Below are 63,173 nucleotides of genomic sequence, written 5' to 3' on the forward strand. Positions count from 1 at the left end.
CCAACACGTGTCCTGCAGTATGTGTCGGGGCCCAGATCTTCTGGGACAGGCACATGGTTGTCATGGCGGCCATGAAATCCTGAGCTGCACCTGCTGCAGGGGCCTTGGCATGAACATTGAAGTCCCCCAGCACTAACAGGTGGGGGGCCTCCAATGCCACCCCCAAGATCACCCCGGTCAGCTCAGGCAGGGAGACTGTTGGGCAGCAGGGCGGGCGGTACACCAACAGAATCCCAATCCTGTCCGGTCCTCTCAACACAAAAAGCAGGCACACGAACCCAGCAAACTGCTGGACAGGGCACCTGGTAAGGGAGATGGACTCACGATAGACCATTGCAACTCCCCCTCCCTGTCCCTGCAATCTTGGCTGCTGCAACACCTGGAAGCCTGGTGGACAAAGTTCAGAGAAACTAACGCCTCCCTCCATGTCCAACCAGGTCTCTGTAATGCATACCAGGTCGGCTTTCTCATCCAGGATTAAATCCCAGATGATACAGGTCTTGTTATTCACCGACCTGGCATTCAGAAGCAGCAGCTTCAGATCCAGGGACTCACTGCCAAGACCACCAGGCATCCGAGAATTGGGGGAAGGACTAGAAGGGGAGATAATCTGCCTATGATGAACTCTCTTTCTCCTGTAACGGCCTGTCTGACCCCCACCGCCATATCTCCCCTGGCCCGTCACTCTCTTGATAGTGGCACCCTTCCCCTGAGCTCCCTCCTGAGAAAAAACACATGTGGCGAGGCCCCCCCCTTCTGAGACTGGCCTATACAAAGAGAGACACCCAGCAGGACTGCTTATAAGAAAGATAAAAACAAGCAAGCCCAGCACTGGGTGTCTCACAGGCGGATCCTCTGCTGCAAGAAGACTGTTGCTCCTCTCTCCCCTGCCTAAACAGAAGGGGAGGATATCCGACCGCTGTTTTCGGTCCGCTGACCAGGAGGGCACCTGATCTTCGGGGCGCAAGCCCTGGGCCAAGAGCACTTTGGCTCTTGCCCTACGGCTCGCGCCTCTGGCAAGCCCTGCAAAGATGTAGTATACCTGCCAGGGAAGAGGAGGAGGAGAGCAATCAGGTGGTATCCATGTATCCATGGGAGATGATAACCCACATATATACATGCTATTGGGTGAAACAAGAAGGGGAAGTAATGGATCATCCTCAGCGGGCTCTGGTTCCTGGTGACACTTAGCTGTCCTTGCCCATTCTCAATGCAGAGGATTACCATAATTTGAACTTTATGTTGGTACGTGTCTAGGGCTTCCTGTTGGGAAACGCCTGTGCAGCTGCTGATAGCACTTCTTGTTCTCCATTGAAGCAGGCAGGCATGATGGGGAAGAGTGCCTTGAGGAAATGTGTCATGAATGTGGTTTTTCAGTATTCATGGCTAAATTTGTTAAAAATGCAGAGCCTGTAAGAAGAAGATGGCTGGAGCTTGTGGCTCTGTGGGACTATTTGCCTCTCTCTGGATTTGTCTGGGGGAGTTCTTGCTCCTCAGTTCCTCAGTATGGACCTTCAACTTACATGCAAGTGCTCCTGTGGTGTACTCTGGGCCCAATGAAAGCTATTTTGGGTTTGCCTTGGATTTCTACCGGGACAGCAAAGGCAGGTAGGACCCTGGTGGGCAGGGCGCTGGGAGCAGGAGGAAGCTAGATCTGCACCTATGTACAGTCCTACAAGAGGGGAATTGATGCCTGTTCTGGCTTTTCAAGGCAACTTGGGACACACCAACACTTTGGCTACTATCAGGAGGCAGAATTCTGAGCTAGGCAGTCAGATGTCACAGAAACCTTTCACAAGCAGGGCACAGAGCTAAACTGGAAGAAAGCATAATTAAAGATAAAATTATTGAGCATAGGGAAGAATGAGTCTTGCTGAAGGAGAATTAGCATGTTTCTGTGACTAGATCATGGCTCGCTTATGTTCTGATCTAGATATTTGCTGGCAGCCTTTCAGTCTCAGAAGACTGGTATTGCACTCTGAATGGTGGTTGTGGCACAGCGTCTAGTGTGGCTGAAAAGGCCAATTCAGGTGTGAAAATCCCTTCCACACTGGGAGCAAGTGCAGTCTGTCCCTGGTCTGTCTTCCTGGCTATGGGTCTTCCTTCTTTGCCTCTTTGCCTCGGCAAAGTGTCACTTCAAACTGGGAAAGGCCATGCTGCACAGCCTACCTCCAAGCAGAACACTCAGAGGCCAAGGTTTCCCATCTGTTGAGGTTCATTCCTAAGGTTTTCAGAGCCCTCTTGCAGATATCCTTATAACGCAGCTGTGGTCTACCTGTCTATATCTATCTAGATATAATTCTTTAAGATTGCCTGCAGACATCTGGCTAGGGGCAATTCAGCTGACATCGAATACTTGGCCTTTCAAAAAGCTTTTGATGAAGTCCCTCACCAAGGGCTTTTGAGTAAACTTAGCAGTCAGGGAATAAGAGGGCAAGTCCTTTTGGTAACTGGTTAAAGGACAGGAAACAGCAGAAATAAACGGGCAATTTTCACCATGAAATTACCAAAGGATCTGTATTGGGATATGTGCTTTTTAACTAGATCACAAATTATCTAGAATTACAGGTAAACAGGTAAAATTTTACAAATGACACAAAATAATTTGGGGTGGTAAAAACCAAAGCAGATTATGAAGGGCTCCAAAAGGACCACTCAGAGAGCAAAGGAGCAACCTAATGATGAAGTCCAATGCCAGTAAGTGTAAATTGATGCACATTGGGGCTAGAAACATCCCCATTTCGCATGTACACTCAGTGGTGTAGCTAACGCAGTTGATGCCTAGTGCAAAGCCCCCCTCCCCTGCAATGACATCAAATTTAATTAATTAAATTGGGGCTTTTTATTTGTTAAAGTGAGTGAGAAATGTTAGTTAATATTTTGAAATAGCAAGCACTTGTTGAAAGTACTTGTTGCACTTTTAGAGCTCAATCCTATTCATGTCTACTCAGAAGCAAGTCCCATTGTGTTCAGTGAGGCTTACTTCCAGGAAAGTGTGTATAGCAGTGTTTCTCAAACTGTGGATCAGGATGCACTAGATGGGTCGCAAGCCAATTTCAGGTGTGTCCCCATTCATTTCAATATTTTATTTTTAATATAGTAGACTTGATGCTGCTATGGTATGTGACTGTATTTGGGGAAATGTGACAGATCTGTACTTTGAACAGGCTACTATGTTTATGCTTTTTACTCCTGGGTCAGTGTGGGTGGGATTACAGCCTAGGATTGTTAAAAATTTCCCTGCTTGATGATGTCACTTCCGGCCACGACATCACTTTCAGTGGGTCCCGACAAATCCTCATTCTAAAAAGTGGGTCCCAATACTAAAAGTGTGAGAACCACTGGTGTATAGGATTGCAGTCTTACAGAGTTTGTGAGGTGCACACAAAAAAAGAGATCACATTATCTCTGCTGCAAGTAAGGGGATGACCATTGGAAAATAAATTATAGAAGAATCCCTCTGCTTCCCTGCACAGTTCCTCTCCCTGGAGCCAAGCAGCCATTCGCTGCAGGAACAAATGGAAAGTTCAACCACAACATTAATTTTCAAGACCCACTGAACCCTGGATTCGTAGTGAGAACTGAGCCTTGCCTGGGGCTTGTGCAAGAAGCAAACACTCAGTAGTAGTCTAAAAAGGAGACAGTTTTCTCTTTGTGATGGCAGGTTGCTGCTGGCTGGGGGGGACACATTCAGCTGCTGGACAAGATGCCCCCCCGCCGTGTGTGTGTGAGAGAGAAAGAGAGAGAGAGAGAGAGAAACAGGGCAGTGTTTGAGAAAAATGGGAGAGGGCATGTGTGAGAGAAAAATGGGGAGAGGGCATGTGTCTATGTGTAAGAGAAAAGGGCAACGTGTGTATGGCAACCCAATCCTATGCATTCTACTCAGAAGTAAGTCCAATTTGAGTTAATGGGGCTTACTCCCAGGAAAGTGTGGATAGAATTGGGCTGGTGTGTCTGTGAGTGAGGGGAAAGCATTTGTGTGTGGCTGTGTAGGTGGGGGGGGGGGAAAGAGGGCATGTGTCTGTGTGTGAGAGAGGGGCAGCGTGTGTGTCCCTGTGTGAGAGAGAGCATGCTCTGCAGCATCTGGAGAGCCACAGCTTTGCTGCTGCTGCAGGAGCTCTGGCAAAAGGTGTGAGCGGGAGAGAGAGGGACGCTGACAGGACCTGCTGGGCTGCAGAGCGAGGGGCAACAGAGAAGCCTGCCGGGCTTCCCAGAGGCTGATCCCTGGGTGGTGGGGAATGTTGGGCGGGAGTCTAGCCGAGCTAACTGGGGTGGGCGAGTGAGTGGAGGAAGGCTGGCTGCTGGCTGCTGGCTGGCAGGCTGGCAGGGCTCTGAGTGTTGGCTTGATGGCAGCACTACCTGGATGAGGAGGGGGTGGGCCCAGCTCAGTAGCCATGCTCACCATCCTGCATTTTCTGGGATGGGTGCGCTTGGCTGGGCAGGCTGGAGGCTTTGTGTGATGTTATTGCATGTTGTTGCCCCCCCCAAACCTGCTGCCCAGTACATTTGCTACCCCCTGCACCCCCTTAGCTACGCCACTGTCTTGGAACTTGACAAAAGCTTGATAAAATCTTGGTTAGCTTGACAAAAATGTCAAGTCAGTATGCATCAGCAGCAAAGAAGGCAAACTCCATTGCTAGAGGTTGTTGGGAAAGGAATCACAAATAAGATTAATTGGCCCTATATAAGTCTATGGTGTGGCCACATATGGAGTAATGTGTGCTGTTCTGACCACCAGGCCGCACAGAAGAACAATGCAGAGTGGATAAGATGCAACAATCAAAATGATCAGAAGACCAGAGCATCTTTGTTATGAGGAAAGGCTACAATTTGGGGGACTTTTTCACCTGGGGAAAAAAGGCAATAAAGGGGGGCATGACTGAGAAAATTATGCATGGTGGGGAGAGGCTGGATCAAGAGGAGTTCTTCTCCCTCTCTCACAATACTAGAACCAGGGTCATCCAATGAAGCTAATTAGTGGCAGATTTAGAATGGGCAAAAAATATTTTTTTCTCAATGTGCAAATTAGTCTGAGGAATTGCCAGAAGGTGTGTTGATTGCCACTAGCTTGGATGATTTTAAAGGACAATTTCATTGTTGTCATGCCTATCAGTGGCTACTAGTCATGACGGCTGTGCTACCTCCAGGTTCAGTGGAAGGTATACCTCTGAATGTTAGCTCCAGGGGACCAATGGAGGAAGAGGCTTATGTGTTGCCTTCTTCTGTTGTCTTCCCAGAAGCAGCTGGAGGGCTGATGTGGGAGATAAAATGATGGATTAGATGGGCCACTGGCTTGTTCCAACAGGACTTTGCTTACATTCTTATGTACGAGTGATATCTGCATTGCCTGTTGAACCTTGACTTAACTGAGACTCCATGTAGGTGCTGAATAACACAAATGGTTTTATGACATATGTAGTTCCTTGGCAGGGCTCTCAACACATGCCAGTAGCAGTATTTCTCTTCATCTAAGAGGGGAGAGTGGTGAGGGGCCTGGATAGGACCATGAACAATTCACTACACAGGCCTACAAAAAAACGCTTTTTTAAAAAGTTGCCAATGATGTTTGAACGAATTTAGGATATTTTGGAGGTGCTGAAACACACCCCCATTGGTTTTACTTGATTGGCTTTGGGGGTTTTGGGGGTATGGCATAACCACTTTATATGCTGATTCAAGCAACTTCTTCATGAGGAAGCCGACACCAAGGAAGCTGCTCGAATTGGCATATAAGGTAGCTATGCCTTATTGCTAAGCATCTACCCCTGCTAATTGGGTAAGAGGCACTTTTTCAAGTGGGTGCTCCTTTTTTTAGCAGGGGGAGAGTAACTGGCCCACCTCACCCCAGCAATGCCTGTTCTAGTGGCTGCCTACTGGTGTTCTTCTGCATCTTTTTAGATTGTGAGCCCTATTGGGACAGGGAGCCATTTAGTTATTGATTTTTCTCTGTAAACCGCTTTGTGAACTTTTAGTTGAAAAGCGGTAAAAAAATACTGTTAATTAATTAATTGATTGATTGATTAATTAATTAATGCATGCCATACCCCTTAAACTAGAACCTATTGGGCAAAACCGAAGCCATTTTTGAATTCAGCACCCCAGATATGGCCAAGAATAAGTCTAACTTTTAAGACAACAAAGGGCACAATCCTAACCCCCTATGTCAGTGCTTTCCAGCACTGACATAGCGGTGCCAATGGGACATGTGCTGCATCCTGCAGTTGGGTGTCACTCATGGAGGCCTCCTCAAAGTAAGGGAATGTTTGTTCCCTTACCTCAGAGCTGCATTACCCTTACATCAGTGCTGGAAAGCACTGATATAAGGGGTTAGCATTGCACCCAAAATGTGTTATCTGTGATGAACACAATAGCTTGTGTTGCTAAATAATTGTACTGTAAATTGTTAATCCCTAGGGCCTGGAGCAGCCAGAAGCAACTTCTCTGCTTCTGGCTGTCTCAGAAAATGCTCCATTGAAAATAGAAGTGATACCCTTTGCTTAAAGTGGATAGAAGTCACCAGTGGATGTCCTCTGTGTGTCTGATTCTTTTAAAAAGCCTGTGCTATCCCTACGTTGCAGCTGGGACAAACAGGAAGTGGCTTGCCCCTCACTGGAAGTATTCATGCAGAAGTGAGCTTCAGACTGTGGTGGGAGGGGGGGGCAGAATTGCAGCTCTTAGCTGCCACACTAGACTAGTCCTTAAATGGCGGGGGGGGGGGGGTTCTGAGTGAGGAATGTCCTTTCTGTGATGAGTCTTGGCTGTGCATTTAGTAGTAGTAGTAGAAGAAGAAGAATATTTAAATACCACTTTACAACAAGAAGTAGTTCACATAATGGTTTACATAGCCAAATAAATGGTTCCTTGCCCTCAGAAGGTTCCCAATCTTAAAAAGACACAAGAGACACACCAGCAACAGCCACTGGAAAAGGTGCCATGATGGAGTGAAGGAGGACAGTTGCAGCCCCCCTGCTCAATATAAGAGGACACCTTTTTAAAAGGTGCTTCTTTGCCTAGTTAGCAGGGAGTTTTCTGCAGAGAATGTGTTGGGACCTTTCATAAACCTTGGACCTGATGTCTTAACTAATTGATGTATTTTATTGATTCATAGCATTTTTGCCCCATGCTTCTGTCAATGACATAAAACCAATAAAAACGGGAAATCATCAGAACAGTAAAAGATATTTTTTCCTTCACCTTGATGGTAGTGACTGCTATTGCTGCTCACAGAGTGCAGTTGGTGGGTCTCCCGATCACTGTTGGGAAAGGAAGGAATTGGACTTAGGAGGAGATGAACACATCCTTTGTCTCACTGGCTGCTGCTTTTTGTCCCTCAGGTTCACAAGGCCAAAGTTGGTTCTACAGCAAAAGTTCCCACGCCCAGATTTGTGGTGTGCCCGATGAGGGGTCCACAGTTGGTCACTGATCTTTCTTTTCTTTTTCTAGCATGAATGTGGTTGTGGGGGCCCCTCTAGACAACACCTCACAGCCTGGTGTGATTGAAGGGGGTTCTGTCTATCTATGCCCCTGGGCATCCAGTGGCAGCTCCTGCACTCCCATTGAGTTTGATGCTAAAGGTGAGTGATGCAACCGTACAGGCCAATTGTTCCCTTCTGTGAGAAACTGGTCACGCAGTGAGGGAAAGTCTCACTGCCACCATTAACTGTGCATACAAGTCATAGGGGTGTGTGTGTGAGGTGTCCCTCAAACCAACCTTCCCTCTAACCTGTATAGTTTAGAGCAGCCATTTTCAACCGCTGTCTCATGGCACACTGGTGTGCCACGAATGGTCCCCAGGTGTGCTGTGGGAATTTGGGAGAGGGTCATTTATCAATAGGACCATTGGGGGATGTGAGCCCCCATTAACAGCACAGTGTGCCTTGTCAATTGTCAAAAAGCTGATGGTGTGCCTTGACCATTTTAGTGCCTTGCCAGTGTGCCACAAGATAAAAAAAGGTTGAAAATCACTGGTTTTGAGATTAACTAAGATGTAAAATTAAATATGTAAGGAAATGGAAAATTGTAGAAAAGGAGCCATGTGAGGGTTTGGGAGATTGGGGGCTGAGGTTCCACCTGATCAGTTTTACACAAGGGTTTTTAAAAAAAATAGATGCTATAAGATACAACTTTTAAGGCCTCATTAATACACTATTTTTGCAGCTTATATTAATAATTAAAAATGTTAAGTTCTGACAGAAAAGCAACATTGTTCAGCAGTCTTTGACACAGAAAGCTGACATAGCTACGACTATAGCTTAAGGCCAGTCCAGCCCATCCATGAGGCCCACTGAAGCAGTAACTTCAGGCAGCAGAATGGTGGTGGGGGGTGCCCATTGCTCTCCACCTGCTTGCCTCCACTACTCCTCTTTCCATTCCCTGGACAAAGTGGGGACAATGTGGAGGGGAGAAGTGTGCTGAACTGGATCTGTGAAGAATGGGAGGAACAGAGGCTGGAACATCATCAGGAAAGTGGGAGTGTATTTGGTATGCTGCCTCAGGAGTCAGGAAGCCTTGGACCAACCATGGCTTGAGGCATCCCTGTCATGAATATGTACGGTTTAGGCCTAGTAACATGTAAAGCCTGAACCAAGCTAAAACAGTAACACAGAAGTGGCTTGCAGTCCTAGCTGCTAAGAATTTACAACTCAATGGAAGGTGATTATGTAGCACCTAGGCAGCCAGAAAGACGCCCATCAAGGATGGAATGCAACTGTAGATCTCCAGGGGGGAGGGAAGAGCTGAGAGGGTGAGCTTCCAGCCCCACTTCCGGAGGACAGGGTCTTTGGTCTTTGTCTCTGGGTGAGAGCGGTGGTGGGTGCACATCCTGCCCCGCCAGGCCAGGACCATGTGGCCATAGGTAACTGGCCTGAGGATCTACAAAAGAAGCTGACCCAGGTGAGGGTTAGAGAATAATAGAGTTAGCCAGTTAACTTTGTTGTTTTATGCTGATATGTTTCCTAGAAGTTTTTAGGATAAAAACTTTTAGAAGATAAAATGTGGTACACACAAAAGTCCAAGATACCATGTTGGCTAGAAAAAACTGGCAGAGAGACACTTGCAAAACTTTCCCTCCCAGAAGTGTGAGACAAAGTGAACACCAAAGGAGCTTCCATACCAAGCTGAAATTTGGCACATACCTTTCCAAATATACAGAGATTACAAAAAAGCTCTTTAAATGATACATTAAACATATACGGGTCAAAACTGCATTCATCTTACTTCATGATTAGGCATTTGGGCACAAAGCTGAGCACAAAGTTGGGGCAGAGTCATGAGAGGGAAAGTTTCATGTCTCTTCCATTTCAGGAGTGGCTAAATTGCACTGGGAATGATGGGAATGTCTTCCCTGTCTGTGTGAACAGAAAGATTGAACACTCCAAATGTGGTTCATGGCAGGAAGGGATAACGAAGAGGTTTTTTGTCTCTATCTTCTGTCGCTCGTTAATTGCTTATTTATTCATTTATCATACTACTTTTTATTTACATGATTGCACCTTATTACATTACATTATTGCACTACTTTTTATTTCTTTACCGCTTTTCTTCTTTTTATGCATGGCCACTACTACTGACCAGGAGACCAAACCGAGCAATATCATACAATTACTGTGAAAACCTTCAAGTCTAAACAGTGGTTTGGCGCGTCTGTGAATACCTGGAAAGATAACATCATGGTGGGTACCAGAAGCTGGTCATCTCCAATAAGATAAGTAATAGGGAGTGAAGGAAAACTTGGTACCAATTGGGACTCTGGGCTTTGAATGTTTGACCTGATATTCTGGTTAAATTTTGATAGACTTTTTCAAATGGGAAGTCTTTATGCAAAATTATAATATAGCAATAAGAATGTATGCAATAAAGTGTGTACAAATGATTTCCTCCTAACCGCAATAGTGCTTCTCAGCCCCAGTCCGGCTTCAAAAGCTGAGTAATCAGAAATATGTAATAGTGGGAGTCTTGATTCAGAGCAGAGAATCTTGATGAAGCAAAAAATTGTCTATTTAAAGAGTTTTAAATGCTAGGAGGTTGACTCTTGTGCTCAAGAGAGGAAGCACACTGTAGTCAGTGAACAGTTTTAAAAACTTGATGCATATCTGTCCTGCAAACTTATATTCATTTTATACCTTTCACTCTCACGGATTCCCACAAAGTTCCCTGTCATACCCAACCCAGAACTGCTGTTCTGAGGCTTCCTTTGAAAGAGGTAATAAACTATTAAATCTAAATTGTTTACAAGGTAGACATGTCCTAAGAAAATTCTCTCAAATAGTTTAATTACTTCTCTTGTTAAAGCCATTTCTGCGCAGCTCACAGGTGTACACATTTGATCCCTGTTGCGTATATGCAACGTTGGGCAGAAATGGCTTAAAGGGGTCTATATGTGTTTATACCAATATCAAAAGAAAATCAAAAACCTTTTAGAATATTTGCAAGACTGCACTAGGAATGGAATGTAGCAGCAGTGGTGATGCAACCTAGCATGCTGCCCAGTGCTACCTCAGATCCACTGCTGCAGCCAATTAAAAAAAAAATCTTCTCCTTACTTTGCTGTTGGCTCAGTTTCTTCAAATGCCAAAGTGCAGGAGTTCCAGTTAGATTTAAAGGGACCAGAGCTTCTTTGTTCATACAGTCCCTGTAAATCAAAGCAAAATTCCTGCACTTCCTGTTTGGTGAAACTGCACCAGAAGCAAGATAAGGAGGCAGGTTATTCATTCCTGCATGCTAATGGTGTGTAGAAAGTGGATCAATGTGACTTAATTCCTTGGCAGGTCGGTGGGAGGTGGTGGTGGTAGTGACACCCTTGGCGTGACTTGGTCACCCTGCCACTCCTCCCACAATCTGCTGCAGATATAACCAGCATCAGGGCAGGAGGTCTGGTCTAGAGGGTAGAGCCTCCGTCTGCCTGAAGATAACATTCACAAGGTCGCCAGTTCGAGGCCACCGGCACCGTGCGACCTTGAAGCAGCTGACAAGCTGAAGCTGAGCTATTCCATCTGCTCTGAGTGTGGGAGGATGGAGGCCAGAATGTGAAGCCAGATCGGAATGAAACACCTTGAATGTAGTGGTTCTTGAAAGAAAGAACCTTCTTTCAAATTGTAAAAATCCCTATTTAATAAGGGATTTAAATAAAAGCCTGCCTATGTAAACCGCCTTGAATAAAGTCTTGAATAAAGACCAAGAAAGGCAGTATATAAATACCTGTTATTATTTATTATTTTATCACCTCACCTAATGAATGGGCTATTCCTGTGAGGCAAGGAAAGAGAAGCAGTTTACCTGCATCCAGTGATGCCACTATGCAAGTCAGTAGGCCTTTATAACAACCAATTGTTGAAATACACTTCAATGCTATGCACATTTACTTGGAGGTCAGTTCCACTAAACTCAGCAAGATTTGCTACTGAACAGGATTACTGCACAGGATTGTGCTGCTTGTCTTTGCTCCAGGAACTGGATTGTCTTCAGTTCAACATGAAGCACAAAAAAGAAAAAGGAAAAAAAACAGAACTGGTTTGATGAGGGTGGGAGTCAGGAGGAGAATATGTTTGACAGCTCCATCAATGACTCTCATACTCTTAAAACCTTACTTCTATCTACAACCTTGATGAAACACCATCAGCAATTAGGAACACTGCTAAGTGAATAGGATTGTGGGGATGTTTTCCTTATACATTTATTTAAGTCTACTAAGAACAGGGTCACCCGCCCTCCTGGATTGATTTGAAATCTCCATAAATCAGCATGAATCTTCAGGTGACTACAGAAAGCAATCCAGGAGACTTTTACAGGCCTTCCTCAGCTAAATGACATCAGATCATGTTGAGGTAAAATAACACCAGGGACCATTACTGTCAGAGCTGGTGACCCGAACTAAGAATGGTCATTAGGATGGGCTGTAATTCACCTGGGAGGCTGAGCTGTGGTGAAACCTCCAGGCTTGCATTCAAACCATCCCGTTCACCTCAGTGAGGCTTGTGCAGGAGAAGTTCCAAAGGATTCCTTGCACCTTTGGCTGGCTTGTTCGAGCCATGGGTTAGCGCTGTGCATTCCCATCTTTGTAACCTGAGGGGAGAGACCTTTTGCTATTCATTTTGTATAGATGTGAATGCCTGGAAAGGGGATGAGAGTTACGGCCACTGGCCCTGTCCTCCCCCAAACCCATGTGTTCCAAAATGTTTTGCAATTTGTTCCATGCAACAACAGAGCACATGGAGTCTGCTTAAAGAGACTACGTACATTTGGGTGTATGCACATTGATGATGATGATGATGATGATGATACAGGTATTTCTATACCGCCTTTGTTGGTCCTCAGATTTCTCCTCAGACTTTATTCAAGGCGGTTTACATAGGCAGGCAATTTAAATCCCCATAGGGATTTTTACAATTTGAAATAAGGTTCTGTCTTTCAAGAAACCACAACATTCAGATGTTTCTTTCTGATTTGGCCGCACATTCTGGCCTCCATCCTCCCACGCTCAGAGCAGATGGAATAACTCTGCTCAGCTTCTCAGCTGCTTCAAGGTCGCACAATGCCGGCGGCCTCGAACTGGAGACCTGCGGATGTTATCTTCAGGCAAACGGAGGCTCAACCCTCTGGACCAGACCTCCTGCCCTTAGGGTTGTCTCTGCTTTTTGGTTAAAGACATAGGTTTTGGAGGGGACATCTCTGCTGCCTCTCCTCTCCACTCTGTATTTAGTTTGCCAGACCCAATCCATGCTGATCTGGTGGCTGAAGCAGCATCAGATACTGCTGGCCACCACCAGTGTGCACACTCGCACTTTCCTAATCCCCATCACTGCTGTCACATCGCCTCTGCTGTTGCTGCTTCTTCAAACTGGCCAGGTGGGAGCGGAACCCCTCTGCTCCCACCAGGTTTAGAAGAAGCAGTGGGGGGTGGCTGGGGGAGGGAACAAATCAGCACAGGTGGCAATGGACCAGAGGCAGTAGCTACACACATAGTTGCAGCTCCCCATTTCATTCCTTTGCTGTGTGCATCCACTCTGGCACCAGATATTTCGGTCATTCAATAGCACACAACTATGTGACATTATGAGCTCCCACCCCACGAATCTCATGTTTGAATGTGCTGGTAACCCATCCAACCCTAAAGTGCACGTTATGCAAACAAGCCCTTGAACATGTGCTGGTTCTTGCCTTTGACATGGTGATTTCTACATGAACTGAGCACCTGCAGAGGGCTGAAGTTTCTGTGTCATGAAATTTACCCATGAGCTTGACAGTCATTAGCGATGTCTCCAACTTGCGCCAGTTCCACTGGAAATCAGCTCAGCGGTTTGTAACTCCTAAACAACCTGAATGTACCTCCCAGAGGCTGCGAGATTAATTCTGCAACATTCCCCTATCCCTTCGTCCTACAGGCTTGTGCCCCTCTGCAACACTGGAATGCCTTTGAAAATTACAATGAGGCCACGAAGACTCCTGTAGGCAGTTGCCTTGTGGCCACAGGAGGCCTGAAGCATATTGTTGAATATTCACCATGCCGTCAAGTCCAAATGCACTCATTTTACAGCTCACGCCACTATAGTGAGTACAGGTTGCATGTAGTGGAGAAGTAGTGATCTGACACCATGGAAAAATCCAGGCTTTAAATGAATGATGGGAAGAAACCCTGCCCAGAACCTTTGCCTTGGAGATCATGAACCACAACTCACACACCCACAATTGCCTTTGTTTTTCAGGTCACTTACGTCTGTCTTAATGACTCTTGTGAATTGCACTGAGAAGTCTTCTACAACATCTTAGCTGCTTAGCCACCACCAAATTGTGTGAATTGTCCCACAAAACCCATGCTTGTGGAGTTGCTGGAGGCCCTAGCCTAGAACAAAATCCAGCATTGCCTCCTTCCCAGCTTACCGGCAATGAAAACAGGAAGCAGGCATTCCAATCCTTCTCATTGATGAATTGGGGGGGGGGGGATATTTGGCAGCTGACTGGTGAGACTGAAGGGGTTTAACACAGCCAGGTTGGCTCTTATGATTGTGGGTCATAAGCCGGTGTGCAACCTGGCTGATCTCCGACAAGCCTATTTAAAGTGTCTCATTGCTGAAAAGGATAATGAGCACCGCGCATGCTCAGAAGTTAAAGCTGTGTGTTAGGGATGTCTGGCTCCTGTTTGCAGCTGCTTTTGTTTTGAAAAACACATTATGCATCTGCCCAGAGAGTTACCACTGTGTGTTCCTGAACACCATGTTTAGGGCAGTGGTTCTCAGTGTGAGACAGGCCTCATGTTCCAAAGGGGGCATGAAACCCATCAAGGGGGAAGCACAGTATGTGTGGAAAGAATAGTGGCTTATCACTAAGTGTTCTTTTGCTTGCTTGCCTTTTGCCAGTAAATGATAACCGCTACTGTGAAGCCGGATTCAGCCTTGCCATCTCTGATGTAAGTTTTACAAGAGAGGGGAGCGGTAAACAATGGGCATGTGTACTCTACAAACTGGAAGTGGTTCAAGCATGGCTTCCCCTGGGGTATTCTGGAAACTATAATCCAGTGAGGGACTACACAACTGTTCTCAGTAACCTCGCAGACTGCAGTTTCCCCAAGTTCTTTAGTCGATCTTTGCAGTATAGTTGCAGCTAATGCATATGCTAGCCTCTTCGTGTAAGTAATAACTGGAGGAGGAATATGGGAAGTAATCATTGATTTCACTGGAAGACTAGAAATGTGGCCCCAGAAACTGCTGGGAAAAACCTGCACATAAGGAGGCTTCCTAGCCAAGACACAGAATTCAGAAATTGGCAGTTCTAGGTTAGGGGGTAACTGGTGCAATCTTCTGAGCCAGAAATCTGACTTCTTTAACACAGTCCAAACAAGGTTGCAGGTTTCCTCAGACCAGCTATTTACCCAAGTGTTTGAAGTTGACTTTGGGATCACACAGAAATCTTTGTTCAAAGTTCAGAGCAAAGGGGGGTATGTTCATACACAGAGATGTTTATGTTCTTGATTTTGCACAAGTATGTAAGGAACTGGCCAGACAGGCATGCCATCTCCTGGGTCTAGACTAGAGAATGCCACTGTGTGAATGATTTATGTGGTATGCCGCTGCTTTTCATGGCTATATTGTTTGCTCTAACCTAATATCTTCTCCTCACAGTCTGGGAGGCTGTTACTTGGGGCACCTGGTGGATACTACTTTGGAGGTAAGTACCTTGACTTGCTACTCCTGCACAGGAGAGGCTGTAGGCTCTGAGCAGTGCATGTGAGAGCAGAGAAGGAAATACATGTTCAGTTCTCTTTCAATTACTCCTATTAAGTTGGAGGAAATCAGTTGGATTGTGTAATATCATTAAAGGGCAGCAAGTGTTACATTTTAAAATCATTCTGTGTTTTTAAATCACTGGGATGTGGGGAACAATGACATATTTTGGATTTTCCACTTCTGTTTGTGCTCCTTTGCGCTCCTAGTCATGCTATCATAAGATAATTTGTGTGTGTCTTTTCTAGGTCTGATTGCCTCAGTTGACTTATCAGCAATCCAAATGAACTTCCTTCCTACTCATAATCTGTTGCCGGCAGTGAACCAAGTCAAAGTCACGAGAGATCACACAGACTGGACATACAATGATGCATACCGTGGTTAAGTAACAGACAAGCATTTTCTTCTTCAAGTTGGGAAGAGAGGAGTTCAAATGCTTTACACAGAAAGTGGTCTTGTACTCAAATGTGCATCTAGCTTAGTACTGCATCTAGCTTAGTACTGGTGACACTAACCAACAGCAGCTCTCTTGATTTCAGATGGGACTAGGCCAGCCATGCTTGGCGACAGGCAGGATTGAACATGGAACCAGTTACAAAGCATGTGCTGCAATTAAGCTACATCCCATCCCAAGAAATAGGCTAAGACAGTGGTTCTCAAACCTTTAGCACCAAAACCCACTTTTCAAAATGATGCACTCTCAGGACCCACCTAGCTTTATGAGACTTAAAGGTGATCTAGAAGAATCGATACTTACAAGTAATAATTTATTTACTTGCAAAAAATTCAATCCATTTCTTGTAATAAGGCAGCCCTAATTAATAGGCTCAAGGCTTGAGGGGCTTAGTTATGTGACCCAGCCTTCACCTGCCCCCACAGGTGTAGGAAAAAACCACACCAGAAAAAAGACACTCAAACATTTATCTCCCTATATTTAAACAAGCTTGTAAATTGCAGGAGCCAGCTGTTTGCAGGGCAGTTAGCAGATATTTTGGAACAGTCCCAAAGTTTGAAACAATTCATTATCTCATCTTTCCATCACCTGTGTTTTCATTAGAGGCTTTGTGGGTCCTGACCCAAAAATGCTGGTCTAAGGGCTTAGCAGTGGATAAAAGCTGGTGATTCTTCTCCCACCCTCTCTAATGCAGCAGTTGCTGCTCTTGTGCCTAAAATATATGACAAGACAGAACCCAAACATCCTGGCTCCCAGCAAAATACCCCTTTCTTAAGCCACTAGAGCAGGGCTGGGCAAATTTTCAACTTTAGAGATCCTGAACTTTACAATTTATGGAAGAGAGAATTTCAGCAAGTGCAACTTGTCATCTCACAGATGACAAGCTGCATCTGCTGAAATTCTCTCTCCTACACAATTGTTAAAGTACAGGACCCCTAAAGTTGAAAGTTTGCCCACCCCTGTGCTAGAGAAGGGGTTATTTTGTGGGGGGGGGGGGAAGAGCAGCAGAAGAAAGGGCAAATACATTTCAAGAGGAATGGGAACTATATGTCACCTCTGACCCAAAAGAAACACGGTTATGCAGTGATTCTTCACTTTACTTTCCCTTTCCATGCAATAATACCTTCCTCCCTGTGCTGCCTTGATTTGCACTGTGGCATAGAGATACACAATTGAGATAGAACGCTCCTAGATCAGGGCTGCAGGCACAACAAAGTTAAAAATTCAACCCCAAGGGAACCCAAACTCTGAAGCTTTTGTCAATCATGCACATTAAGTAGGCTTACATCTATTCTTGCAACTAATTTATTGGCCAGGTATGTCCTCATGAAACACACAAGACAAGAAGACTTGGTATGAAATTGAGCCATGTTTATTGAATGGAAAACAGATAACCATCAATAACTTTAGTGGGTCCTGTCTAGGGCACTCCACCCTCCACCCCATATCTAATCTGCCAAGACCCCCTTGGACAAAACCACCCTGGCTTGAAACCTGGGATGGTCTCATGGCACCCCCAACTTTCTCATTGCCAATCTCTGGAAAGAGGGCCAAACAACTAGGAAGCTGAATTGTTTTGCCTGCCTCAAGCTGGAGAACATTTAAGGTAGACATTGCAATTCAAGTCTGAAGGGTCACCAGCCTGCATCCCCGTGCCTGACGGCCCAAAACACTGGCTCTGGTTTCCCTTCAAACTCTCACTTGCCTGAGGGCAGATACCAGATCTCAACTCTACTCCCTGAACCACCCTATACCTGCCAACCATGGCCTTCCTGTCTAACAACCCAACTGAGAACAGTCCAGGGTAGGCAAAAAAAACTCCCCTGCCAGGCCAATCAGGAGTGGAGCAAAAAATTCCTACCCAGCCCCAAACAGCAACCAGCTAATCTCGGACTGTGTCAACAGGCTCCAGCTCCTCATTCACCCCAGTCAGTTTTAAAGCCCTTGTGTCTGCAGTTTTCAAACTCTCTGGGAGTTTGAAACCCGCAGTAAGTCTTTGCAGGGGCAGGGAGGCGGCAGGGGGAAGGCAGCAATGTGATCCCCAGGATCCTGTTGCTCAGGAGGCTGCAGGGACTGGGATGCACTCACCAGTCCCTGCAGCAGCCATCCCTGTGTGGGGGGAGCCCTGCGCAAGTGCCTGCAGGGCACCCCAGGTCAGGGAAAGGGAGAGTGGAGCGATCTGCTCTGCCTCCACCGCCCCCAGCAGCACGATCTTGCAGATCACACAGCTGCCTTCCCCCCATCTCCTGGCTGCCCCCACCCCTTAAGGGGGCAAAGACCCACAGGCTGGGGCGTTGCGACACCCCAGTTTGAATACCACTGCCTTTTGTGTACGGGCAATTGCAGCTAGGGTGTTGCATTCCACACACCCTGCAAACATGTGGGAAACTGCAAGAACGCCGTGTGCACTCACCTGTGTTGTTAAACACCCGGCACACACAGCGGGCTCGAACCCGACGTCTCTGCTGGGAAACCCGAGGCTCGGCATCCTTCCCACGGACAATTAGGTGTCCACTATAAGAGTAATCTCCCTTAAAACATCTAGCTGGTAAAATTAAGTAGAACCACAGCTCCTTCTGTACCCTTCCCCAGTCAAGCGCTGGGTTCTGCGAGGCATGCCGGCGAAAAGCTTCATCATAATCCAACCAGGCATTACCCATGTGAATTATGAACGTCCGATGAATAAAGTCTAAATATTGAAACAATTGAACTGCCCTGTGTGGATGCACTTGAAGGAGAACACCTGCATATATACTGAAACCTGCTAACCAGTTAGGCCAGTTGCGGTCAATCCTGCGCCGTTCAACTGTTTCCTCATCCCACACAGCCTCACTCCCTGGCTCACGTTGCAAAAGAGAAAAGAAGTCCACAAAGTCACCCTTCCAAATTTTTTCTTTGACTGCTGGAGTCAAGTGCCATCCGAGGGGCAATGTTAATTCATCAGGCCAGGACACCTGGGGCATCTGTGTTGTTGCCTGACCCCAGGCGGGACAGCCAGCAAGGGGAGCTGGTGGTCCACCCTGCCACATCTGGTTGCATGCCATGTATGACTGCCCCCCAGTGAGGGTGCCCCCCACAGGTCCCCATGGCAAAGCAGGGTGCCCCACATGTTGTGCAGAAGGGTCAGCTGACGTTACTGTTGCCTGTGCTGCTACCTCCCCCAGGTCACCTCCCATTCCTCCCTCACTGGGCCTACTAGCTTCTCGCAACTCACTTGGGCCAGTGTCCATGCTTTGAGCTGCTGCAGGTGTTGACTGCAGCGGGTACTGAGTCGGTTGGGGGCTCCCAGTTGCTCGCACTCGCAGTTTGTCATCACCTGATTCCTTCTGAAGCTTCTTCTCCACAGCAGAAACCCTGGCAACCAAAGCATGCAACAGTTTATCATTTGCCAGTTTGCATGAAGTTTTAGAACTCTGCACAAAGGTGCTTGGTCCTTCTCCTTCCTCGCCCCTGCCAGCCACTCCAACATTCAGTGCCCTCTCAATGGTGTCCATCCTCGCCACCAATTCCCTCACTGATACCTCCTCCTCCTCCTCCTCCTCAGAGGACAAGGGCAATGCAGCATGGCGTTTTGTGGGTGGCTGGCGTGCCTTGCCACCTGACTTTTGTACCCGCTTAGGCATGTTGTTCAAGGTTTCTACCCCCAAAAGGACCAAAAATCCTGCTTGGCTGCTCTGCCAAGCTGCCCAGCCAGCCACTCAGGAAGTCTTCCAATAAGCACCACACAAAAACACACTACCAAGGTGCTTGCTAACCACTCAGCAAGAGACTAGCCCAAAAGTGAGCAGCAAAACAAAACCACCCCAACAATAAGACCCCCCCCCAGAGTAAGGAGGCAGCAGGACCTACCACCACACCCAAGTTGATCTCAACAGCCAAGCTGCTTTTAATCATTCAGCAACAGCCACAGCCTGGTCCAGGCTTCAGCAGGAAGTCACCCCAATAACAATACCCCCCTCCCCAGCAAGGGAGCAGCAAAACCTACACACCACAAACTGCCCTAAGCAACTCAGCTGCTTCGTCTCGCTCAGCAACAGCAGGAGTGAAATACAGATGCAAACAGCAAAACAAAATTCACCCCAACAACACCCCCAATCCCAAAAGTACAGCCTGAACTTTGACCACCAAACCAAACTGCTCTCAGACCCAAGCCACGTGCATTCCTTCTCCCCCCCCCCTTTGTGACTCACTGAGAGTCAACCAACAAAACCTCCAAGAAAGGCAAGGCTAGACGCCTGCCCACACCAGCTTCTCCTCCAAAATGCCTTCCAGCCCCCTCCCCAATTAGAACCAGGGGCTATTTATATGATCAGCAAACTGCAAAAAGCCCCCACGCAGCAAAACCCTTTTCTCCCTCCAAACCTATATGGAGCCCTTGGCCCTGGTGCCTTTCAGGAGGCTCTGCACAGTCGAAGGATGCTCTCAGCAGGGGGCTCCTGCTCCTCTGGTGGGGGGCAGTGGCTTGAAACCCCCACAACCTAGTGCTCCAATCCACCTCCACCACCTTAAACCTCTCCCCGCTTGCATGAACAGTACTCAGCCACAGCCCCCTCCTCTGGAGCTCCCCAACCAAGCCGCTTCTCCTTCACTCAGTAGCAGCAACCCGCCCCTGGTCTGCACTGCTCGCCCTCCAGGAACAAAATGGGAGGTGGGTGCATCGAACGAGGAGCTCTAACCCCGCCCTCCGCCTGACCAGCCAATCGGCTAAGGGCCCCTTTCCCGCCTCGTGCAGGGGAAGGGAGGCAGACTGTTTTCCGCCGCCCCCCCCCGTTATTTGGGGGAGGGGCAGCATTCTGGTTCTGCCAATCATAAAGAGGTTCAAAGACATGTGCCAGGGGTGTCAAGCTTGTTTCCTACAGAGGGCAGAAGTTTGCATTCATGGTGCCTGGTGAGGGCCACTAAGCAGAAAGTGACATCATTAAGCAAGAAGTGACATCATCAGGCAGAAAGTGACATCATTAAGCAAGAAGTGACATCATTAAGCAACCAGTGACATCATTAAGCAGATGATGGCCATAAATAAGCACTTTGTTCTCACATAAAAACTCATTAGCTGCAAATGACAGAAGAGAAAATGCACAAATCTTGTGCTTAATTTCAAGATAGGAGAGGACCCAGTCATCACGCTGGGAGAACCCAATTATAATGGGGCTCGGACAAATTGATTCAGGGGGCTGCATTTGGCTCACAGACCAGTAGAAGACGTCCCCAGCCCTGAGCCCCAGGGCAAAGGTCCATGATGGTGCCCCCCCCCCACGGGATGCTGCACTTAAATCTGCCCACCCCACTTACCTGGAGCGCACAGAACCTTGTGCAACTCCAGTACGTGTTGGGGAAACCTCCTGAAGTTTCCCCAACACTTTAAACTGTGCTTCTGGCAAACCAGAAGCACAGTTTCCGACCACATCAGAAGCCTCAGGGAGGCTTCTGCGCAGTCCTAGCGGCGGGCAAGGCTCTGCTCCCAGGGCGTTTGCCTCTATCATTTAATGGCAGGTACACCACTGTCGCAGACCTTATGTTTGACACCCCAACATAGGTATTAGTAGAACATTGTAACCTCACCCCCGATCCCAGTTGCTCTTCAGCTTCAGGGACCTCAATGGGTGCTTCATACGTGTTATCCATTCTATTCCTTCAATGCTACATCAGTTTGAAAGAGGATTACGTTTCTTGGTAATTCAGGCATGTGCTAAATCTATGAGCCTGTCTGATTCCCAGGGGAAGCCTTCTCATTTAGATACACCTGGTAAATCTTGCTTTGGGAGTGAACATTTTGGTGCAAGGACATCATCACCCATCTCATTTTTTGATCCTTGTTCCCATGCAGGATATTCTGTGGCTTTCGGGGAGTTTAATGAGGACTCTCAGTCACCAGGTATGTGAATTAACTGCTTTGCCCTGGAAATTGCCTTTATGGATCCACAAGAGACACAACAGGCAGACCACGCAAGAATCTTGCTCCTTTTGTTGTTTAGCTAAGATTTAGGGTGCAATCCAGAGTTGCCCTTGGGCCAACGCAAGTCCCTTGTGCCGGCCCAAGAAGGTCGCAAATGTGCCATAAGTACATAAATAAATGCACCTCTCATGCTAGGCCAGTGCGCGGAGGCTGAATTCAGCCTCCGCACTGACAGAGGAACCGAGACTTGCATTGGCCAAGCTCGACCAAAGCAAGGCTCTAGGGTGGGCAGAGAGGAGGTGGGAGAGAGGCATTCCAGGATGAGGGGGGGTGAGCAGTGGGCTGCCCCAGGTGTAGGCAGGCAGGGAGCAGGAGGTGGGGCTGGAATCTGACAGTTATGCCGGATCCCAACCCCATTCCTCAAGCATCGTGGAGCAGCTTCAAGCCACTCCGTTGTCCTCGGACTTGCGCCATTTCAGGAGGTGGCGCAAGTCCAAGGAGACCCATAGAGGCTGCAGTGGCTTACCCAGGGGTAAGGGGAAGAGTTTCCCCTTACCTTCAGCTGAACTACTTTGCAGCCCTATCTTGTGCTTGATACCGTGCAAGCCTCCTGGCTTGCCTGTTCTAGTACGATTGCGCTGTAACTTTGCTAAATTTGAGCTACTGGTTCTTTTTTGCCAAGCATTGCCATTTGTAGTTTAGCTATGGGCTCATTTTGTGGTCTTTTTCCAGTCATTGTCTTCCATCTGCAGTCCCTCTGTCTATAGAATGGGAATTATAACATTATCAATATAATATTTTAAATATTAATAATATTTGCAAATATTAATAATATTTGTTGCTATAAGCCCCAACGACATAAGGAAATGCTGTTGCTTGCCTGCAGTATGGGTTAAGGAGTCTCCAGTCTCTCAATATTATCAATATGATTTATTATGATGCTTGAGTTGCCTTCTCTCCTTCAGCCAAAATGCCCTAAAATTGCCCCTAAGCCCAAAAAGCACACGTGCAGCTTGCAGACTGTGCTTGGGATTAACATAAATTCCAAACCTGAAGTTTTGAGTATCAATCTGCTGGGTGTTTTGAGATGTGTCTTCTCTTTGCAGAGTATGTGGTGGGTCTTCCTAACAAGAGCCTCACACAAGGAGTGGTGAGTACAAGATGCGTGCAGGGAATGCATGGGAAAAGGGACAGAGAGGCTGGTGTTCTGTGTGCCTCCTGCACATCTAGATAAAGGGGTGCATATTGCTGAATTTCAGAAATAAAGAGTGCAGGGGCTCAGTCTGCATGCTTGGGTCATGCCCTCTAATTAATCCTAAACATCAGAGAATTGACTTTTTGGGAGAGGGGCACTCTGCACATGCTCAGAGGAAAGGCCAGACCAAGATTTCCTGATGTGAAGTGGTGTGTGAAACGTTGCTTCTGTTATCTGGTGATGTGCCAGCCTCTGTTCTTCCCACACCCTGGCTTGGAAGTGTAGGAGATGGAAAGAAGTGTGGGGAATTAGATCTGTTGTCATTATTTATCATTTCTTGTGTTTTGTGAATAACACATTGCACTGAAAGCATCTTCCAGTTCATAAGCAGCAGTTGTGGCTCCAACTAGTTAGGTCGGTCTTGCCACCAGGGCAAATCTGCTCATGCCCCAATGATTTGGAGCTCTGGCTGCCTTGGCCTGTGAGTGGTGCTGTGGTATTGGAAGGTGTTCCTTTTTCCCATGTGTAGATAACCAACTTCTTGAGAATTGAGACTTTATTAAGACTACAGTCCTATATGCCCCTACCTGGAAGTACGTCTCATAGAACTCAATATAATTTACTTTTGAGTAGAAATGCCTAGGATTGCACTGAAACACAGCAGAATTTTTTTTTTATCTCTCTGCCTCTCTTCCTGACCAAAGGTGGAAATTCTCTCCCTGAAACAAGAATACAAAGTCCTGTGGACGCTTTCCAGTGAACAGGTAACAATGCTCTGAGCCCTACAGTTCACTCCACTTCCCCCTCTTCCCCCATATTCTTTTCCCACCAGGCACAGTGCTGGTGGGATGGGGAGAGAGAGACCACTGGGCATTTTGATGACATCAAGAATGACCCCTTGCCACTGGTTCCTTCACTATAGCTTTGGTTTTCTACATGTGGATCTGATTTTAGGAAGCGTTTCTCTTCCCCTCCCTTCATTCTTTCTCTCAATCCTCTTACCTCTTGCAGGTCGCATCCTATTTTGGACATACAGTTGCAGTTGCTGATGTCAATGGAGATGGGTAAGAAGGGAGTGTTGTAGGTGGCTGTAGTTTTGGATCTAATTTAGTTCAGTGGGTGTGCAAGGCTTTTCCAGTGCCCCAACCAGCAAACCTGCAGACAACTTTAAATGCCTAAAATGCCTTGTCCATCTGTATTTGAGCTGTGCACGCTGATCATTTTTATGCAGGGATCAATTTAGAAGCTTGGGGAATCATGCCAGGCAAATGGCTATGGGTGGCAACAGAAAGGAGCAGGTTGTGGCAAAGCCCCTTATTACCTCTGACCACTACATCCAAATCTGAATAGAGCACTATACTGGGAGACTCTCTGGGCCTCTTGAGAAGCACCAGCTGACTTCCCCCAGTGCAAAAGCAGAGGCAAGAGAGTGCAGCTGGAATAGACATTTTAAATTCCCTGTTTAAAACCTATTGTTGGCATCCTTCAGTCTCGGAAGACTATGGTGTCACGCTCTGAATGGTGGTTCTGGAACAGAGTGTCCTCTCCAGTGCGCGAAGCCTGGGTAAAGTAGGTATGGAGGATAGGCTGTTACCCATGCAGCAAATCCCCCCTCTCCACGTCGCTGAAATGGTCCAATGGTCCTAAGAACTTCCTTTGAACAGATTATACAACCATCTATTAAGGGTTTTCCAGTTTTTACCATTGTTTAGCAATCCTCTAGCTTCGGCTAGAGATTACGAAAGTCTGTTGCTTGTGCACAATTGCATAATAGACCTTAATGTTAATAGATGTTCTTTGTTATGCTATTGTGCATCTGTTGCAAATGCATGTACATTTTTGTAAAGTGACAAAGGCAAACAGGTGGTCTACTTAGGAGAAGCTGGGTGGAGGTAACTGCAAGGACAAAAGGGCTCCTTCTGTTGAATAGTGGTGCTGAAGCTTTCTCCCACCTCTCCTCAGTGGGAAGAGCCTGTGTTAGTTTTATTGGAAAGGATGTGTTTAATTTAACCTGACATTAGTGGCAATAGGGGCTGTGCTATAGGAACAGTAATGGTGGTGGTGCAAGAGGTCTATGTAATATGGAGCCAGAAAGGTGAAGACATTGTCACCTCTCATGTCTCTATCCCTATAACTGAGCTAAGAGGCACCTTTACAGTGATGGTTCTCCTATATCCAGCAGGGGAGAACAACTGTCTCTATTTAGCACAGTGTCCATTCCAGCAGCTGTTCACTAGTGTCTCTTTGCCCAAAGATGTGGTGATGGCTAATCCAGGCAGTCCATTCAGGAGCCTGCAGAGTAGGTCACGCCCATCAGCAGCCATTTGCCTTCCTGAGCTTTTGTAAACTCACCTGGGAAGGCCAGCCCCCTTTCAATCAGGAAGGAAGGAGGGGGGAGGAGCCAGCCAGGAGTATAAAGCTAGGCAGGCCATCGCGTGAGGCTCTCTGCAGACGCGTGTGGCCTCTGGGAACCCAGTGCCTCGGGAACGAAGTGCCAGGTAAGGCACAAGAGTTTAGCATCTGGGCGAGTTCAGCAGCAGGGCGAGGAGGCCAGGGCCCCATACACTGCCCTTCCTCTTCCCTTGAGAAGAGGGCTGCTATACAGTGTAGGGTTTATAAAAGGACCCCCTAAATAAAACAACAACAACAACAACAAAAAAGCTATGCAGTCAGACAGCCAGCAGCAGGGTGGGGGCTATCCAGTGTTCTGCATCGAGTGCCACATGTATGATTATATGCCTCTGGGGCATAAGTCATGGGTGTGTCCTCGATGCAAGGAGCTCCAGGCTCTCAGGGAACGCGTCCGCTCCCTTGAAGCCTTGGTGGCCGACCTGGAGAAGCGCAGGCAGCCAGAGGAGGACCGTGGGGAGACTTCTGGGGACGATCAGGCTTCGTCCCAACCTCAGGCGTGCAGCTCCTCGGCTGCCCGGGTGGGAAGTCTCGGGACTGGAGGACGTCATCCTGGAGAGGAGGGAAACAATCCCCTAGGGGGGATCCCTTCTCCAGGGGATGGGCGCGTATCCGAGCGCACTCGGGATACTCCTCAGTGGGAGGGGGGTCGGGGGCTTCTTGTAGTGGGGGATTCGATTATTAGAAACATAGAGAGGGGGGTTTGCGACGGATGTGAGGACCGCATGGTGACTTGCCTGCCTGGTGCGAAGGTTGCGGACATCACTTCTCGTCTAGACAGGCTAGTTGACAGTGCTGGGGGAGAGGTAGCGGCTGTGGTGCATGTCGGCACCAACGACGTGGGCAAGTGTAGCTGGGAGGTCCTGGAGGCCAAATTTAGGCTTTTAGGCAGGAAGCTGAAAGCCAGGACCTCAAAGGTAGCGTTCTCTGAAGTGCTACCTGTTCCACGTGCAGGGCCAGCTAGGCAGGCGGAGATCAGGGGTCTCAATGCGTGGATGAGACGGTGGTGTAGGGAGGAGGGGTTTAGATTCGTTAGGCACTGGGGAACGTTTTGGGACAAGCGGGGCCTGTACAAGAGGGACGGGCTCCATTTGAACCAGAATGGAACCAGACTGCTGGCACATAACATTAAAAAGGTGGCAGAGCAGCTTTTAAACTGATCCCTGGGGGAAGGCCGACAGGAGCCGAGGGGCATCCGGTTCGGGACTCCTCATCCCTATGGGATGAGGATGGGGAGGTTAGAGAACAACAAGACAAAGGCAGGGTAGGAGAAGAAATTGGGAAAGGTAGGGTGATGGGATGTGATAGACGGTTTGGCACAATGAGAGGATGCGGGGACAAAGGAGCGAATAAGCAGCCCATCCTGGGGCATTCCGTGTATAAATGCTTTTATGCGAATGCCCGAAGTCTACGAGCAAAGGTGGGAGAACTGGAATGTCTGGTGACAAGGGAAAATATTGACATAGTGGGCATAACGGAAACCTGGTGGAATGCGGAGAATCAGTGGGATACCGCAATCCCGGGCTATAAACTCTACAGGAGGGACAGGCAGGGGCGTGTTGGAGGTGGGGTGGCCCTTTATGTTAAGGAAGGGATAGAATCCAGCAAAGTAGAGATTGAAGGTGGGTCCGACTCCACCGTAGAATCTCTGTGGGTTAAATTACCAGGCTTGTGCAGCGATGTAATACTGTGCTATCGTCCTCCAGACCAGAAATCTGATGGGGACCTTGAAATGAGGAAACAGATCAGGGAGGTGACAAGGAGGGACAGGGTTGTAATCATGGGGGACTTCAATTATCCTCATATTGACTGGGTCAATTTGTGTTCTGGTCACGATAAGGAAACCGGATTTCTTGACGTGCTAAATGACTGTGACTTAGATCAGCTAGTCACGGAGCCCACCAGAGGACAGGTGACTCTGGATTTAATTTTGTGCGGTACGCAGGACCTGGTTAGAGATGTAAACGTTACTGAGCCATTGGGGAACAGTGATCATGCTGCGATCCGTTTTGACGTGCACGTTGGGGGAAGAATACCAGGCAAATCGCTAACAAAAACCCTTGACTTCCGACGGGCGGACTTCCCTCAAATGAGGAGGCTGGTTAGAAGGAGGTTGAAAGGGAGGGTAAAAAGAGTCCAGTCTCTCCAGAGTGCATGGAGGCTGCTTAAAACAACAGTAATAGAGGCCCAGCAGAGGTGTATACCGCAAAGAAAGAAGGGTTCCACTAAATCCAGGAGAGTGCCCGCATGGCTAACCAGCCAAGTTAGAGAGGCTGTGAAGGGCAAGGAAGCTTCCTTCCGTAAATGGAAGTCTTGCCCTAATGAAGAGAATAAAAAGGAACATAAACTGTGGCAAAAGAAATGTAAGAAGGTGATACGGGAGGCCAAGCGAGACTATGAGGAACGCATGGCCAGCAACATTAAGGGGAATAATAAAAGCTTCTTCAAATATGTTAGAAGCAGGAAACCCGCCAGAGAAGCGGTTGGCCCTCTGGATGGTGAGGGAGGGAAAGGGGAGATAAAAGGAGACTTAGAGATGGCAGAGAAATTAAATGAGTTCTTTGCATCTGTCTTCATGGCTGAAGACCTCGGGCAGATACCGCTGCCCGAACGGCCCCTCCTAACCGAGGAGTTAAGTCAGATAGAGGTTAAAAGAGAAGATGTTTCAGACCTCATTGATAAATTAAAGATCAATAAGTCACCGGGCCCTGATGGCATACACCCAAGGGTTATTAAGGAATTGAAGAATGAAGTTGCAGATCTCTTGACTAAGGTATGCAACTTGTCCCTCAAAACGGCCATGGTGCCAGAAGATTGGAGGATAGCAAATGTCACGCCTATTTTTAAAAAGGGAAAGAGGGGGGACCCAGGAAACTATAGGCCGGTCAGCCTAACATCCATACCGGGTAAGATGGTGGAATGCCTCATCAAAGATAGGATCTCAAAACACATAGACGAACAGGCCTTGCTGAGGGAGAGTCAGCATGGCTTCTGTAAGGGTAAGTCTTGCCTCACAAACCTTATAGAATTCTTTGAAAAGGTCAACAGGCATGTGGATGCGGGAGAACCCGTGGACATTATATATCTGGACTTTCAGAAGGCGTTTGACACGGTCTCTCACCAAAGGCTACTGAAAAAACTCCACAGTCAGGGAATTAGAGGACAAGTCCTCTCGTGGATTGAGAACTGGTTGGAGGCCAGGAAGCAGAGAGTGGGTGTCAATGGGCAATTTTCACAATGGAGAGAGGTGAAAAGCGGTGTGCCCCAAGGATCTGTCCTGGGACCGGTGCTTTTCAACCTCTTCATAAATGACCTGGAGACAGGGTTGAGCAGTGAAGTGGCTAAGTTTGCAGACGACACCAAACTTTTCCGAGTGGTAAAGACCAGAAGTGATTGTGAGGAGCTCCAGAAGGATCTCTCCAGACTGGCAGAATGGGCAGCAAAATGGCAGATGCGCTTCAATGTCAGTAAGTGTAAAGTCATGCACATTGGGGCAAAAAATCAAAACTTTAGATATAGGCTGATGGGTTCTGAGCTGTCTGTGACAGATCAGGAGAGAGATCTTGGGGTGGTGGTGGACAGGTCGATGGAAGTGTCGACCCAATGTGCGGCGGCAGTGAAGAAGGCCAATTCTATGCTTGGGATCATTAGGAAGGGTATTGAGAACAAAACGGTTAGTATTATAATGCCGTTGTACAAATTGATGGTAAGGCCACACCTGGAGTATTGTGTCCAGTTCTGGTCGCCGCATCTCAAAAAAGACATAGTGGAAATGGAAAAGGTGCAAAAGAGAGCGACTAAGATGATTACAGGGCTGGGGCACCTTCCTTATGAGGAAAGGCTGCGGTGTTTGGGCCTCTTCAGCCTAGAAAAGAGACGCTTGAGGGGGGACATGATTGAGACATACAAAATTATGCAGGGGATGGACAGAGTGGATAGGGAGATGCTCTTTACATTCTCACATTACCAGAACCAGGGGACATCCACTAAAATTGAGTGTTGGGCGGGTTAGGACAGACAAAAGAAAATATTTCTTTACTCAGCGTGTGGTCGGTCTGTGGAACTCCTTGCCACAGGATGTGGTGATGGCGTCTAGCCTGGACGCCTTTAAAAGGGGATTGGACAAGTTTCTGGAGGAAAAATCCATTATGGGGCACAAGCCATGATGTGTATGCGCAACCTCCTGATTTTAGAAATGGGTTACGTCAGAATGCCAGATGCAAGGGAGGGCACCAGGATGAGGTCTCTTGTTATCTGGTGTGCTCCCTGGGGCATTTGGTGGGCCGCTGTGAGATACAGGAAGCTGGACTAGATGGGCCTATGGCCTGATCCAGTGGCCTGATCCAGTGTATCCCGGTGCCCTCCCTTGCATCTGGCATTCTGAGGTAACCCACTTCTAAAATCAGGAGGTTGCACATACACATCATGGCTTGTAACCCATGATGGACTTTTCCTTCAGAAATCTGTCCAATCCCCAGTTACCGCCCCTCCACCACCAGATGCAGAACACAACCCCACTGGCACTGAGCCAGCACTGGAAAATTTACCGTATTTTTCGCTCTATAAGACGCACCTGACCATAAGACGCACCTAGTTTTTAGAGGAGAAAAACAAGGAAAAAATATTCTGAACCAAATAGTGTAATAAAATATTTAATAAACTATAACAGAATAACATTTGAACCATGTAAAGTGAACAGCAGTCAACAGTGGCATTAAGAACCATTATCACTGTCATTAACAAATGGAGAGACTTAAAGGTTTGAGCACTCTAGTTTTCTGGAAACACCAAGAACTCATCATCGCTAGAGTCAGAATTTATGAAGCTCACAAAAGCAGGTGCACACAAATAGGGGATCACATATCTTTCTGCTACAATGATGTTCTGCCAAATTCCAATCCACTGGGCCTCATGCCTGCTTAAGGCTGATCAGTCCCCCTTGTGCAACTCACCAGTGCAGCAAGCAAAAATGAGTCCAGTTCCAGTCCACAGATGCCAAGTAAATCAGTCCCATCATTCAGAGTTACCAAATCAGAGTCCAGAGCCAATAAGCCAAATTACAGTCCAAGGTCAGGTTCCAGGTAGGTCAGTTAAATCCATCAGGGTATACAAGTCCAGCCACAGTCAGATTCCAAATTCAATAAACCCAGTCAGTCTCCCTCCACACTCCTTCAAAACCCACAAACCCTTTCTGCCTCTGGTACTCCTTATATCCCTGAGGGCCCTATTGCCTTCCAGTGGCTGCAGCTGTGCAGCACACTCTGCTGAATGCCCAGGCCTTACCCTTAAAGGGGCCACTGCTGACACCACATCTACCTCCTCACCAGATCTTCCTGGATTCCAATACAAGGGGGGGGGGAGCAGATCTCTATACAGACCAGTGCAAAAACAGGGGAAAGGTGTGGGGGAAGTAAGATCTTTGTATAGGCATCACAGCAAGACCAATGCAAAACCCCTTGCACACAGAACCAACAGATGGAAGTGGGGGGGGGGTGCAGATCTCCATATATAGCAGTCCAAAAGCAGGGGAAAAGTGTGGGGGAGGTAAGATCTCTGTATAAGCATCACAGCAAGACCATTGCAAAACCCCTTGCACACAGAACCAACAGATGGAAGTGGGGGGGGGGGCGCAGATCTCCATACATAGCAGTGCAAAAGCAGGGGAAAAGTGTGGGGCAGGTAAGATCTCTGTATAGGCGTCACAGCAAGGCCATTGCAAAACCCCTTGCACACCGAACCAACAGATGGAAGTGGGGGGGGGGGCGCAGATCTCCATACATACCAGTGCAAAAGCAGGGGAAAAGTGTGGGGCAGGTAAGATCTCTGTATAGGCATCACAGCAAGACCATTGCAAAACCCCTTGCACACAGAACCAACAGATGGAAGTGGGGGGGGGGGTGCAGATCTCCATACATACCAGTGCAAAAGCAGGGGAAAAGTGTGGGGCAGGTAAGATCTCTGTATAGGCATCACAGCAAGACCATTGCAAAACCCCTTGCACACAGAACCAACAGATGGAAGTGGGGGGGGGGCGCAGTTCTCCATACATACCAGTGCAAAAGCAGGGGAAAAGTGTGGGGCAGGTAAGATCTCTGTATAGGCATCACAGCAAGGCCATTGCAAAACCCCTTGCACACAGAACCAACAGATGGAAGTGGGGGGGGGCGCAGATCTCCATACATACCAGTGCAAAAGCAGGGGAAAGGTAAGTCATCCCCAGTAGAGCCAATGGGGCTCACTCCCAGGGATGAGTGGGCGGGAGAAAAGCCTGCCAGCGCCTCCTCTCCCAGGCAGGAGCCCGTCTCAGTCCCTGGGCTCCCTGGACTCACTCCCTAGGCTCGCTCCCTGGGCTCACAAGCCTGCCAGGGGCTCACTCCTAGGGATGAGTGGACAGGAGAGAAGCCCGCGATTGACTCATTTCGCCTGGAGATGGACTGGTAGCTCGAGGGTCGACGTAATGAGCACCCCTGCTCTAGGGGCTTGCTCAGCAAGACTGCCACCCCACCCCCGCTTTCCTGGGAGTGAGCCCCAGTGACTCTGAGACTTACTTCTGAGTAGACACGTGGGCTTTCTCAGCGAGCCTGCCATCCCCCCCCCTTTCCTGGGAGTGAGTCCCAGTGAGTCTGAGACTTACTTCTGAGTAGACACACGGGCTTGCTCAGCAAGACTGCCACCCCACCCACGCTTTCCTGGGAAGCGGAGCCGAGCAGAGCGGGCAGGGGGCGGGGCCAGGGGCGGAGTTTTTTTTTTTTTTTTTTTGCAGTATTCGCTCCATAAGACGCACACACTTTTCCCCCCACTTTTTTGGGGGGAAAAAGTGCGTCTTATAGAGCGAAAAATACGGTAATCGGATCGGGCCCTAAGCGGTTTCTTTTGCCAAGCAAGAATTTGGAGGCTTTCAACACAGAAGAAAGTACCTCCCAAATGGAGGGAGTTTCTGTGGGGAAGAGACCACCAAAATACACAACAGGATAAGCACCTGAAGGGGAAAAAGGAGGGAAGCTTTTATTACAGGGCCACCTTGCCTTGAACTCAGATGCCTTGATACATTCAGAGCTAGGGTCAGTCAGTTTGAACAAGTTTTGTCTGGTTCTTCAAAGGCAGTTTCCCTCTCCTGACAACTGTGGAGATGTGGTGGAAAGTGTTGATTGGGTGATTAGGTTTTGCATGAATGCGACTGGGTCAGTTTACAAATTCCAGTTATTCCCAGTTATAGACTTCATTGTTGCTGGCTAGGCGTCAGATACATGTATTTGCAATGTGTATCTCACATGATGCATCAAGTCTCTTTCTGACTATTTTGTGTACCTCTGCTGATTGGACCATAGTAAGGGGTGAAAATTCTTCTACCCACCTTAGCAAATAGCAAGCTAATGAAAAATGCTCAGCCTGGACACCTCTGCTGGGGAAAGGTGACCCAACAAGGAGGAGGCTCCTATGAAGAAAGAAGTTTCAAATACACATAGCATGGGCACTTCCTGTGGGTTTAGAAGTGACAAAGTTCTGCTTCCAAGACAGGGGTCCTTGTAGGACTTTGCACCAAGGAAACAAGCATTTGGGGGGATGCAAAGGAATTTGGAGCTTCTTGTTTTGGTATGCAGTATAGACTTACTGGACTTGATTGAGTTTGAGTGCGTCCTTCCAGGGGTACAGAAAGTCTTGATTGCTCCCCAGTCGGAGAAGTTCCTGAGGGACAAAAGGCACGGCAGGGTGAATATTGCCCCCGGACTCAGGTTGTTGATGGGGGAGTCTTCTTGGCATAGAAGTCTGAAAAGATTGTCCAGGTGACTCAGTCACTGGGCAACTTGAAACTTAATAATAATAATAATAATAATAATAATAATAATAATAATAATAATAATAATAATAATAATAATAATACAGGTATTTATATACCACTTTCTTGGTCGTCAGATTTTTCCTCAGACTTTAATTCAAGGCAGTTTACATAGGCAGGCAATACTAAATCCCAATAGGGATTTTTACAATTGAAGACAATTGTAGACAATTGAAGACAATTTTTACAATTGTGGTTCTGTCTTTCAAGAACCACAACGTTTCAGATGGATCTTTTATGATCTGGTATCACATTCTGGCCTCCATTTTCCTCCCACACAGGCTGACAGCGGCCAAAGAGCAGGTGGAATAACTCAGCTAGGCTTGTTAGTTGCTTCAAGGTCTCGCCATTCACGGTGCCGGTGGCCTCGAAACTGGCGACCTTCAGAGGTTATCTTCAGGCAAACGGAGGCTCTACCGACCTCCTGAATCCTATTATTCAGCAGGATTTGTGCTTGCTGCAATTTTGTCAGAATGGGGCACCCAGATTTGCAAGACCTAGAGGAAAGGAGACACACAAATGCCCTACAGGCTCTAATCTAACTTCCTCTTAATAGCCCTTAGATAGCATGACCTCTCCTAAAAGTACAGCCTGACCTCACCCCTTGAAGAACAAAGTCCTGCTTGGCTGTCAGCCAGAAACCAAGATGGGGTGAGAAACAGGATGTTTGTAACAGCTTCCTAGAGGCAGCTTGTGGGTCACTCTGGGAAATTCAGGGTGCTAGACTAAATGGAGCTTTGGTCTGTTGCAGCAGGGCTTTTTAATGCATCTTTTTAGATGTAGTACCATTTATTTTGTAACGTAAACTGCGTTGTAAATATCTTGTTCACAAAGTGACTTATAAATATTTTTGATAGTAATAATAGCCACCCACCACAGAAAGCGGAATAGCATTGCACCTGTCTACACAAGTGCAGCAGGGTCATGTAGGCTGTGCTGTAAACCTGAATGAAGCCCCCCCCCCATCACCTCAAAAAAGCCTGGACGTCCCTAGCCTCTGCTGAGTTCAGAAGACCTTTTGGAAGCGAGGGAAGCAGAGCTCCCCTTGTCTCCAGTGAGTGCACGCAGGAGGGCCCTGCGGACCCAATCCGCAGATAACTGAATCCGTGGATACAGGCTCTGCGAATATGAGGGCCTCCCTTTACTTTCTACTCTCTGGGAGTTTGGGAACTACTGTAAGTGCTTGCGGGAGAGGGGCAAAGGCAGCACTGTGATTGCACCATTGCCAGAGACACCTCTGGTTTTGCACTTCTGGTTTCTTGAATCCCACTTCTGGTTTCACAATCACTATTTTTAGCTGTTTTGAGGATTTGGGAGCCCTGCAGGTGGTTCCATGGGCTCCTTGCACCCTTCAGAGGGCTGGCACTGCCAGGAGTAAGATTTTTAAAGAAATGTTGTCCCTGGCAGCAGCACAATTGTGGTGATCGCTTTGCTACCTTCACCATTGCCCCATTCCATAAGGGTCAGAGCAGGGATGGATCCAGTGTTTGTGTTTGGGGGGACCATGATCACTACCAACTCCAGAGCCAAGGTCAACCAGGCGGGTAGACTTGGGCTCCCGATTTAACTTATGGCCTCCATGGCCAAGGTTTGGTGGGCGAGTAAACGTGGGCTCCCACATGGACTTGGAACCCAAATCTAACAGCTAGGTTCCCACATGGAGCCATTGGCTGGAATGGGAGTCCAGGTCTACCTGCCTACCAAACCTTGGCCACAGAGGCCGCAAGTTAAATCGAGATCCCAGGTCTATCTAGCAGGTAAATCTAGGCTCCAAGTCCAGATTAGAGGCCCAGGTTTACCCAGCTGGTAAGCCTGAGCTCCTACCTGGATTTGGAGGCCAGATCTACCAGCTGGTAGACCTGGGATCTCATTCCAGCCAATCTCGCTGGCACCCTGCCCAGTTGTCATTCCCCTGGCACACGATATTGCTCCCCAGCTGGGCGGGCGCCCTTCCCTACTGGCAGACAGTTTTGAGGGGGCCACACACCCACACACTCTTGGATCCACCCCTGGGTCAGAGATGGAGCTTCCCTGGCAGGGGCATCATGACGCCCCTGTTTGGGAACCTCTGATGTAATGGTTTGAGAGTTGGACTTAGATCTGGAAGATTCAGGTTCAAGTCCCTGCTCAGCCATGAAGCATCCTGGGTGACCTCGGTCCAGTCACTATCACTCAGCTTCACCTACCTCTCAGGATTGTTGTGAGGATAAAAGAAGGGGAGGAACTATGTATAAAATAATGGGAGGAACTGTGTACATCACCCTGAGCTCCTTGGGAGAAGGACAGTATAAAAATGTGAAAAATAAGAAATAAATAATGCACCTGGGCATATCAAATCAGGCTGTTTGCTTATTTTTCAGTGGCATGGTGTCTGGGGAAACAGTGCCCCTGTATATGCATGTGCTGGGGGAGAGGGGAATCATACCCCAGCAGAAAAAGCAAAATGCTTAAGCTGCCAATGTTGGCCTTCAGCATATCCAACTCAAGCAGTCACTGAAATAAATGTGTTTTTAGAATCAGGAGATTAGTCAGGTTTCTATTGCGTAAGGCAGCAGTCTCCAAACTGGAAACCACTGTGTCCCAAAAAATCCCTCCCCATTCTGAGTGGCACTTACCATTCTGCCACGGTGCTGCGTTTCAAGCTGATCTAGGCACAGGGATGCAGAACGGTAAGCACCGCTCACAGCGGGGAGGGCTTTTTCCAAACCCCAGAACCACCCCACAGGCCAGGGTTTGGAGAGTCCTGGCATACGTCACCAAGCACTGTAGGTGCATTTTGGGTGAACTCAATACCATAGCATGTGAAACCTCTCATAGGACCTTTTCTCCCTCCCCACCCTCCAGGAAGGACGACATCCTTGTGGGGGCCCCTCTCTTCATGGAGCGCCGCTCAGACCGTAAACTGTATGAAGTGGGAAGAGTTTACTTGTACCTGCAGCGGAAGGTCCCACACCCTTACAGCACCCCATGGCAGATTCTGACTGGCACAGATGTCTATGGGCGTTTTGGCATGACCATTGCTCCTTTGGGTGATGTGGACCAAGATGGTTATACTGGTAGGGATGATTGGGAGCCTGTTTGATCTCCTGCAAAATTCTAATATGCTGTTCTCCCTATTTGCCCCAGCACCACTCACTAATAAAGGAACAGAAGACTTTTACTTAAGCCAGATTCATCATGGCATATACCCTAGAATCTGTTTGCAGTGCCAGAGCTCTGCTTTGGAAATGATAGGGTCCTGGTAATCAAGACTGCATCTGAGCATGTGCAGAAGTTATTTACCTCTCCAGTTAGACTGTCCTCCCAGATCTCAGTAGTGAAGAAAATGACTTCTGCACATGCTCAGATTCACTTGTGATGATTATGTCCTGTGCTGAGCACCCCAACACATCTTGGTTTAGCAAATAAACACTAATGATGAATTTCACCAAGCTGAAGATTTTCCAGGTACAAAGCAAAGGGGGAGGCGGATTTTCTTTCACTATCATTTTCTGTCAAATAGACTCCACTCTGACTTGCAAGGAGAACCCTGGAATCCTGGGTCAAGTGCTCCCACTTCAGCTCCACTAGAACCCACACCCACAGAGCTGAATGTAGGAGCACCCAAGGAGTCATTAATGTCACCCCACTTCTTTGCTTGTCTTACTATTGAGCCCCAGTTCCTCTGCTACTTTTTGGAGGTTCCCCTTGTCTAGGAGAAGGACATCTCTCTCTGTCCCTGTCTTTTCTGTTTGCACATGAGGGAGTTTCCCTGTGTCTTCTGCCCATCTCAATCTTAATTTTTATTCTTTCTGCTTGACTGGATTATGGACCACTGCGCTTTGCCTCCACAGATATAGCCATAGGAGCTCCCTTTGCTGGTCAAGATGAAGGCGGCCGTGTTTACATCTACCGAGGGCATCAGGATGGCCTGAGTGCGTCCCCCAGTCAGATCCTGGAGAGTCCCTTCTTTGAGTCTTCTGGCTTTGGTTTTGCTATACGTGGAGCCTCTGACATTGATACGAATGGTTACCCTGGTAATGTATGATCGAGCATGTATGTAGCATTTGGGTTTAGCACAGTCCATTTTAAGCAACTTGCAAAGAAGCTGGAGTTTTCAAAGGGGCTTTGCTTCAGTTGTTGCCTTGACCTGAGCTGGTCAGATTTTTCAAGGTTTGCACACAACACAAAGTTGTGCTGAATGGTTTTCTTTTGTGTAAGGAAGCTCAGGTCTTGTAAAGCTCAGGTTAATTGCCCATCACTGAAGGGGGAGAATCAGTATTCTGTGATGATGGCTTATGGAGCTCTGTACCTTTAATTCCTCTATCCTGTTTCCCTCTATGCAGATGTGCTGGTTGGGGCTTTCAGAGCCAGCAAGTTAGCTGTGTACAGGTGAGTGCATGGGGCCCACATCAGTGGAGAGGGACTTCCTGTGAACCTTGACTGTCTGAAGTGGAGATGCCCATGAATGCTTTTTCTCTGGGATTTGAGCATGCCTCAAGGACCTCTTCATTCTTGGACAGAGAGCAGTAATCAGACTGCTCTCTGATGAGCCTTTGCTGTTTTGGAAAACACTCCTATTTCTTTCCTGTTTCTTTCAGCCCAAATGGTGTTGAAGGAACTGGGAAGAATTCACAACAGTCCAAGTATGGTGTTGCAGAGGAAGAGGGTAGTGGAAAGGCGACCTGTATCATGGCCCTAGATTGATGTGTGACCCAGCATCTATAGAGGTGGTGACATCTTCCCTGAGAACAGAGGAGGAATCAGTGATAGCCCCTTTGCTACTGTGAGCAGATTTAATGTTGGAGCTGCATGTGTGAGGGAAGAAAAAGAAAAGCCCCAGGAGAATAGCTACAAAGCAAAGCAATAAGCCTGTTGGGATGATTGAATATTCATCCTGCCCAGTCTTGGCAATATTATTTGGTGTTTCCCACATCCCCATCAAAAAGATGTCGTTCCATGGTCGTGTTGTAGGGGTCTGTTTCCTAATCAAAGAGAGTGTGGAGACTTATGGTACCTTTGCCAAACAGTTTTATTTACAAATTTACAAACTGAGTAATGGGAAGCAAGCAATGTGGACAGAACACGCCCCAAAGCAATGTCAGACCCAAAGCAATGTCAGACCCTGCGCCCCTGCCAGGCAGAACCCTTTTGACCCCCTTTTCTAGCCAGCTCCAAACCATAACATTGTTTCCTCTTTTCAGCCAAATCCAAATTCTCTTTGGGTCCTGATCCATGCAGGGAAGTGTGAAATACATTCTAGTTTCTTGGAGTAGCCACCAGCCACTGAACAGTATTTCCTTTACACAGATGCCATTAGTGTCCATGTTGCTTTTCAGAGTAAAGAAACAGAAGACAGACCTCAAGGCAGAGGTCTAACAGTCTGAATTTAGATAGCAGGGGGAAAACCAGACATACAGAAGAAAGGGCAAGGATAATGAAAAATTCATGCAAACTCAGGGCCCAATCCTATCCAACTTTCCAGCTCCAACTTTCCTATCCAACTTTCCAAGGCAGCTGCAATGCAGCCCTGAGGTAAGGGAACAAATGCTCCCATACCTTGAGGAGGCCAATGTGACTGTCCCCCCCCCCCCCACTGCAGGATGCAGTGCACACCCCATTGATATAGTTTTGGGGTATAGTTTATACCCCATTGATATAGTTGCAGCAGCCCTGGAAAATTGGATAGGATCAGGCTCTAAGTCATACTTGGGCTGTGTTTCATTAGGAGATGAGGATTAAGAATCAAACCAAAGTCCCTGTGAGAAAGGTGTGTTTTGAGGAGGGATTTAAAGGAAAGTGGTGCTGTGTAGATGTTCTCAGAGGCAGTTTCAATTATAAGGGACAGCAAGGGAGAATGGATGGAATCATATAAGAGAGCAGGGTGATGGAGCTGGTATACAGAGAGGGAAAGAATGCATTCCTAGATAAAGGTACGATCCTATATACTCTTCCGGGGAGTAAGCCCTATTGAACTCAATGAGACTTACTTCTGAGTAGACCTGCATAGGACTTTGTTGTAAGAGCATACACATAAGGAAAGGTTTTGATAATGAAGCAGAACTTCATTGCAATTGGGTTGACTCAGTTCCTTGAAAGCACCAGACTGAGGTATAGTGAGGTCTTATGTGACCAAACCTGGACAACCAGTAAACACCTCCTCTACTTTATACAGGTATTGGTTCCTCCACATTGCTTGCCTTGCATTCACCATCATGTCTTGTTTTTTTTGCACACACCCCCCCGCCCCCCGCAGAGCTCGGCCCGTGGTAACAGCCAAAGCTCAACTGGTCATGCCTGATGCATTGAACCCAGAGGTGAAAACATGTACAGTGTCAGGAACAAAAGTCAACTGGTGAGTTGGGTGGGAAGGTCAACCCCTTTACTTCAAAAGCAAATCATTCATCAATTACATCTCAAACAAAATGCTTACCATTTTATTCTCTTCTGGGCTTCTTCTTCCTTAACTGGTGAGAAAGCAAAGGCAAGACTTGGTCAGTTTCTTTTGGAGAAGGGGACAAGGGGGTCAATTTGGGACCTTTATCCTAAAACTGTTTGTTTATTAATGTAGACTGAGACTGCACAGCTATGATGGGGGCCTAGGGACAAATGCACAGGACAGAACTAGTTCTTCCATTATGAGTTCAGTTCTGCAGAATCAACACCAGTTCCCTTCAGAGACATCTCTAAACTATTAAAAAACAAACAAAACCTCTTACATTACATTCAATGTTTTGCATTATTTACTATTAAAAATGTACTTGAAAAGCTGCAGTTGATCTCATGCTGGCCTGCTGCCTGACCATTGTTCCACGCCCTGCTTTTTTCATTATGGGAGTCTTTCTGCTTTTCTTTTAAAAATCCTATATATTCTGACGCTGTACTCTGGGATGCTCTGAAATGGTACATTTCAGAAGACCCAGGATTCAAAATGAGAGCCATCTGGTTGTTTTCTAACAAATAGTTGCAACGCCCAGGCTCCTCAAAAGGAGCAGAAGCATGCAAAACATGTTCATTTTAAATCATAGAACTAGAGATTCTCAAGGAAGGAAAGGAGTGCCAGGGCTGGACAAGGTGTGGAGGGTAGACTAGACTAATCAATGGAAATTGACAGATAAATCATTGGATAAAGTGGAATTTCTTTTCACACAGATAGAGGTGCACTGACAGGGAGCTATCAGTATACAATGAGCCATTTTTGTTGCAACTAAGGTATAAAATGCCTTCCATTGTCTTTTTAATCAATACAGTTTCACCATCAAGTTGTGTGTAGGAGTGTCTGGGAAGAGCATTCCACAGACCATTGGTAAGTATTACCCTAACAATGGGGAGAGATGGAAGCTGTGTGTGGCCCCATGTTTGCAGTATTGAGGAGAATGGGGTGGAGTTCTGTGACCTTACAGATAGCCTGAATAATAAAATTCAGAACTGGCCAGCCTCTGTTTATAGAAATTCAGGGTCTTTAGGGAATTGGAGGTAGGTCTGTAGAGGCATCTTTGCCCATGGTGCAGATATCTGTGACCCACTAAATCATCTGGTCATACTGGTTTTATACAGTAAGTTTCTGTTAAACTTTTAAGCAGTACTTGGAGAAGTTCCAAACAAGCTCCATAATTAGCGGAACCAGCATTGCCACAGTAGATGTATGTTTTGGTGTGTCTGTTATGGGGTACTCTGGGATAATGGCCACACTCTCTAAGCCATTTTGGAATTTTTTAAAATTATAAATATTGTGAAAGGATGTACATTTATCCGTGTATCTGCATGTATTGCCTTTAGAAACAGAAGAGAAGTGGAAGGTGCTCTCTCCCTCCCTCCCTGTGCATGTGTGCCTGCAGACCTTGCAAGGATCTTTTTCCTTTTTGTTTCTATAAGTTTTTCTTTAAGAATGAAATTGAACTAGCAGCAGCTAGCAAGTTTTTTGCACCACAGTGAAGTAAGCAACCCCTCCTCACATTAAGTTTTTTACAGTTGTGAGCTACTGTTTTTGGAGCAGGGCTAGTTCTAAAGCAGGAGGGAAGCCAGTCATGTTGGCTTATAGAAATAATCACTGGCACATAGGCTAGGAGCATGGTTGTCCAAGAGATGTGACACACACACACACCACCAGTTGTTGCTGCTGTGTAGCTTCCACCACCAGCAAAATGTTTGGAGTTGCACAGGGTCCATCAATGTTCTGTTTCTGTAGTCTTGATGTTCTATAACAGTTGGACAGGATTGGGAATGCTTCCAGCAGCCACTGCCAAATGAACATGGATTGTGTTGTTGAATTTTACTCTTTGCCATTTTCCCAATTTGCATTGCTTTCTGCCAATTTCCCCACGCTCTGCTAGGCCTGGATGCAGAGCTACAGCTGGACCGCATGAAGCAGAAATTTGGACGACGGGTCTTTTTGCAGCAAAGTGGCCTGCCAAGCAAGAGGTTCCCATTGCAAGTGTCAGGAAAACTTCCCCAAACTTGCGAAGTTATCTCTGCCTACCTGCGGGTATGAAACTTGAGGAAAGCAGGCAACTGGGTGGGAGGGTGGCTGGGGGAACCATGGGAATAAATAGGAAATAGTTGAGCTTTGCTTCTGAAGCCATGCTCAGCCCTTGGCTGGGGCGCCAGAACATGCAGAGAAATAATAATGAATGCCTAAGTGCCGGGAGTGTTTCCCCACTTCTCTGTTGTAGGCTTAAACACAGCTTCTGCTGACACAGCAGTGGGGCTTACCCTACCCAACAGACTTCAAACCCATCAATGCTAGTGCCAAGTTGCTGGATGCCTGGGCTAAGTCCTGCACTGAGCTGCCCCAACCTTATCTGTGTAAAGTGATGAATGGCAGCTGCTTTTCCCACCCTCCTCATTGGAGTTGTGGTGGACAGATCTGCAGCTGACCAGTACTGAAGAACTTGAGGTTGGGCTGGCTAGGTGGTGGGTCCTATGACAAAGGTCCTTTGCTTGATTCCACCCCTGAAACCGATCGCTTTATGTTGTACAAATGTGGCCTTGGAAGTTAATGGAAACACTCAATGGCATTTCCCTGTCTTGAAGACAAGAAAAGAGTCCTCGTGCTCCAAACTCTGATTTTCTCTGCATCCCCACCTGCAGAGAGAATTGTTGCTACCCAGCTTCTGGCAGTGCTCCTGTACCTTTCATTGCTGGGTGATAGACAGAAATCTTCCATTTCTGCATCTCCTTGCTGGGAAAAGCAATTGAATTTCTGCCTCTTATGCAGCATGGCAGGAAACAAAAATGACCAGAGAGAGAGAGAGAGAGAGAGAGAGAGAGGTATTAGCAATTTTCCAACTGCTGGGTGACCATCCTTTGTCAAGCTGTTGTGCTTTGTAATAGGCAAGGATGTTTTCTATTATAGAAAATGTTTTACTGAATGGGCAATTTACCTGCAGGAAGGGATTTGAAACCAGTGTTCTGCAAGTTGTGTTCAGGAAGGAGCTGCAGGCCCACCACTACAGCACAAGCTTTGCATGCAAAAGGTCTTAGCCTTAATCTTCCAGCATCTCTAGGTAGAGCTGGGAAAGACCCCTGTCAGATCTTGGAGAGTCCGTATCGTTAGCAGTGACCTAGTTGAACCAATGTTCTAACTCCATATAAGGTGGTGTCTTATGTTCATCTGTTCATGAGAACATAAGGCAGTTATGCAGTATGAATCCAAGAAGCAGAGACCTGGGAGTTTGACTTGATGGGAAAGCGACGTGGGTGGGCTGGAGGTGGCCAAGCAGTTGCTCTCTGGGAATCTGATGCAGAGGAAGGGGCCATGCTACCTACTGAAGGAGTGCATTTGGCTCCACATTTGCTCTGCTTGCTTTTTCGTGAATGAATAGGACACAGGCACCCTCAGTGCTTTCCCCTGCAAAGAAAACCTTTGCAACATTAACCTGGAATGTACATTTCCCTGCTTGTAGAGAATATACCTTCAGATTTGTTGGGGTGAGGGCAGAATTCAGGACACAGAGGATGGTGCTATGATGATGATGAAGTTTGGATAGGAAATGGGGTTATGGAGAGTAGATCTGGGTTATAGTACTTCATATAAAGGTTGGGTCTGGGTTTTGTAGAACCCTTCCTAGGAGACAGCCATGTGGAAATGGATGTGCTGGGGCCACTGGTGATTCCCTGGGAGATATTTTCATTTATAGTATATTGTTTTATGTTCTTTTTTTAAAAGTTGAGCTTTGACATTGTGAGCCACACTGCATCTTTTGAGGGAGAGAAACAAAAAACAATCCAAAATATGTTTTCTCACAATATCCTCCTAGGAAGAAGGGACCTTTACCCATTGCTGTCTTATGTTGCCACCCAGTGTATACGACTGCATATTCCACTAACTGGGATGTATGGAGGTGCCCAAATCGCCAGATCACATTTTCGAGGATTCACTTATCCGCCCCCCGCCCCCCACGTGCATCGCCTCTGGAGGGTCCTCTGAGCCCAGCAGGGGCCGCACACTTCCGTCCATGTCCTCTACCAGGCTCAGGCTAAGCGTTTCAGTGAAAAACGCAACTTCCGGTTTCTCTGTGAAAAAGCCCCTTAGGGCTCCCAATGCCTTATAAGGCATTAAAAAACATAACTTCTGATTTCATGGAGAAACCACAAGTTGCGTTTTTTTTCACTGAAATGCTCAGTCTGAGCCCGGCAGAGGCTGGGGACAGATGTGCGTGACCTCTGCTGGGCTCAGAGGACCCTCTGGAGGGTCCTCGTGCGCGGGGAGGCTCCTGGACCCCATCTGAGGATACAAGATCCATGGGTATGAGGACACCCCCCCACCCTTACACACTTTCCTTGGGAGTAAGCCCTTTTGGGCACAGTGGCACTTATTTCTGAGTAAACATGCATAGAATTGTGCTGTAAGAGACTGAGCTATGAAACAGTATTTCTCTAGTTTGAAATCTTGCCTCTTCTGTGAACTCGCTAAGTGGCCTTAGGAAAGCCTCTGCTTTTCAGCCTCTGTTCCCCAGATGCAATATGGGGCTAATAATACTTTGCAGTAAGTAAAGCATCAAGGTAATACATATAAAGGCAGCATCAGGATAATACACATTAAAGCTCTTTGTACACTCAAGAAGTGTTATATAAACATTAAGTAGTAGTAGTAGTATTCCATCTTTTGCATCAGGAAAAACTCTTGAATGTTTACCTCTCATGCCATGCTGTTAAAGACACAGGAGTCCTGAAATGGTATGCAAGTCCCAGGCCACACAGGAAGGTAACTGAGATCCTTGATTGCCCCCACAGGATGAGGCTGATTTCAAGGACAAACTCAGCCCCATTGTTGTGAGTCTCAACTTCAGTTTGACAGCACCATCCACGTCTGGGGAGCTGCAACCTGTGCTGTATGGCCAGACAGTGATCCAGGAGCAGGTGAGATTTGCTTCTGATTTGAAAATGAGCATTTTGTGATCCATTTAAAACATCGCTTAATCTGGTGCTAAACGCTTACAGAGAGGTTCAAGCTACATCTTGTGAACTAGTAGCTGAGGTTCCTAATCTCAGGAATGTGGGTTGGGTTGCTTACATCCTGTGATAAGGTAAATGCACTCCGCAAATGGTCAGATGTCCCTTTCTACAGTTTTGGGGGCTATGTCCTGACCCTGAAAGTAGTATGCCATATGCTAGTACAGTTCACTGGAGGGAGGCACAGAGGCAAACATTCAGATATATACTCTATTGATACCATTCTCCACACAAGCCCCACAACATTCTCACCGAGGAATGAATGCACATGCATATATGAGAGAGACTAATGGAAACTCATCCAAGAAGGTTTCCTTTAATCTCCTTAATTTCCCCTCTGCACTGCAGGGCCTAGGCGGGCTTCTGAAACCATTTTATATCTCTGCAATTTAGACCTCATGAATCGAGCACTTCCAGGGTGCATTAAAGTTGATTGTATAGCACTGTAGTGCATTGAAATGCCTTGTGTGGAGGTTCCCTCTGACTGTATACAGGAGAGTGCTTTCCTTAACTCTGCTCTGAGGAAGTCTCTGATTAAAGTAATGTGATAATGGGGTCCTGAGTGCAGCTGATTGGTGTTGGGGGATTCATGGCTGGTCCAAGACTTCCTGACTCCTGAGGGAGTGTCGCAAATGCTACCCTCACACTTAGAAGGTGATGTGCCAGCCAGTGGCATCACTAGGGGGTGTGGGGGATGCGAGCCGCACTGGGGGGGTGACACGCACTGGGGGGTGACGTGCTAAAATCGCAGTGGTTAGGAGTAACCCCATCATATTATGTACCATTGGATGCAGAATTTCGAGCGGAATGCAATATAAAAAACCAGAGTGAAATATCTCCTTTCTATTAAAAGTTATGGCCAAAAAACCAGATAACAAAAATGCATGGATTCCTATGGAAAGTGAAAGTGAGCCGTATTGCGTGTTTACTCGTGAGTAGGCAAACTTGCCTTAGTCCGTCGGTAAGGGCAGGCTGAGAGGAATCCAATGACACCAGAGTGGTCCTGATCCAATGAATGCAGCCCCCAAAACCACCTGAGAAGGAAGACCCTCCCTCCAAGCAGATGAATGTATTGAGCCCTATGGAAAGCAAAACTAAGCCTCACAGTCGCGTTTACTCACGAGTAAGCAAACTTGCCTTGGCTGGTGTGGAAGTTCAGGTCAAGGAGAGTGCAAGGCTACCAGAATGGTCCTGATCCTATGCACCTGCAGCTAAACAAGTGCTCCAGAAGGCAGCCCCCCCCCCACTAAAAAAGATCAAAACAGAGGCTTCAGCTGATAAGGTGAACTTTTTTGAGACTTTCGAAGCCAGGTGGATCCTGACAGTGATCTGGTTTAAACAGAAGAACAGAAATTGAACACTGGGTAGAGCTGAAAACCTTACTGGTTTTGGAGGGGGGTATTATTGCAAGCAGGCTACAGAGGAAATTCACTTGGTGGACCAGGGCTGACTTCTGCTTATTTAATTATTTGTTTTATTTTAATTATTTATATTTATTTTAATTTGCCTGATGATGTCACTTCCACCATGACATCACTTCTGGTGGGTCATGGACAGATTGTCATTCTAAAAAGTGGTCCCAGTGCTAAATGTTTGAGAACTGCTGCAATAAGGTGTTAGTAAGTTGACACCCTGGGGGTGTGTGTGTGTGACACCACTAGTGACTAAAATCACAGTTTGGAGGAATAATTCCATCATGTTATTTATCAATCAATGAGTAATTTCATGCAGAATGTGTTCTATCTTTGTTCTGTCGAAAGGTACAGCCAAAAAACCAGTGGGGGCGGAGTGATGGCACATCACCACACCCACCACCTGGGGTGTTGCCCTACCCACTGCATGGGGGGTGACGCGCTGGCATCCCGCACCAGGTGACACGAACCCTAGTGATGCCACTGGTGCCAGCCTCTGCTCCTCCCAGTTGTGGCAGGTGGAGGATTGGGACAGAGGTGGGTGCCCCCTGCCAATCTGCTGCCTGAGGTGACTGCTTCAGGTGGCCTCATGGATGGGCCGGCCCTGGTGGGAAACATCCCCATGCTCCAAGTTTCATACTTCCTACCCTCCAGCTTCAACTCATGGAGAGGGGACGCTTTCCTGGATGTTAGGATCCCTGCTGAGTAGGTATGTGGGTACTGAGGTGCTAGCGAGCTCCTCTGGAATCTGGACTGTGCCTGCTGTTCATTTAATCTTGGGTTTGCATGTTTGTTTGAATCCGCAGACCTATATCATTTTGGACTGTGGAGGAGACAACATCTGTATCCCGAATCTGCACCTTACTGCTCATACGTAAGCACCTATTCCATTGTAGCATCAACAGCCTCTTCTCTTTAACTCACCAAGGCACTAGTCCTGGTGATCTAACGTGTCTAAAATGAGAGGTTCCAGAGCTCAGGCCTCCCTTGGGCCTATAATACCAGCTCCTTAATTTCCAATGTACGAAGGTTGACTGGTTTCGCAAGGATGAGGGCAAGACACATGGGCCATGCCTAGTTGTGCTTCATTGCTCCAGGCACCTGCAGTACTGCACAACATAAAGTAAATGTGCAGGCACACAAAACTACTGCAGGTATGAACATAAAGTAAATCCAGTTTGTGATTTCTTGTTCTTTCTTGTCCCCACTTCCTGTGGGGTTCTTTCTTTAAAGGGAAAGTCAGTTTTCTAAGCATGGGCAAATCCAAGGGGGGGCATGGGTGCGTGGCCCCCCCAAAACTGTCACACAAGTGGGGAGCATAGTTGGGAGCCAGGGGAATGCCCACTGAGTGGGGCAGTGGTGGCTGATGGAGCTGAGGTGAAATGGGAACCCAGGTCAACCCAGGCAGGTAGATCTGGGCCCCATGTCCAAGTGGGAGTCCAGGTCTACTCACTCAGCAAATGGCCAGAAGCCATAAGCTCAACCAGGAGCCCAGGCCTACTCAGCCAGTACATCTGGACTCCAAATCCAGGTGAGAGCCCAGGTCTACCCACCCAGCAAATGGCTACTGAGACCATAAGCTCAACCGGGAGCCCAGGGCTACCTTGCAGGTCTAGGCTCCAAAGGATTCTTCAATCAGTAATGTGGCTCTGTCTTATATTGTGATTCTTTTGTCTTCTTACAGTTCTTAATTATGAAATTGCTGGCTGGCTGACATAGCCTTTTTTGTCTGAAACAATAAAGCCAAACCTGAATCCTCCTATGCAAAACATGCATGGTGGCAGCAGGTGTGCATTCCCTCTGCCCCAGCAATTGTTCTCCTGATTGCAGATCCTCCTTTTCCTTTGTCTAGAGACAATTCAAGAGAGCAGATGTTGCTCCATTCTCCTCTTCAGAAGCCTGCAATCATGGATCACAATGTGTGGGGAGGATATAGAAAACGGTCTTATATCAAGTCAGACCATTGACTTATCTAGCTCAGTGTTATTAACACTGACTGGCATTGACTCTCCAGGATTTTAGTCATTCCCAAACCAACCTGGAGATGCCAAGGATTCAACCTGGAATCTGTATTCAAAGTATATGCCACTGAGCTGCAGCCTCTCTCCCTTGTTCTTCTCTGAGGCTGAATTTCATTCCCAACAGCACATTTTGTGCTTGCCCTGTGCTTCTGCAATGGACATGGCCCTGATCCAAGGGTTCCAATCCATGGTTTTGACTCGGTATTCCACTGTTAATGTTCCATTGGTGCTGCTTTTGCCCCATTTCTGCTGCTGAACTCATACTAGAAGGCCTTCCCTTTGACTTGGCTCTGTCCTTTTTCTGTCTGGCTGTGTCTCAGGAAAGGGGGCTCCCTGCTTATTGGGGCAGAGAATGTGGTTCTCATCCAGGCGGTGGCAGCAAACGCTGGCGAAGGGGCTTATGAGGCTGAGCTGGTGGTGAAGCTACCACATGGAGCTTATTTTCAAAGAGCTAACAGCAGTGCACAGGTAAGAGCTTTGCTTCCATGGCAAGGCACTGACCCACCGCCAGCATGAAATCCCCACTCCCTGTATTGGGTCAAGCCAAGAAAAACAGGGTAGGTATTTTCTTATTCATCCTCTTATTCATCCACTTCCTTAAAAGCATGCTTTTTAAAATAAATAATAATACTTTGTATTTTAAGGCTGAAAACTAGGAAAGCTTGCAAAGTCTGCCATGCAACTTGGATTTAGCAAAGCTATTCTCAGTTGACTTCCCAAAGAAGCCGGAGGTCTGGACTGTTACAGTCTAAAAGCACTTAGCCAAGATTGTGCCTTGTCTACCGACAGGCCCAACAGATTCAGGTCTCAGGTTGGGGGTTGTGTGGATGCACGGAGGTTTTGTTCTGTGCCTGAATCAAGGCTATGAACATCCCTGCTCATGGCCAGAAGCATTCCTTCCACGTACATCAATAGGGAGACCCCCGAACTTAATACCATTGTATCTTTTTGTTGCTCCTCCCCCCTCCCAGCAGCAGTGACACCCTCTCCCACACTCATGTCTTGCCTACAGAATTTGGTATGCAGCTCCCGCAAGGAGAATGAGGCCCACTTGGTGGCCTGTGAAGTGGGCAACCCTATGAAAGCCAACACAGAGGTATGCAATAAATTTGAAGTTAATTTATGCAATGAAGTTAGCAGCGCCAGTCTCATTTCCCCTGAAGATGAACCCTCTATAATGTTTAAACGCCATGTCCTAAATGTCCCAGTTTGGGATGTGGCTAGCAGCAGTTATTTAGCAGTGAGAGCAGAAGGCAACTCTGCACACATAAAGAGGCATTGTTGCCTTAACATGTTCCAGGTTTGAGTGTGATTCGGAGAACTGGACCTCGGCACAATTATAAACTCTCTATGTGACTAGAGTCACATGGAGGTGGAGGCGGAATCTTTGTCCTTCTGCAAGCATTGTGTTAGCTACTCCTCCCAACAGCACACTCTGCCTTATTTGTGGAAGAAGGATGCAGACGATAAAACAGCTGTTAATAAGTGGATTTAAAAAATGCATTTGCATTTATATCCCGCCCTCCCTTCAAGGAGGCCAAGGCGATGTGCCCACCCATTTTATCTTTACAACTATCCTATGAAATACGTTATGCTGAGAGAGAACAACTAATTTAAGGTCACTTAGAGCCCAATCCTGTCCCCTCCCCCCCTGCCAATGCAACCATGCTGAAAATAGGCACACTGTATCCACTGGGGGGGGGGGGGTGGACAGTAAATCTGTAGGCTTCAGAAGGAAAAGGGAAATCATTCCAAAAGCTGTGGAGAAATTTCCAGACCTCAAGAACCATTCAACCCTTTTGTCAACCATCTGGTGCCAGGTGATGCCAAACCATAGTGGTGAGTCTATTTGCAAGACACAGGAAGGCCAAGCTTGCAACAATAATATGATAGTGTTGGTGGACATTTATGGGCTCAGGACTGGGAAAGTTGTTCTGGCATCGTGGATGTGATGGTGATTGTTGGCCCCTACAGAGCACCCTGAGTTGCCATTAGGTGCATTACCACCCATCTCACTTTATTGGGTTGTGTGCGCTTCTTTGCCTGCATCCACTCTGCCCCCTTGGTCTATTGTTGCTGTTCCCTTCTCTCTCTACTCCCCATCCCTCACCATGTGCAGATCACGGTGGATGTGGAACTGGGCGTCAGTCAGCTAGAAGAGGCCAATAACACCATTGAGTTCACGTTGCAGCTAAAGAGGTAACAAGTTACATCACCCCACTGCCCTAGACCCCTGAAGCAGGAATTTGTCCTGTAGGGAGCAGCCATAGTTCATGAACCCTAGTTTCCTTGGCTGTTCTATAATATATTTGTTCTCCCCCCCCCCCCCAAATAAGCCCAAACTGCCCTCTCTACTGAGCTCTCCTTTCTCACAGTGGGGTTATCAGCCTTTTGGGCTTATTTTCTTTTCCTGTCAAGGCTCTTGTATCTTTGAACTGTTACATGGCCAACAGAAACTCAGTGGGCTCTCTTCCCCCTTCCCCCATCGCTACCCTTCTTTTCATGCCCCTTGATCATCATATTCCAGGGGTTCTTCCCCAGCATTTGAGAGGAAGATCTGGGGCTGGCTCAGATGCAGGCTCTGGCGGTAGACCAACCCTAATGTCAGCCTTCTTCTGCAGCAAGAACAGCAAGAACCCCAACAGCAACGTGGAACAAGTACAAGTACCGGTCAAGGCTGATGCAAAGATGACACTGCTGGGGTGAGTGAAGATTGGAGGCCAGAGGGAAGGGACAAGGAGAGAGAAATTCAGCCTTGTTTCTTCCCTGAGCCTGCTCTTTCTCTATGTGCACAGCTTATATTTTCATAGGGGAGTTTTTGGATGTGCAGCACCCTCCCTCCCCTCCCCCTGCAGCCTCCAGTCTTGCAATGCTGGAAATGCTTTGTCACTTGATTCTGCTGGAAGACCACTGCTGGGTGGTGGAGGCCCCTGGCCAAAGCTTTGTGCTGGGGTCCCCACCTCCAATGGCGTGTTCTGCCCCCCCCATAATGGTGCCCAGGTAAATTTTGTGGCTGTTGGCACTATGGAAGGAAGCAGGCATGCTGAATGTGCCCATTGATCCCTGGCCCAGTGCCAGGAAAACTAACCAACCAGTACACCCAGCCTTTCTCCTGCAGTATGCCACAGCAGGAGTGGGGCATCCAATATCACTACCCATTGGCTTCTGCCCCTGGGAAGCTTACTGGGTAACAGTGGACATCTCCTCCCTCAGCTCATAGTGTCGTGGTTTTCTGGATGCCCTGCTTCCCCCCTCCCCTGGTCAATATAATGGCACTGTGCACTAAAGGAAGGAACATCTGCTACTGCTGCTGCCTACATCAGCTTGATAAGCTTGCTGGGGTCTGAGCCCAGTCAAGAGGCTTACTGGCTGGCAATGGGCAGTGGTAGATGTCTCTCCTCTTCAAGAAATTGATTTGGCTCTTGGGATGGTGCCCAACCTGACCAGCCTTTGAGACTAGCCCTGCTGCTAATCCTGAAGAATGGGTTAAATTGGTGTGGCCCATGTGGTGGATGCAGGAGGCCAGCAGAACAGAGTTTCCAAAGAGAGCAACAGAGAAGGGTATCCCCTTTAGATGCACAGTTTTTCCAACCTGAAAGAAACTGTGTCCCAGGGCAAAGGAGGGGGAGCATTTAATGTCTTCTTTTCTTTGTGCCCAACCCCCAGGAATTCTGTGCCAGCCATCACTGTGCTTTCCGCAGTCCTTGGGGACTTTAATAACGAGAGCAAAAAAGTAGATGACTACGGGCCGAAGGTGGAGCACATTTATCAGGTACAAACAAACATAGATTGAAACTGGGTGTATGAAGCATGGGAGGCACACCACAAACCATTACTGGTCTCTTCACTCCATGCTGATCCCTTCCTTTCACTGTCTCTCCACCAGCTGCAAAATGATGGCCCCAGCTCTGTCTCTGGGGCTGAGCTTCTTGTGGACTTCCCCAGCCACTTCAGGGAAGGCTTCTTGCTCTACCTCACAAGGGTGAGCACTGAAGGCAACATCACCTGCACACCTTCGAATGAGACCAACCCTCTGAAGGTAGGAAAGTAACTTCCAGGAAGAAGAAATGGGGGGAGCACTCTGTTGCTCAGTGGTTGAGCGCACACTTTGCATGCAGAAGGTCTTAGCTTCAGTCCCTGGCATTTCCTATTTGAGCAAGGTCCTATGCCTGTGACTCTGGAGAGCACTGCTAATCAGAGTGGACAGTACTGCTTGAGACAGACCAATAGTCTGACTCAGTGACAGGCAAATTTGTATATTCAAGGGCACAGTATTAGCCCAGCGCTTCCTAAACTTACAGGGCCAGCAATGCCATTCCGCATCCAATGGTGTACAGCATGACGCTGTCGCTCCTAACCCCGCAATGTTAACACGTCCTCCCCAGGGCGTGTCACCCCCCTAGCGCGTCACCTGGTGCGGCCTGCACCCCCCACATCCCCCTAGCGACACCAGTGACTCATTGCGATGCCCCAGGTCGTCATGATGCCCAGTTTGGGAACCTCTGTGTTAGCCTGTTGGATTCCAGTCTCTCACACATACCAGGTACACTATTTTGTTTTTCAACCTTGGTTCAGCAGGCAGTTTTTGCCAAAGTTCTGCAAACGTCAGAAGCAACTGGAAGAAACCAAAATGTCCTGGAGAGGTTGGCAGAATTCAGAATCCAGAATACTACTTGTGCCACCCCTACATCGTCAGCTTGGGCTGGCCCAAGACTTCCTAGTGCCTGAGGCAGCATTCCAAATGCTGGCCCCCTTACCTGATGATGTGCCAGCCTCTGCTTCTCCCACTCTCCAGTGATCTATCTCAGCACTCCTCCCTTCCACCTTTCCTCTTCCTCGCTATTCCCTTCTGCCTTTTCCAATTCAGGGAGGAGAAGCAGTGGTAGCAAATAGGTGGACAGAGTTGGGCATCCCCCTCCCCCAGCTGCCTGAGGTGTCTGCTTTAGTTGGCCTAATGAATGGGCCAGCCCTGGCAGGGCAAGAAGTGGCAAGGCTAGGATGGGCCACTCTGCTTGAGGTTTAAGAGTCCCAAGTGCCCTACACGTATGGAACTTGGATCATGTCTAGAATGAGCCTTAGTGAAAAACATATTCTAGGAAGAAGGAACTTAGTAACTATACTGCAATATAACTGAGGCTATCAATTACAGCTGATTGATTTTTGACTTGTTCTCTGACTTTTTTTGTTGTAGCTGGAGCTTCAGGAACCCACAACTGCCCCCAGCCACAATACGTCTGCCAGGTCACGGGTGTTCCGTGAGAAACGTGATGTGAACTCGGAGGTGGACCCAGCAACACTTCAGGGACACACTGTAGTGGTGAGACTTTGGAGGAACATGACCAACTTCATAGTGTTGTCCAAAGCAAGGAATACGAGAGCAGGGTCCAAATTCTTACTCAAAATTTGACCATGCCTCAGTTGTCCAGTCTGTCAGCCTAGGAAATGATGAAGGCTGTAGCTTGCAGTATTGTTCTGAAAACGAATGAGATGAACATTTTTTGCTTCTGTCTCCTGAATTCAGTGTAATGTTGCCTGTGATCAAAATCCTTAACTGAAAAATCCTTCTGTACCCAAGGGATCTCGGGAACTTGTCTGTTTTCAAATTTCAGCCCTCAGATACCCAGAATTCCAAAATGAGTGACTAGCCCTTTCAACTCTGAGTCTGTCTAGAAAGGATATTTCCTGCAAGCTAAATATGTTTTTAAAGTGCTGTATGTTTTAAATTGTTGCCTGTAAAGTGCTTTGGGCATCTCAAAAATGCATGGAAAAGGAGGATGTGAATGTTTTTGTTATTAAGGATTCAAATATAATTAAATTTAATCCACCTAATCCAATCTGCCTGCAGAACTGTAGTAGCCAAATGTGTGCAGTCATCCACTGCCAGGTGGGGTCACTTGAAAAAGAACAGAGAGTCACTGTGACCATCCATGCAGTGCTGTGGCTACAGAGTTTCCAGGAGGTAAGGAGAGAGGTCTTTTGCGGGGGGGGGGGTTCCATCTACTTACCTCCCTCCTCAGAAGTCTGCCTGGGTTTCTAATTCCAAGTGGAACCCTCCTGAAACAGATGCTGTAGGTTAGCCCATAGCCAAACTGTTCCCCACATGACTGTGGCGATGCTGCAGTGATACTTGCCTGGCAAGTGGAAGCAAAGGGGCTTTCAGTGTTTCACAGGGAAGGAAGAGGTGGGTGAGGCAGGCACTTTGAGTAGCTTTGAACCTTTTGTGAAGTCAGATCAATAGTTTGCAAACTGTTCAGGCTTTTGCAAGTGTTCACTTGGAATGTGATCTCAAAACTCAACCCCTTCCAAGGCCAAATCTTGCTGTAAAATGTGACATGACAGGCTGTGCACTGCTAGTGCCTTAGTGTTCATGTGTGTACGTTTATAAAAACATGTGCTAGAAGCGAGATGCATCCATTTCCCACTCTGATATTTAACTTCTAGAGACACTGGAGAGTGAAGAACAGCAGCAACTCATGCTAACATTTTAAACAAGGGATTCCCCCAAGAGGCAACAAAACAGAGGGGAAGGAACCAGAAAAAATAGGGATTATCTTGTGAAATGGGGGCAACTGAAATGTTTCTAATAGTCTATAGCAGCAGTGCTCAAACTTGTGTCTACTGCACACCGGGAATGCGTTCCTTGGCGCGACTGGCATTCACCACCTTGGAGCACCACAACTCTTCTTGTCCCCAGATTGGGACAACATGACACCCTGGCCAATTACTTCTATGATGCAATGCCCCAGCGAGCATTGTACACAGATTTCTGCGAAGATGCAACTGGCCAGAGCATTGTGTCATCCCTATCTGGGGACAAGGTGAGCTGTCACACTCCGGAACAGTGGGTGTTGGTCATGGGAGGGAAGAATTCAGCTGAACCCCAGATCTGGCCCTCGGATGGGTGTTCAACCAGCCCTGGTCTATAATCACTATTGTATCCATTGCTCTTATGGCGACTTCTATAAGAGAGGCACCCTCTGGTTTAGATGTAGAGTTGTTGCATCAAGAAACACAGTTTTCCACTTAATCATTCAGGAATTCTGTGAATTGGGGTAGTGCTTGAATTATGTCAGGAAAGATATGGGGAACTTAATGAATCCTTACCCCCTAATTCCTCAATTTTTTTGCCAAATCATGCACTCCATAGCTTTCCAAAAGCAGTAAGTAAGGGGGCCAATAAAAAACATAAGGAAACCTAACTCCAGGGTACCCTGGGGTGCAGTCTGATTTCATGTCCTTGTGTCCCCCTGGCTTCTTTCCTACCCCCCTCAGAGCCCAGGCCCCAGCTTAGCAGGGGTCTGATATGACAGTGATGGCTGATGGAAGCAGCTCCTCCTCCTGCAGCCTGCTCTTTGAAGACAGTTGTGCCACCATGGAGCATTTCTGGACCCGGCCATATTGATCACTGGGAAAAGGAAGAGAAACTGGTCCTGGAGTCATGGCTGGGTTAGCCATGGTTAGGTAATAGCTGCTGGGAAGGAGAGGAAAAAAGTGCCTAGGCAGATGCTTCCTTTCCCCTTCTTTGCCCAGAAGCCATCAGGCAGAACAGTGCTGCATAGTGGTGAGACCACTGCCAGAGAGCTAGACAGGCTATTGGTAAACAATGGGGCATGACCTTGGGAATTCAGGGCTTCCCCAGCACATTTCTGGGTAGGGCTACCCTGGCTTGCCCCCCTGAACACCTGGAATTCTGGCACTGGGCAGGGAACAGAGCCATCATTACCCCCACACTGCATATGCAGTCTGCGCTCCCCTCCCCTCCCCTCCCCCTCATGTGATGTCTTTTACTCTTCTGCCACAGCGTCCCATGGAACCATTTCTTATCCAGTCCCAAGCCCAATTCAACGCTTTGGGGATGCCATACCACGTACAGCCAGAAAGTCTTCCAAGGGGGTCCTCTCTGGTATGTCCCAAAATCATGCAGCTGAAACAAAACTTTGCATAAATTTTCTACCTAAAAATGTAATGTCTAGCCATGTAGCCATGCTGCATGGGGTTGGTAAGTAGCTAATTTACAAGCTGACTTGGTTTTTCAACACCTGTCTGGAATATATGTCCAGGGCAGCCCCGCATAAAGCACATTACAGCAGTCAGAGGTTTTTAGGTCACCAAGGCATGGATCTCTAAGTCCAACCGACTCAAGCACGGTCAAAGCTGGTGCACTGGTCTTAGTTGGGCAAAGGCTACCCCTGGCCACTACAGCCACCTGTTGATCCAGGAGCAATGAGTCAGGAGGATCTCCAAACTGTAAACTTGCTGCTGCAGAGGGAGTGCAACCACATTGCATTCTGCAATAGCTTGTCATTCACTGATTTAAAGTGGGTGTGTGTGTTTTTCTTTTGGTTCAACACAATCTAACTAAATGTGCTGTCCTACAGTTCAGAATATATTTTACCCACTACAGCACATGCATATGCCTGGTGGTGCACTGGCTGGTGCCTCAGTGTTGATGCACTCGTACTTAACATAGATATGCAGTAGAGGCAAAACGTGTTATGTTCCACCCACTCTTCAGAGATTTCACTTCTAGAGAATGTGGTCAGGGAGCTGAACCGTCAATGATGGCAACCCTACCAACATATATTATCAGAATGTCAACAAGGCCACCAAAAATGGCTAATAAAGACAATGATTTACTATGGATAGACCAGAAAATAGGGCTGGGGAACAGGGAGAGTTGAAGCATAGATCATAATGAAGTATTGTGAAGAGGAGACAGCTGGCTATAGTTCTTCTCTGGGAGCACAGGGTTTTTTGCTTAGCAAGACACAAAACCAGGTGGAAAGGATATGGTGAGTCAGCCGGACCCAGCACATCTAGGATTGCCTGCTTAGGCAATCAAGAACACCTGCTCAGTTGATGGAGTCTGGGGCTGGTCCAGGTATGGAGCCTGATGAGTATTTTCTTGGACAGAGGTGAAGCTTGGCAGGCTTCGATGGATCTAGGGGTGGTGCTTGGTAGATCAGGCTGTGAGAGCAACAAAAATAATTTTTAAATCTCTTGATTCAAAATACCTCAGGAAGAACTACCAAACAGGCAGTGACATATCTAATACTTGGCAACCTACCATCATTTCTTGGTGCAGGGCTTTGGATTAGGATTACCTCTATTATTTGGCCTGGGGTGTAAAATGTCATCTTTGGACCCCTCTGTTGTTGCGCTCCCTCTTTAACTCCCTCATTCACAGTCTCTCCAATTGGCTTCTCCTCCTCCAGGCCAAGACGCTGGTAGAGTGGGTGAACCCAGATGCCGAGAAGCAGATCCCTGTATGGTGGATTGTAGTAGCTGTGTTGGCAGGACTTCTCCTTTTTGCGGTCTTAATCATCATCTTTTGGAAGGTGAGTAAAATCTGGCTTGCCCCACAGAAGCAACACCCAAGGGGTGCCTGCCTTGGCTAAGCAGTTGTCTTGTGGGAAAGAGCCACTCAGTGGCGGCCTGTGCCCGTGCCACCTGAATCCCTCCAAATGCCACTTTGTGCATGCCCCCCCATGGATAAAAGGAAAGGGCAAGCAAGTGGGCAGGTGTGAGCTATGGCAGCTTTCTTTTTTACCAGCACTGCTGGAGGGTGAAAGGAAAAGAAAAAGATGTTTTCAGAACCTGCCATTGCTCCAAATAATGTCTTTCCAACCACTTACTGCTTACAAGGCACTGAGTGGGCAGGGAGAGGCAATTTGGAGCCCATCTGCCCCCTTTCCTTCACTCTATGTATCAAAACCACTTCAGACATGGTGCGTGTATTGGGTACCTAGTATACATTGCTTCTGTTCATTGAAATAGAATTAGTGTGAGGCAAGGGAGGCTACACTTCTGATAAGTAGAGAGGAGTGGAAGGGAAGGGGTGGTAGGCTCCAAACCGCATCTCCCTGCCCACTCAGTTCCTTGTAAGAACTAGGTGAGTAGGGAAAAGTGATTTGGAGCTGTGGCAGCTTCCCCCCCTCATAAGGCAGTTGCTCGTGCCACAATCCTCTTCCAACTTGCTGAGAGCAAGTCTCAGCAAATTGGAAGAGGATCAAATCACCCAGTGGAGCAGCAGGCAGACAGGCTGGAGGTGTGTATGTTACATGTGCCATTTCAGGTCACTTCATGGCAAAGCCAGCCATGGAGCCACTGCCACTTCTCGAGTATACACTCGGCATATTTGCGTCCTGGAGGATTGTGTCCTGGTCAAACATTCTGGCCATTGGTGTCTCTGGACATTCACTGTCTGGGTTTTTTCACAACCTGGTTATTGGCATCCTACTATAACTGGGCAGTAAACAAACTACTATATAAATGGGCAACAAACCCCGTGTCATATATCCTATGGCTCTTATCCTAACCCTATTTTTGCATTTTAAAAATTAAAAAGTACAACTAATATAAATATGCATAAATTGGGACACAAATATCCAGGATGCAAAATAATCAGGTGCAAATGTCCAGTACTGGGACTCATTTGACACAATTGTCCAGGACGCAACAGGTCTGTCACTCTCGGATGCACCTTAGTGGTGGAGGGGTTCCTATTTCTTATCTGTTTGCCCTTTTTTTCTTTCTACAGCTGGGCTTTTTCAAGAGAACACGCCCCCCCAAAGATGACATGGAGCAGCTGACCAGTGAACATGAGACACAGTCAGCAGAGCAGGAATAGGTGATCCATTGCTTCTAGGATCACCCTTGACATATCTCATTCCTGCTTGGATCCATCTCTTCACAGTGGCAAGATGATTTCAGCTGCACCAGGCCCTTTCTGACACCCCCTCTTCCCTTTTGCTTCACTGCTAACCACCCCCATGCATGTCCAAGAACACACGCTCTCTACAGACTACCCTCTCTTACGAAATGTCTGCCTGCAATAGACAAAAACTGCATACAGTGATTGTGGAGGAGATGATAAATTCCATCAATTTTGAAAAGGCTTTCAAAAGAGAGAGAGAGAAAACAATTAGGCTATAAAGAATTTTTAAAATTATGTGTGATGTTCCATTAAGACATAGTCCAAATCTGTAAATATTCTAGACACGTATGCATTGCATATAATCAGATGAACTACCCAATTGATGTTCCAAATTAAAAATTTGGTTATCATAGCGTCCAAAACATGATAGTTGGAGTGTGTCACACTCTTCCTCTTCACATGCCACTCTGTGGGCTGTTCCATTCAAACCTTTGAGAATAGCACTGTAATTATGAATCATAACAGGGATGTGTACAATAAAGAGGCGTTTCTCAGTCTTAATCAATATCCAATCAGTTTCTCAGATATGACAATTTCCTCCCAATAGTCAAAGGCAATTGTGAATCATTCTTGCTTCTGAAGTAGCAATATTGGCTTCATCTTGTCTTTGTGCCCTTGGATGAGCCCATTTTCAGAAAGAGTTGGCATTCAGTGCTATCTTTGGAAGGGAAAAAGATATCTCTGCATCAAACCATTGATGTTTTGGCTGCTGAAGAGCTGAGTCATTTAGGACACACTCATCAGCTGGGGATGAGAAGGCTGATGACACTATTTGCTCTCTTGACCAGTTCAACACCCTGGGGCCTGATGAGACCACCTAGTGGCTGCCAAAGGGACATGTTACCTGAGTGTAACATGAGTTACACTCATAACATGTTTACATGAGTGTAAATTGCAGTATTTTGCTTTAATAAAACAAAAGCTACCACTCACCATTAAAAGCCTGCTTTTACTATTGTTTTCTCTCAGTTTTGGAATATTAACTATTTTGAGCTACTATAACATGGGAGAGCCAAAATTCTTTAAAAACATGAATTTAAGACAGTATTGTATAAGATCTCGGTTTGAAAGAATACTGAATCACTTGTCATTTTTGCTTCTCCTTGCTTAAAAGGAAATTCATAAAAGCTTGTTGCCTGCTCAGTTTTGATGTAGATGTATGTGTGGGGTTGGGGGGATTTTTTCATATAATCTTTCATAAAATTTTGCATGGGGGTGGTGGAATCCTGGTCCTATGAGGGCTGTGGACCCCTCATTACATTAAATCTTAAGCTCATTGCTTTTTGTCTGCCCACAGATTTGGGGTGCAGGGGAGACCACTTCTCTGTGGCTAAAGCCTTTTTTAAAAATTAGTTGTGCTAATTAATTGATGAGAGCTTGCAGACCTCTAATTTGAACAGGTAAACATATGCAAATGAATCCTGAGCCAGTTCTTCCTCTTTGGGAGAAGGGGTTTAGGGAGTGTGTGCACACAGCATTTTTTACTATTCAGTGCTTGTAGCAGGCAGCCCACATTGGCTGGGATTTGTTAGTATTCAAGAGGCAGTATCCTTTCAATGTGAGGGCAGAATGGAGAGAGACCCTGTGTGTGCTGCAAGGAGAGTCCTGGAGAATCTGCTTGTTGGCAGGATCCATAATCTGGAGAATCCTGGTCCTCTCCTGAACAAAAAATTGGATTTTATATTCCAGTATGACAGTTCCTCCAACTGCTGTGTGCACTCAAGTGCCTCGTGACAAATGCAGGTATCAAAACTCCCAATAGCCTTCTCAGAAAAAAAAAAAAATTTTTAATGGCTTCAGGGAGGGGGTGATTTGAAGCAGAGAAGTGACAGGGTGGGAGCGCTACTTAACCCTCTTTGCTACCTGCTGCTGTTCCTCTGCAGCAACTCCCACCCAACAACATTCAAGAAGCACATTTGTGAACACAAACTCACATGAGAATCCCACTGGAGAAAAAGCAGCTATGGGGCAGTTTGGAGCAGCAAAGTGGTAGGCAGCAGACCCAGCCCATCCATGAGGCCAACTTAAACAGTTGCCTCAGGCAGCAGATTGGCAGGGGATGCCCACTTCTGTTTGCCTCAACTGATCCTCCTCCCACTCCCTGGATTGGAAGAGGAAAGGGGGACAGAGTGGAAGTGTGGGGGTGAGGAGAGTAAAAGGCTAAAGCAGGGGTGTCCAAACTTTTTGGCAAGATGGCCACATCATCTCTCTGACACTATGTCAAGGGCCAGGGGGAAAAAAAGAATTAATGTACATTTCAAATTTGAATGAATTTACATAAATGAATATATTAGAGATGGAACTTAGATGAATGAAGGTCTTGCAATAGCTCAAGGTCTATAAAAGGCCTTGAACAAAGTAAGGCTGACCTTTCCTTTGCTGCCGCTGTTGCATCACAGATGTGAAACAGCAAGCAGTGGAGGGAACCCTCTTCCCACAGCTCACACAAGAGGTCGAACAGTTGACCATCATACTGAGAGCAGTTGCGTCAGGCCAGCATGGGCTCCAGCAAGTCTCCAGAGGGCCAGAGGCTCATTGGAGACTGGGTGCTCCCCGCAGGCCAGATTGGGAGTTCTTGATGGCCGCAAGTGGCCCCAGGGCTGAGGTTTGGGCACCCCTGGGCTAAAGTGTTGGAGGAGCAGAAGCTGGCACATCACCAGGTAAAGGGCAGCATTTAGCATGCAACCTCAAGCACCAGGAGGTCTTGGGCTGGCCCTGGTAGACAGGAAAAGGCTAAGCTCCTTCCTCCTGCTTTTGTGCTATAAATGGGCCCCTCACCACAAGGCCCCCCCTTTTAAATAGATAAGTGTTTTCATGTAATATGCAGTTAGGTTCCAAAAGCAAGAATTGTGGCTATGTACCCATCAGGGCTGCCTTCTAACCTGTGTTCTGCTCAGAGGAAAACTGTTTTGTGATCAGAAAACAAGCTTGAAAGAAATGTGTCAGTATTTCTGCTCGGTTTGTTTCACATGTTAAGCTTACGTTTGCAAAGAATGTAGGGAAAAATGTGCCTTTTTTGGTAGGCACAAGAAACATGTTTCAAGTGTTCTCCCTTCAGGAGTGTTACCTATGTCATCACATCCATCAAGGAGCCCTTAAGTACTGGGGATTGTTCTAGGCGAATGTGTAGTTCACATGAAGCACAAACCACCATCCATGGGTGTTCCTTAGAACACACCCAACAACTCCAGTTTGTAAGGAAAAATCAGTATCAGTGGTAGGTAAGACATCTTTCAGGGAAACTTGTCTGGCTGTCATTGCTGCTCTTCTGAGCAACAGCAGGGCTCAAAGTAGGAGAAGGGAAATAGATGAGCAATTGAGGGGCCTGGTGCAGGGCATCATGGGGGAGCAAAAAGCCTTGAAGGATGCTGTAGACCACCGCTGGCCAAACTCACCACTGCACCACAGAAAAGCAGTCCCCATTCGGACCACATCTTGCCATTTTGCCTGGGCACCACACAAAGTCCTCCTCGATCGGGGGACATGATCGGGGGACAGCAGTCGCGTCTGCTGCCCGGCATCCCAGAAGGCCACACAACAGGACATCTGGGTAGATGTGACTGTCCAGAGCATCCCTTTCCCTCAATTGAGAAGGAATTTGTGCGGCGCCTGGGCAGAACAGAAAGGTCTGCTCACCAGGCAGATGGATCTGTCCAAACCCTGGATCTTGTCCCTGGGCCAGGGTTCAAGCAGCCCTGCTGTAGACCTACCCCCATGTGACAGTGAGTTTGTCAAGCAAGATTCAGTATGGGCTGTTGCTCAGCAGTAGAGGCCATGAACTGCATGCAGAAGGTTGTGGTCCAATCCTTGACAACTCCAGGTAGGGATAGGAAAGACCTCTGTCCAAAACCCTGGCACCATAGATACATTGAGCTCCATGGACCAATGGTTTGGCATTGGAACTCACCTAACACAGCATACACTCAGTCTGTTTCATATGCTCTGAGACTGCTGTTCTATGGCAGTGATTTTCCTGCTTTCAACCTTTTGGAGAAACTCTCTTCTCACTGACTTGCCAGCTGTGCTTTGCAGCCAGCTTGTGGCACACTTTCTTAGGTGTGCACACGGTTCAGGTGGGGCACTGGCCAACTCTGTTGTGTCTGAGCCATGTGAACTGAGTGGGTGCCCCTACAGTACATACCACCTCAGGGCTGGTCCATCTGTGAGGCCGACTGAGATGGCTGTCGCGGGCAGCAGATTGGTAGAGCATCCATCCCCGCCCATCTACTTGCCTCCATTGCCCTTCCTCCACCTGCCACTCCTTGCACTGGAAAAGAAAGAGGGAAGCAAAGTAGGTGTAGAGGAGATGACAGTTCAGTAGTAGGCTAGTGGTACTGTAGAGCTAACCCACCTCTCCTTTCTTCTACACTTCCTGTTCCACTCTATCCCTCTTTTCCAATCTGGGGAGTGGGAGGAGCAGAGGCTGGCACATCAGCAGGTCAAGGAAGCGGCATTTGACCTGCTGTGTCTGGTGCCAGGACAGGGTGACCAGATGTCATAAGCACAAAAGAGGACCAGATACCCCAAATTGTAGGCCATCCAAGAAAAATGCAGGACATGACAAAATAAAAGCTAAAAACACTT

The 63,173-nt window shown here is 47.4% G+C and overlaps 1 protein-coding gene across 1 annotated transcript; it reads left to right on the forward strand.

Annotated features, from left to right (window-relative positions):
• Nucleotides 1-1,423: 1,423 nt before the first annotated feature.
• On the forward strand, nt 1,424-58,502 carry ITGA2B (integrin subunit alpha 2b). Its single transcript, XM_066629237.1, has 30 exons — nt 1,424-1,608; nt 7,444-7,574; nt 9,574-9,671; nt 13,380-13,545; nt 14,352-14,401; nt 15,114-15,159; nt 15,464-15,595; nt 21,497-21,544; nt 22,672-22,715; nt 23,465-23,524; nt 23,772-23,824; nt 35,851-36,062; nt 36,840-37,022; nt 37,332-37,377; nt 39,242-39,340; nt 40,236-40,291; nt 41,319-41,470; nt 44,221-44,346; nt 46,658-46,725; nt 48,193-48,340; nt 48,885-48,968; nt 49,992-50,071; nt 50,494-50,574; nt 51,539-51,644; nt 51,759-51,911; nt 53,064-53,189; nt 53,718-53,831; nt 55,674-55,775; nt 57,088-57,210; nt 58,413-58,502. Exons 1-30 carry the CDS (start codon nt 1,424-1,426, stop codon nt 58,500-58,502), a joined length of 3,162 nt encoding a protein of 1,053 aa, XP_066485334.1.
• The last annotated feature ends 4,671 nt before the right edge of the window (nt 58,503-63,173 follow it).

Source organism: Tiliqua scincoides, chromosome 5, assembly GCF_035046505.1.
Source record: "Tiliqua scincoides isolate rTilSci1 chromosome 5, rTilSci1.hap2, whole genome shotgun sequence".
NCBI classification, from domain to species: Eukaryota; Metazoa; Chordata; class Lepidosauria; order Squamata; family Scincidae; genus Tiliqua; species Tiliqua scincoides.

Coding starts and splice junctions, on each gene's coding strand:
- ITGA2B (XM_066629237.1), top strand. CDS start 1,424: ATGGCTGGAGCTTGTGGCTCTGTGGGACTATTTGCCTCTCTCTGGATT. Junction 21,545..22,671: donor TGAGGACTCTCAGTCACCAG/GTATGTGAATTA, acceptor TTCTCTTTGCAG/AGTATGTGGTGGGTCTTCCT. Junction 23,525..23,771: donor GGACGCTTTCCAGTGAACAG/GTAACAATGCTC, acceptor TACCTCTTGCAG/GTCGCATCCTATTTTGGACA.